We start from the raw sequence: 71,796 nt of genomic DNA, 5'->3' as shown, positions 1-71,796 counted from the left end.
CTAACTAGATAGGATCTAAGTGTAAGCTCCATACCTGGGCAAACTAAGTTAGATTGGGTGGTCATTTTTAAAGCGCTCCAACCTCCCCATACATCTGTACCTAGCCTGAGTGATGAACTTGAGAACTATAGATCTAGCCTTAACATGAATTGCCAATGCCTTCATGAAGCATGAGATCCAACTACAATATAAAACAATACAATATAATAAATGAGGATCTCATGGCACCCTGGCTGAGATCCACTGGATTACATATGGATTTCTTGCAGAGGGTTGTGAAAGAATGTTTACTTCTATAGGAGTTGCACCAAATTGGCTAGACATGGCCTCAGAAGGGAAATGAAGGAGGGCTCGGCTTCCCTTTAAAGAATTAGGGATAGATAGGCTATTGTAAGAAGCAGGGTCCCTAACATGCTATTTGTTACTTTCAGGGAATTGTGGGCTGTTGCCCACCAAGAAGAACTATAAGCCTCCCTTAGGGTGGGACAGGGTCCTGAACAGGAAGGGCCACATTTTTTTGTTCTAGTGCAATCAGTCACTGTTGTGCTCCCATAAAGAGGCAATTGAAAGCACTGATATAAGCAGAGACAGGTGCTTTTTTTTGTTCTATAGATTTAGCACCCCCCACTGGCTTGTATAAACATTATAATCATTAGTGAGTATTAAGTGCAGAGAGGAGCTTAAAGCAGTGCTGGTGGCATAGCTGATAATTAGCTGAGGTGTAATAAAGCAGAGGGAAGGGGAAGTGCTGCTGTTCTGAACTGTTTATATTTTGTAACTGCTGTATTTGGGGTTTTAAATGTGGGCCCGAGTGCCCAGAACTAGGCTGGTGTGGTATTTATATTCAGGCTAGATCAGCAGTCCCCCCACACACGTAACTATAAATATAAAATACTAAACAAATTGACTAAAATAAATAGCAGAGGGATACACTTAATAAATCTTCACATACAAATACAGCACCTGTACTTAAATCATTGCAGTTACAGGTTAATAGCATGGTAATTATTCTCTTTGGTAACTGAGTGCCCCAATTCTTGGTTTAATTATTTAACATGGGTATCTTTAATCCAGGGATTTTATCTACTTCCTTTTATGTTGTAATTACACTTAGTCATATGGCTAACCAGGTTACGGGCTTAATTGTACTCCTATTCAAGTTAGTTGAAGGCTCCCATTCAATTTTAGGGGAGCAGAGTCTAACACTATATAAATTAATGCATATTACAGATATAAAAAAGTATAAAAGCCACAGAATTACACTGTAATTTTAGCAGTATTATAATGAAAGTTCATGCAAAGTAAGCAATTATACTTCTCTCATCTGTTTCCCATTTTCTCCTTTAGTGTGCAGATACACAGGAATGAGGCTAATACATTTACAGTCACTTTACTTATGTCCGCATATGAAGCCAGACTCCTTATCCTTTGCTCACATCCAGTTTATAAACAGTTCCATTTTGCCTTCAGAGATACCTGTGCTGACCATAGTTTGGCTTCCATGTATAAAACCTGCAAAATTCCCCTCAAGAAACATTACATCAACAGCTAGGCCTTAGGATTAGCACTTTGGGATGACTCCTGGGAGGCTATCCTATTTAGCAGCTCTGCAGCATATTATTTAGGGTCTTTGTAGAAGGCCTGCAAGTAGATTACTCATGCCTTAGGAGAAGCCCGTCTTCCCTCCTCAGTGGAAAGCTCAAGTGGGACTTAACTAATAGATAAACTATCTGTTGGTGTTCCACAAGGGGATGAATTTCATCCTTTTTTCTTCAAGCCAAGAGTCTGCAGACTAGAGAGATTCCAAAACAGGTGTTAGGAAGGAAGAGGAGTAATTTTGATCCCAACAGCTTTCTACGTGACTGTGTTAACTAACATACCAGTCAGTTTTCACACTGAGATGCTAACCAGGTACTGATGCAAAGCAAGAAGCTGTTTGCATCAGGGCTGTGCGAGGCTTCAGACCCGGAGAAGCTTTGGGGGCGGAAGCGCCGCCTCTTTCGGCTTCCCAGAGCGGAGCTGCCTCGGAGATCCAGCCATAGGATGTAATGGGGAAACAATAAAATATCTATAACTTTGTTGTGTGTTGTCCAATTTGGATGAACTTTTCAGGGACGGTAGAGTCTGCAGAGAGGATGAAGCCTGCCAAGTTTCAAGAATATAGGTGCAGGGGTTTGGGGGGAACTGTACCCCAAACTATTGAAAGCAAAACTACTGTCATGTCTATGTGTTACAACATAGTGAGATGAAAACTGGAGGGGTGGTGGCTCTTGCTGAGGCCACAAAGCCTGCCAAGTTTCGAGAAGGTGAGTGCAGGAGTTTGGGGGGGAACTGCCCCTCAAGATGCGGACAAGCAAAACTCGTGCCATGGGTGATTGTGAGACTGACAGTGTCTTGGGCCGGGGAGGGCAGGCCTGGCTGCTGAGCTGCTGTGTTACCAGTTACCAATCAATCAATCATGATTCACTCATGGACCAGCTCAATACACAGGACCCAGTTACTGCATAATGACTTAATAAGCATCAATTAGCACCTGCACAACCAGGCTAAGGAGAGGAAAGAATAATCAAGACAGACAATCAACTGCCCCAGGACAGACACAGTCTTGGCAAGAGTTTTGCCTGTCAGCAGCTAGGGGTGCAGGGCCCCAGAGCCCCCCACACCGATCTCCTCCACAGCTGGCAGGCATCACAGCAGGGGCCACCATCCCTGCACCCTGCTGCGCCTTAACACACACAGTGTCCCCCATGGCATGGGTTTTGCTTGTCTGCAGCTTGAGGTGCAGTTCCCCCCAAAACCCAGCACCTATCTCTTTGAAACTTGGCAGGCTTTGTGGCCTCAGTAAGAGCTACCAGCTCACCCTCTGAGGTGAAACACACAGCAGTGACATGAGTTTGGCTTTCAGGAATTTGGGGTACAGTTCCCCCCCAAACCCCTGTACCTATAGTCTTGAAACTTCTCAGGTTTCATGCTCTGAGCAGAGGCTACCATCCCTGCAAGTTTCATCCAACTCGGACAAGAAACAACAAAGTTATAACTATTTCATTGATTCCCCATTCTACCTTATGGCCGGATCGCCAAGGCAGCTCCTTCGGTTGGATCGAGGCGGAAACCTGGTTCGGAGCTCCGGCTTGGCTCAGATCGCAGCTATCCGAAGTGGCCGGAGCGGATCGCTGCCAACTCACACAGGCCTAGTTTTCATCATGCTTACCAAGTGCTTGGGATGCCAGGCTGTGTTTACATGGGCAGTCATCCAAGGGGAATAATAAGGTTTAGACAGTATTATGAAAGCCACTAGAAGGGAAAAATAACTATCCTTTGCAAATAATCAAGATATTATATTAATATGAGCTATGCACGGAAATGGAAGGGACCTACTGACATCAAAATGGTTAATGGGGCAGGGGGGAGGTAACAATAGATGATTTTGTTTTCAAAGAGCTAATTCTGTTAAATAAAGCTACTGGGGATCAAATACATAGTTTCTTTACAGTGGGCAAATCTTTTTTCAAGTGGAAGGAAGAGCTGTTGGCTGTTTCTATTCAACGCTGTGACTATGGAGAAAAAAATCCTGATTTCCTTGGAAAGTGTTCAAGCAGTGAGTTGTAATCCAAGTTACCCAATCTTTATTTTGACTTTTGGTGCAAGCTTGTGTTTATACTAATTCAATAAACTGACACCATCCAATACACAATCTCTCTTTCTCTCTAAACCTCTTGAAACCAAAGTATAATTTGCTTGTATCAGTACAAGCAACCCTAAAAAAGGACCTTTAGACTGTTGACCTTGAGAATCTACAGTTGATGTAACATGACTGGCAGAGCACTGGGACCCACCTAGTATGTGGTCATACCTTGGTTTTGCTCTGGCAAGCTATATTCTGTATTAAAATATCTATTAGAGTAAATAACATCCCACTCTCCTTTCTATACAACATGTGTCTGCTTCCTAACTAGAAGTCAGTGAGGAGAGCATGCTGTTTACTTGAATTTGTTAATTAATACTGATACTGGTGCTGTTTTCACAACTGTTTCTAGAATTGCTGATAAATTCTGCAGTTTTGCAAGCAATACCTTACTTCAGAAATGGCTACATTTTGGTGACAATTGGGCAAACTATCTCTCTACATGCTTATTTGCAAGCCTTGTAAAAGACAGTACATTTACTAGTTATCGTTATATGTATTACAGTAGTATCCAGAGACCTCCTCAGGATTAATGCTCCAGCATAGCAAAAGCTGAGAAAAATATACAGAAACGCATGGTTGAAGCGCTGTAGCCCTTACAGAAGGCTAAGAAAGTATTCAGAAGGAATAGTGCAACATAAAAGCAGTGTGTTCAGAGCCAAGACAGGATAGTATCCCTTTTTTATTTGTTTTGTTAATAATATATAATATATTGTACCTATAGACATATGTATGATCCCAGTCATTTGCCCAGTAGCATAAGTTCAATGCCAAGCTACAAAGCACAGTGGAAAGGACCTGAGCAGTGAAGTTATTTCTAGTAATGAAGCTCAATAGGCTGTTTAATTCCTATGGGTTGCACCCTCTCCTACTTTACCTGAGATAAAGGCAATAATGCAGCATTGACTCATTAATTTTAAGGCCAGAAAATAATATTAGTCTGTTCCTTGGGTTTAACACAGGACATAGTATTTTGCCCTTTTATCCATGTTAATGAGCCTATTAACTTGTTCTTGATTAAGCATCCAGTCTTGATCTGAAGAGAGCAAGGGAGTCTGGCAAACCTTCTAGAACAACGTAATAAGGGACATTGTCACGGTCACTTAGTTCAATGACTCTTCCTCTGCACACACCAGACAGCTTCCATCTACAGCCACTTCCAGAAACATTTTACAGCATTATCAGTTCTCTGTTTTTTCTTATTGTAGCCCAGGTCCACCCAAGGGTGTGCCCTGATCCCAATCACAAGGGGGTGGTGAGAGGTAAGGGTGCTGTGGGAGGGGTCACTACCACTGACTCCTGGTTCCCTCCTACCTCTATAGAGTTAGACTCAAGACAGGCTCTTAACTATTTACAGTATTTATTAACATATAATATACATGAATATAAAACTAAATAGCATATACATGTGTTTACACAGAGGACATTAACCAATAGCCAATGTCAAACCCTAAATAACACTCTGGGAGAATAGCTCCCAACCACAACCCCTCAGGGAAAACAATATATATCCACAAGGAACCCACAGCTCCCTCACCCCACAGTGGGGAACCCATACTCAATTAAAGGGTCATGCAAAATATAACAGTGGAAATGTGATTTTACCCCTACAGAGGAACAGTTTCCTCTTTCTTTAATGCGGAATGATAGGCATCAAATGGGCCCCTACCCAGTAAGGGGATCCAACATTAAAAAAAAACAAAAAAACCAACAGGGTGTTTTTCAGAAATTACTGTCCTGTGACCATCACAAATAAACAGTTTCAGCAGCATCACACAATACAACATCACCATACAACATTTCAATATAAAGCGTAATCATAAATAATCTTAATAACAACTATTCCTTAATATAGTCCATGACCCATGGCAAGGGATAGTCCTCCTTGCAATAGGGTCCTTTGGGGGGAGGGGTGTCCAGAAAGCACCAGGGGTCCCTCCCCTCAGGGCCTTGACTGGGCTACAGGCTGCTCACCCAGCCCCTTCTCTGGGCCTGCCTGCCCCAAATGTCTTTCCTCTGTGGAACCCAAGGGTCCAATGACTCACGCTCCCTTAGGTGGTGGTCAAGACTCAGCTTGCTGGGCTCTCCTCCATGTCACCACTGGAGCACTTCTCCAGGCCTTCCCCATGCTGCTGGGCTCCTCCCCACCCTGTGCCCCACTCTGGGCACCAAGGGCTCAACTCCTCTCAGGTGCTGCTGGGTCCTGGGTGCTGGGCCTCACACCACAGCACTACTGTTTCCCTGTGCCCTGGCTCTTAGCACTGAGGACTCTTTTAGCAAAGGCCAGGCCCTTCAGGCTCTGGTTGTCTGCCCTCATGCCAGGTGGCTAACCCGAGCAGCCTCTGCTGCTCTCTGGCTCTGCTCCCTCATGCGCTGCCCTGCGCACTGTGGGACCCAGCTGCTTGCTGGGTGATGGGGCCTGAGCCGCCCTACTGCAGCTCCCAAAGCCCTTGCCCCGTGCACCGCCCTGCACACTGTGTGGCCCGCTGGCCCTCCAGGGTTTGCAGGCTCAAGCCACTATTCACAGCTCCCAGAGCCCGAACTCCATTTGCTGAAATGCACACTGTGTTGAGCCCAAGGGTCTCACACCCTCCCACAGATCTTCAGGCACACTGTGTTGAGCCCAAGGGTCTCACACCCTCCCACAGATCTTCAGGAGCTCTGAGCTATTCCCCAGTGGGGCAGCTTGTCCCCAGCTTTTCTTGCTCCAATCTTCCATCTCTGCATCTTTCCTTGTGCTGGGCACGCTGCTCCTTATATACTCTTCAGGGCTCCACCTCCTGAAGTCTTCTGGACCGACAGGGTTGCAGTTTACAATTAGGTCCTTGGAGCTCTTCTCCCCCAACCCTCAGAAACAGGGCTTGGCTTCACTCCTTTGGCTGCCTCCTGATTAGTGGGTGGGCAGAATCCTGAGCCTGGGACTCAACCCACACTCCAAAAGGTAAGTCTGCTATATTATGTTAGTTCTGGGTTCCTCTGATTTCCATGGGCTTTAAAATACATCTCTAATATTTTGGGATTTTTTGTGGATGGGTAGACATGCTGGTAAACCACTCAGGTGTTTTCCTTGAGAACTTTTCAGTTCTCCCAAGTTAAACCTTGGCCTGGGTGGCAAAGGCTAAGATTAAAGACAGTGTTGGGGGAGAGCTTAGCAACAGGTCTCACAGTGATACTAAAGGTCAGTTCCATGCAATTTTTATAAGAGTGAGGTGGGTGTTTTCATAGGGGAGGAAGAAACCTAACCACACTTGAAGAAATTAGATTTATTCAACTGAAAAATAAGGTCCAGTGCTTTTTCCCTCTTTGTCAGAGGTACTGCAAGGATTTCATAGTTCAGTGGACTGAAAAGCATGGACTCTAGCTCAATTATCTCTGTATGGACACAAATTAATTAGAAATAGCTGAATAAATCAACCAGGTACCTGTGGAAGTGCTGAGATGTAGAAGAAACAGCGGTTAGAGGGCTTGGGTACTAAGGTAAACACCTGACTCCACTGACAGTGTGAGTTTTGCCATTGGTTTTTGCCCAGCCAGGACTTTAACTGAGGTATTTAATCAGAAACTATGTCAGGAATGGATTTTTCTGCATACACACCACATCCTGGTCATATGTGGTTGTTGAAATGTAGGAAGTATGTAGGATTTGTGAGAGAGAACTTCGTCTGGGTAAGTCTTGTAATAAGCACCTTAAGCTTCCACAGTAAGAACTGGAACAGAATCCTGTCGAGCCCTGGATAGCATCTCTTTTGAGTCTCTGTTCAGCCAAAAAGTCAAAATAATGGTTAGAAGCAAGATAAATGCTTTTTGTTTTCCAACTTTGTTGGCAAAAGAAATTCAGTGTGAGGTTGTATAGTAGTATCCAAAGCTTCCAGAGGAAAATCTGGGACTTGAACAATCAGTGCAATAGATAAAATAGTCACCCTTTCGACAACATCTGAAGCCATGATGCATTGAACCAGAGATAAGCATTTCTTGGGACTCTGATTGGCACAAACACCTGCATGTCTCCTTAATGGGGAAGAAGCTTGTCTGAAACAGCAGCTCAGGGTCTGCTAGGGAATAACTAGAAACATTATTTTTCAAGGTCAAAGGTCAAGTAAAAGCAGTGCCAAAGGCCACATAAGCCTGAATCCAGAAGAAATTCCAGTGAGGCAAACAGTCCAATACAACTAATTCTGCAAGAGCTTGTAAAAGAGAAATTAAAGAGGAGTAAGAGTCTCAAAGTAAAGCCTCATAGACTAAGTACAGATGGTCAAAAAGCCCGAGGTTGATTTGGTTCAGTCTTTGCAGATTAGTCTAATCTGCAGAAATTAAACTGAGAAACAACTGGCAGACATTCATTTTTAATTCAGGAAATGCAACCACAGGCCAGAAGCCCGGGGACACTAGAGCATGGCTTTCTGGCACATAGCCAACATGAGCTGTCTGTTCACTTCCTCTTCCTGCTCTGCCCAAGGTATTTGGGATTTGCAGTCTAGAATAACATCTGCAAGGCTCTGCATGGTTGCAGAAATGCAGTGATTCAGAAGAAGGGCCTCTTGCAGCCTGTTGATTTGCTGTATTTCATGTGGGATCTGAAGTATGTAGGAGTTGCAGATGCACAGCACTTTTTAGGCTCAGGCTGATGCTGCCTGTTATCTCTCCATCATATCGCTTCACAGCCTCTGGTTACCTTTTCCCTTTTCTTACAGCCTTGTACATGTAGACATTTCCTTGCTTGAGCATCTCTGAAGCTACTAATAAAACAGAACAGCTGAATACATTGGAGACAAAGAAATATACCTGAGGATGCCTTTTAATTTGGGAGTAATTAAAAGTACAGACACGGAAACCCCCAACAAACAAAGAGATTGCCATGTCATGAAAAACTGCAAAGCCATACCATTTGGTTTTGTCAGGTGGTTAGTGTTATCTTGTCATTATGAACTGTTAGAACCTGATCTTGCAAACACTTGCTAATTTGGGTAGTCCATAGACACGTAGATCCACTGGAGGTCTGAAGGGCCCAGGCTTGTATTCTAGTTAAGGTTTCATTGAATGTTCCCTTTTCCTTTAAAAGAAATCCAAAGGGGACAAACACCCCCCCGCCCAAGTTATCATTCCCACCAACCCACCCCAGGGTCCTACAATATTGCTAGAGCTTTGTACAAACCTGGCTTCCCTTTCAGCAAGTCAGAGTTGAGGAAGACAATGAAAGTCTTCTCTTTCAAGTCACGGGGGAGACAGGACAGATTAACTGTAGTCATGCATAGGCCCATGCAGCGTGAACTGTAGACAACAAAACAGCACTATAACTTGAATCAAACATACGGTATCCAAAACATAACCAAACTGCAGGGAAAGTGTGGATGTCAGGCCTGACCATTTGCATGGAACCTAAGTCAAAACTTGTTATGACAGCAAGCCAAGGACCTGTATCCTAAATACTGTACTCTAAAGGAGGAGTCTAGGGGCGGCTGTACTTTAAGGAGGCCCTTTTAAGGTGCAGGAGCAAGCTCTCTTGATATGACGGACAAATAGAAGTGGAACAGGAGAAAAACCTAGCTAGACAGCAGTCTCTTCAATGAGTTGAAAGTCAAAAAGGAATCCTATAAAAAAATGGAAACTTGGTCATAGTATCAGGGAGGAGTACAAAAGTAATGCACAGGCATGCAGGGAGAAAATTAGGATGGCTAATGCACCATTTGAGATGCAGCTGGCAAGGGACATAAAAAAGAATAAAAAGAGATTCTACCAGTATGTTAAAAGTAAGAGGAAAACCAGAGAAATCATACATAGCTTATGGAATGAGAAAGGCAATCTCATTACAGATGATGCAGATAAGGCTGAAATATTTAATGCCTGTTCTTTTCCTTTGGTGTTCACAAATAGGGACAGCTACTGAAAAACAAACACATTTGGCAGCAAAGATAGGGAAGGAGACAAACAGCCTAGAGTAATGGCAGAAGAGATGAGGGATTTCTTAGAGAAGTTAGAGATGCTTGTAAGTCAGCAGGGCTGGATGGGATACCACCTTATGGTACTGGAGCAATTGGCTGAGGTAATTTTGGAGTAAATGGCTATCCTCTCTGAGAACTCATAGAGATTGAGTGAAGTCCGGTGACTGGCAAAGGCCAAATATAGTGCCCATCTTCAAGAATCATTACAATTGCATCCTAAAACATTAATAACAAAGGTGACCAACTGTATTACTAGTTATTTTGCTATAATAAATGTATTTTTGCTAACATGTTCAAATGGTTATAGACACAATGATTATAGGTAGCCTTGAGGATGGAAAGAGTGAAGCAGAGGAGCTACTATTAAGAATCACCTCCCATTTGGTTTTGCCAAGGGCACTTGGTGCACAAATGGTACTTGCTGGAGGTTTTCCTCAGTTGACCTTAGGGATTGATGTGGGAGATAAGGAAGGGACATCGGGGTTAAAATGTCATTGAAATTAAAAATGTTAGCTTTGCATCAGGCTGATGCAAGACTGTGTTATCTGCTCACATCTGATCTCCAGGCAAAGGGACAGGCCAGCATATTTCTCAATAGACTCCAAAGAGCTAGCAAGTCACAAAACATGCAGGCTCCCAAATGTGGAGCCTCTATTGAGGCTCCAGAGAAAAGAGGTAATTTTCAAGTCAATTCTACAAGGTGGTACACCAAGCTATAAGAAGAGTATCATTTTTCTACTAAATCATAAGAAATTCAATGAATTATTTTCCTTTTATTTTAAAGATGAACAACATTGTTTCAAAATAACACAAACTGAAAAAGGAATTGCAGCAATTTCAGTTCGTGTAACTAGCCGGCTGAGCAAATGCAAAGGACACTGGACATACTTTAAAATAATAGGCTAATCTTTAGGGTAGATGCTCATTAGTACATTTTAAATTGCTGTGCTTGTTCTACAGTTCACTATTTCCTCGTAATTTCAGTGCAAGTATTTTCAAATTGTAAATCAGTTAACAAAAAAAAAAAAAAGAACATTTCTGTCGGTTTCTTCTGTTTCCTGCCAGTTGGGCTGATTAGCTGGTTTAGTTAGCTTTATGCCAAAGATAACATTAACAAAATGAGTTTCTTCTGAATAAAGAGTGATAAGATGGCCTTGTGAAGTATAACTAAACCAATACAGATATTTACAGTAATTGTTTTTATGCTGCCAAATACTATTATTATCATTAAGAAACCTGTGGCACAAAGTAAATAACTGACTTCTCATGATAGTCAGTGGCACAGCTAGAACCTGGTTCCAGACTCTCTGCACTAATAAAAAAATTAGAAATGATGCTAGCTGTATTTTTCACATGAACCCTCAGTCTGAACCTATGTTAAGCACTGTACAGATAAAATGTCAAAGCAAATATCCTACAGAAAATCCACTCTGAAGCCACTTACCTAAGGTGATATCTTGCCTACCTGCTTAAATCAAACATGCGTTTGCACAAGCCTCATCAGGATAGTTCTCTGTAGTTCAGGTAAACAGAACAGACATACTCAAAATGGGGTTTTTCAGGCTTCACTATAACACAAATGAGGGTAATAAAGAAATAAAGGGCCAGGATCCCAAGAAACAGAACTAAGATCTGATACCAGTTCAAAACTGGTGAATGGTCCATGGTAGAACTGAGTAATGAGGAGGTATGTTGAAGTCAAGACTGGGTGAAACCTTCGGGCAAGGATTTTGCAGGATGTTCCATACGCACAAAACAAGTCAGAACAGAAGAATGGAAAGACACAAAAGGAGACTCAATGACTAATAGTTTTTTCAGGCAGCTATATTTAAGGTGTGTCTTTGTATACCAATGTAACTCAACTGTTCTCTCTCTAACCTGACTTGTTTTTCAAATAGAAATAAAAAGAAAATGGATTTGTACTCCTGTATTCACGCTTTATAAAACTGTTTGTAAAGTATGCTTGAATGGTTTTCACCTCTGAATGTTTTGAGTTCAGATACCCTTTTCATACTGATTTTTAAAATAACAGTTATGGAGGACAGCCAGAGTCTAAGTAGGCTGATTTTCTGCTAGAAATCCCCATGGATTAAGCAGTTCAGGATTCTTCTTGGCCAAGAAAGGTTTGATGAACTACCCCATCCATGTCAGAATAGTTTTTTACAGTGTGCAGATTTTTGGGGGTTATGATTCATACTCAGAACTTAACCCCCTACAGTTGTGAGATAAAGACAATTTGTGCTTATGTATCTTGCCTTTGGAACATTTGACTAAATAACATTATTTTTTGGGAGTAGTAAGTAATATTTTCTGCCTTTGAAAGTGCTGGAGAGTAGTATACAATTACCTACGCCGAAATCTGGCAAAAAGTATCAGGTGCCACAGAAAGCAGCAAGCATGTTTTCAGAAAGAGAACTGAATATGCCCTTTTTAAATTAAAACCTAGACCTTAACATTTACTTCTTAGGAAGACTTTTGCTACTACACTTATTGTTTTCCTTTTATTAACTTGGCCAACATCAATCAATGCTAATAAATGGAAGAATTTCTTAAAAGTAGGACTCTGCAGGGCTCTGCACAGTCAAATTGTGACAGTGCAAAAACCAAGCTTAATGAAACCGAGGCAGCATGCAGCAGAAGGTAGACATCACTCATAACAGACTGACATGATATAAGTAGCACTCTCCCAGAGAGGGTGTCAACTGGTTCAGCATTGCCACTGCAGTTTATATCTTCTAGATTCCCCTTTCCCTATATGCACAGATACAACATTTATCTTTCTTGGGTGCACCATAAGCTATCAGCACCTGTTACCGACACTACATTGGACTTCACTACATTCCTTTCAGCTGTCATGTTTGCTAGTTGAAGTAATCTAAAAAGGGTTATAACTTATAACATATGTAAACTAAGGATCTTCTGCTGGGGCTCTCTCATTTCAGCAAAAAAATCATAAAACATTTTGGCAGCTGAACTCTCTAGTAAAATGGCAATGTTTCTTTTGCAGTTTACCGTATGAACCAGACTGAAAGCTCATGAGAGCAAGGACTGTCTCCATGTGTTTCTGCAGAGTACTGGGTGCACAGAGGCTATTCCAAAACAGGCTTTGAAGGGCCCAAGGGATTTGGGTAGTGCAACAGTGCCCCTTTTCCTGTATCAGAAAAACCTTTCTGTTAATACCCAGCTAAAAAGGAGTTGTGTAAGTAGGAGTTCCAGAGATCCAGATCATGGATCTTTTTCATAGAGGCTGGAAGGGACCTTGGAAGATTATTGGGTCCAGCCCCCTGCACCAAACAGGAAAGATAACTGGGGATCAGGTGACCCCAGCAAGGTGACTGTCTAGTCTCCTCTTGAAGATTTCCAGGGTAGGTGATTGCACCACCTCTGGAGGGAACTTATTCTACAGTCTGGACACCCTGACTGTGAAGAAGTTTTTCCTAATGTTGAGCCTGAATCATGAGCGACTGGTGCACCCCCTACGCGTCACCACTGGCCTGAATCAGTCTTCCAGGAGTTTGTGGCCAAAACTCCTGGTTTTCCCCAAGGATGCCCTGGTGAACAGTTCACCAAGCCCTCAATGTTGAACTTCGTCAGATTATGATCTGCCCAACTTGCTAGCCTGTCTAGGTCCGCTTGTATCTGTAGCCTATCTTCAAGTGTGACCACACTCCCCATAACTTGGTGTTGTCCACAAACTTGGCCAGTGAGCTCTTCACTCCCACACCCAAATCATTAATAACTGTTGGAAGGGAAGAAGTCAGACGAGGAGGATGAGTAGAGTGGAAAGAGGAAAACATAGCACTTTGGATCAGTTCTAATGATAGGATAAGTGTCCTTGCCTACAGGTGGATTTGATCCTGCACCTGCTGACATCAATGACAACCATTAGTTTAAAAAGTAGGGTTTGGCCCCATTGCCTGCCCCTGGCCTGATGCATGAAACTACAGTAGATGTGCCTATAAAGGAACAGAGTATTTGTAATCCCTGTTGCAGTAAATGGGTTCAGGGTGCCCTGTAGCTTTCTGTAGGTAAGACTGGTATGAGGCATAGGGGTTCTATATGCTGATACAGTGAGTTCCTAGAAGATGTTTGGAAATAAATAAGTCCCATGATACCATCAAAAGCCAAGTCCACATGAGCAGGGGCATGCCCACAAATACTAGCCGCACAAATTTGTAGGCTGATTTCCCCTATACATCCCTGCCCATTTGCTTTGCAGCAGGACACATTGTCCCGCTGCTTCATGTGCTGCAAGGGCAAGGGGAGTGGGGGGGGGGGCCCTGGCTGGGGCACAGAGTGTCTGAGCAGGAACTAGCCATTCCCTGTACTGAGGCACTTTATGCCCCAGCCATGGCAGCTATGCAAACCACGCATCATCCTAATTTACCGTGCAGTAAAGTCCTGCGCACATGTAGATGGTGATGTTTACATGCATTGGTCTAAGGTGCAATAAAGTATCATGGCCACAGAGGACAAAAAGGATGGCCCCAAAGATTTTACATGTTGATGTCTCCTTCCTGCCCTCTACCATGAAGAATGGAAATAATGGGAAAAAAAATTGACACTTCCCATCCCCCTTCGCCACATGTCCCCACTAAGTATATACCTGGGCAAACACGCAGGTAGAATTTTGTAAGGCTATATAAAAAGCTATTAATTACTGCAATAGCTCTTCAGATTTTCCTACTATGTTCTATTTTCACAAGTTTGTATAATGCTCAAATTTTGCAGGAATTCAGACTTGTGCCCCTGGAGTGAAACTTGTGTGTGTTTGGTCTTAACTCAGTATTGATTTCTCTCCCTTCATACACGCCATTATTTGTGTTAGAGTAGCACCCAGCCAATTAGGGACCAACTGTGCTTGGTGCTATAGAAAATTATATTAATAAATCTGCTGTTATCTCAGTCTCACAAAAATCCTTTCAAGTTGCATTTGAGATACAGCACCATAAGGAGAAGTCTTAATTTTTTTGTTGAAAATATGCACTTTTGGGCTGAGAAAAATCAAAATCAGTCTTGCACTTACATATTCCCTTTCCCCTCCTCACACCAAAACAATACAGAGGGGAACAGAAATTGGCAAAATAAAATAGGCACATGTAGTAGGTATGAGAAGAACTGGTTCTTTAGAAGGTTTTTCCCCGCTTTCCTCCAGGAGAAAGACCTAGCTGTTGAAGCTGTCAAAGACCTTTTCCCCCAGTTCCATCCTGGAGCAAAAACACAATGATGGCACTGTACTCCATGTGCAAATGATTGCTGTTGGTACAGTTAGCAAGCGTTATGACTGAATAATACTCTGCAAATACTGTCATGAGTTATTTTGGAATTACGTTGTATCTTATATGACTCAGCTTTCTGAGTCTTCAACACTAATTAGTTTTTAAATAACAACTTGGTTTCCCATGCAGCAATTCCCAAGGACAGAAATCATTTCCTTAAACACAGATGCAAAGCTGGATTTCTTCTCTGCTGCTTTGAGCTTATCCCTACAAAGAGATCTTTATCCACTGATGGTGTTGAAATACATCTGTAGCAGGTACTCCTCTGGGGAATTTGACATTTTAATTTTCAAACAGATACAGCAAATACCAGGGGAAGAGCTGATTGGGAAATGGATGGCAGCTTGAAAAGTTTTGAATTTTAATTGAAAACCTGAAAATCAGCATTTTTCTTTGGCTTTCAGAGAACAAAACAAAATGAAAATGTTTCAGTCAAATCCCCAAAATCAGCAAATAAAAAAAATCAATTAAAATTGCAAGAACTGCAAAAGAACCTTCGAATTTGGGAGGGTTCAGTTTTTCAATACACTTCCCTGTGAAAATTTTCATTTTTTCCAAAGCCCAGTTTTCTATAGAAAAAAGTTGCAGCCAATAACCTTGTATTATTTCTGTTACAATCTACTGTGTTATAGTAAGCTGAGAGGAAAATATTTTTGCCAGTTACAGATGGAAGAAGTGAGAGAAGCAGGGGTTTTGGGGTTAATACTCCAAGTCTACTATACATGGAAAAGGGCAGTTTTTGCATCTGTAGGCACTTGGGTGAGAAAGAAATAAAGATTTCAGGGAAGCATTAAGGCTGTCAAGACAAACAATGCTAATGGAGAGCGATGTTACAAGCATACCACCCCAAGCTCAAAATCCTCCTTAGTGGGTGCATTTACACTAGGGTGGCCATCATAGAGGACAGTCCGGTTGTCCTCTGTCCTCTGTTGATACAAAACTGAACACCTTTCTGTTCTCTATATAGACATAAAGGAATTGGGTTTTGTATCAATAGAGGACAGAGGAGCAGAAAACCAGAATGTCCTCTATGATGGGCATCCTAATCTACACATGTATGTGATCCGGGATTAGTTTACTCACAAGTAAACTGTAAATTAAGCACTCCTGTGCATGCATCTATACATGCAGGGACTAGGTAGCAGATTTGCTGCTCTTAGCATCAAACTTTCTGCAGCCCTGCAATGGGCCCCTACCACCACTGGAGGCAGGCTGCAGCTGCCAGTAGCTGGCAGCCATCTTCAAAAGGTAGCTCCACTCACTGCTCCCTGGCCAGCCACTTCCCTGACCAGGAGCAGCATGCCCAGCACAGGGACAGCATGCTGCAGTTTTCTCTTTACCCACTCTGCCTCCTCGTGCGATGGCTGTTCCAGCCACCCTGCCCCTGGCAGCAATGACCAGAGTCCGGGGCTCCTTGTGGTCACCAGGCTGGCTTGCTGCACAGACCGCTGCCTGGCCACAGTGTGCCATCCCAGGGCTACTGCTGCCAGTAGAGACACTAATGATAGGCTTCTGGACATCACCTGGGCTGCTGTTGCCCTTCTGGGCTTCCAGACCCACTGCCTCTGGGCCCACCAGGACTGGTGGGTGCACATTGTATAGCACACCTAGGATGATAAGCAGTGGCTGGAGGCATTCCACATGACCCAAACCACCTTCTGGGATCTCCTTGAGCAGCTCCATTCTCACCAGCAGGATGGTGACATATGACCAACCCTTCCCGTGGACATATGGCTGGACATGCCTGCCAGCCTCTGCTACATGAACTCTCTCTTTGGGGTGGGCAAGGCCACCACCGGGAAGGCTGTCCTGAAGGTGTGCAGTGCCCACCATGCTCCCTATGCATGACCCCCAGTAGTGGTGGCAGGGTTCCATCCCCTGGGATTCCCCCAGTGCATCATGGCCCTAGATGGGACCCACATTCCTGTCACTTGGCTGCCCCTCAGAGACTAACCCTACTACAACTGCAGGAGATTTCACTCTGTGGTGCTCTAGGACCTCATGGACCACCATGTGCCTCCATGCACATGAGTGTTGGCTGGGCAGGCAGTGCCCCCGAGGCCTGCATGGTTTGCAATTCCACCTTGGTGGAGAGTGCATGCTTCACACCAGCGATGCTAGACCTGCAGCTGGGTGCCATCATGGTCTCAGCCCTGTAGCTATTTTATATTATTTAGCATATATTTTATATTATTTTCCCTTTTCTGTATAACTGCCGCGCGGCACTCTCACATTTATATAACCTTGAAGTCTTGACTGTTAATCAAAATGAACGCTTTGTACTTTTCTCTGCTGGCATTAAGCTACACACGCGCATTCTGTAGATTTCATTTCTTATCTAGAAGTGTCGTTTCTGCAGAAATGAAACTTATGAAGAAAATCTGCCTAGCAATTATTATGTAAAAGAAAATTATCCTATCTCTGTATATTTAGCCTATATTATAGTTAGTGTTATAGAGGCAGTCCAACGAACATCTATAAAAGAAGCAAAAAAGCAGAAAGCAGCAGAGACGACAACTGGAAAACTCTGTGGGCCCGATCACCCCACAGACCGGTTCTCAGCCTCCCTGCCTGGGCGTACCCCAGCGAAGACAAAGGCCTCGGAAATCCAACAACTGACAACGATTCACCGTGTTACAGTATTGCATTGTATTTCCCATTCATGAGCCGTTGACCAGTTCTGGGACTTAAGGAGCCGGCAGCCGCACCTAGCTTTGGACTAGCTCCACTGTTGGAACGCAAGGGCTGGCTCTGGAACCTCGTGAACCAACGGACACCCTATAGATTAAGAGACACTAACTACTTACTCTAAGTCGTCTGCTTGTGCCAACTCGGCGAACCTCGAGGGCGGCTAAAAAGCTACCTCAATTTCGCCCCACAAGCCGCGCGCTCGCACAACTCTGCAAAGCCTGCGGCTCCCCTAAGCGGTGCCGGAACTGCTAGCCCGGCATTTCGCCACAAGCCCTTATCAGGGACCCTGACTACCGGCTCCTACCCTAGCTCATGCTGCCTGACACCAGCCACCTGGACCCCCACCAGGCCCACTTTAACTGCTGCCTGGGCCAAAACCATGCCCTGGTGAAGTGCATGTTCAGCCATCTACAGGACACTGGTGGTCCCTCACCATCTGCCCCAGCATGGCTGTGGCCTGAGTCCCAGGTCGCCGATATGTCCATCAATTACCGCATAAAGGGCACAGACTTGCAGGCACTGATGGTTGTGACTGATCACAGTGACCCACTGCCTACAAAGCCTTGACCTATATGTGGCACTGTTGTGCTGACCTGTTGTGCCCTTGCTCCCACATCTGGCCTGACAGCACCTCATAGGTGTGGGTGTTGCAGCACCTGCCCCACCAGAACTGGTGCTGTACCTCCGCCTCACCCTACAGTGTCATGAGATCACGAGTCTCCTCCTTGAACCTGCTGGGGTCCCAGGTGGCAAGCACAGGCATGGGCATAGGCCTGGGCAAGGAGGATGCCATCAGGGATACTGTGCCAGCTTTCTGGGCCTCTAAGTGGCTGTCCCTGTGTTGCTGGGCCTGGACAGCTTCCTGCAGCACCCAGCACAGGCACATGGCATGGGACCGGCAGCCACACAGTAGAAGCAATGCCTCGCACCACCTTCAGACTCTGGGCAGGTTGCTGGGGGTGGGCTGCAGGCAAGTGGAGCTGGCACTCCCAGCTACAAGCTGCCTGCAGCTGGGCCTGGGAGCTGGCATGCCTGGAAGGAGGCTGCAGCAGCCTGCAGCAGCCTGCAGGCCTGGACAGTGTGGGTCTGGCAGCTGTGCAGCAGTGCAGCGCCAAGCAGTGGCACTGGGGCGCAGGCAAGCCGGTGAAGCTAGCCTGGACCCTGGCCGGAGGGACACAGGGGCCTGGAGTGGCCTCAGACTCCCTGCTGGTGTGCCCCAGGGGCTGCCATAGAAGTAGCCCAGCCCTGGGACAGGAAAGGCTCCCAGCCCAGAGCTGTGGGACTAGTCTTAGGCCAGCCACACAATTGTCAGCGCTGACCTGGGAGTAAGCTTGGCTCCTGAGTAACATTTACATGTGTGTAACTGCATAGTAACTAATCATGCATAAATTTGCTATTTGCATTTTCAGGTAACAAATTAACACACAATTAGGGGGTTTTACTGTGCAGTAAGCACATGCACATATAGGCGTGTGCATTTACTGTGTACTAACTAGCCTATTGAGCAGTTAAACATCTCGTGTAGACACACCCAGGATTTAAGTTAATAGACTGCCATGCCACCCAGGAGGTATGCACTAGGGGTGTGTGAAGCTTTGGTCGCCAATTCAATTCAGATAATATTTAGTTCCATTTGGTGCCCGAATCATCAAATCCGATCAAATCAGAAGACCCATAAAAAGTTCTGAATTGATTCAAAGCATCCAAATTGATTCGGAAAAGAATTCAACGATTCAGAAAAGGTGGTCTTGTGGGGAAACAGAAACTAAGAAGAGGGACAGGGGTAGGAGGAGGGGAAAGAAACCCAGTTAACACACACACGACACGAGTTGTGTTTTCAACAGTTTGAGGGGCCTTTCACAGTAGGCTCTGCATCTATCTCCTTGAAACCTGGCAGGCTTCATGCCCTCAGAAGGGACTGCCATCCCTGCTGCTTTCACCCCGCTCTGCCTTAACATATACACCTGACATGAGTTTTGCTTTCAACCGTTTGAGGGGCATTTTCACAGAAACCCCTGTACCTATCTCCTTGAAACTCAGCAGGCTTTATGGCCTCAGAAGGGGCTACCATCCTTGCTGTTTTCATCCAATTCTGCAAAAAACTGACAAAGTTATAGGTATATTAGTGATTCCTCATTATACTCTATGGCTGAATCACCGAATCAGTGCCAAAACTTCCAAAACCATTTCAGCTGAATTGATTCAGGACAGTGATCCAAATCACCAAATTGAATCACTGTCCCCCGAATTGTCCAAATCAGAATCGGAATCCAAATCAAATACTGGACACTTCGTACAAGCCTAGTATGCACTGACTATGTGGGTTACTTGTATCTTATTCCCTTTTGGAGCAAACCTATATAAATTCCTCAGCCCATTGCATTTTATACCCCCATGAGAATAGGACTGCAGAATCTCTCTCGAAGTGAGAGATGAAATCCTGAGTAGAAAGATGCCAGCCCTTGAGCCCAGCTGATAAGTGATGCAGATTTTTCTTAATGTTGCAAGTAAGAGTTCATTAAGGCCACACATCAGAAATGCAAGGAACTGGGTAGTGAATTCCATCTTTTGTGAACTGTGCTAGTCTTCCATGGGTGTTTCATCTTACCCTAAGTAAGCAACCTGCAGCTGCTTTGGAAGTCATATTTTATGGCCTATGTTCCCACACTATCTGAACACCTTGCAAGCTGTAAAGTGATTACCTTCACAACACAGAGAAGTGCTATTATCCCCATTTAACAGATGAGAAACAGGCACCAGGATATTAAGGGATTCTCTAACTAGACTAAGGACTCCCAGGAAAGTAAGATGAATTATCTAAAGGTATGAACCTACATGTAAATTAAAAATCATTAAACATCTGTGTGGAACCCCTCATTCAGAAATACACTGTCTGTTATTTATCTTAATGTAACCTTCCAACAGGCTGACTAAACTGTAGTGAGCTTAGGTCACTTTACTTTTGAAGGGGTCTGTAAGCTTTAAATTCATACAATTTGTTAATTCACCTTTACTGTCCGAGTGTTCCTATGTACACAATTCCCAGATAACTTGCTCAAAATCACTGAGGAATTGAACTAAGGCCTCCAAGTTGCAGACTCAGACTCTTCCCACAGGATCCTGCTTTGGTTCAACTCACAAATGACACTACACCTGCCTGTCCCCATCATGGTAATCCAAAACAGCATGAAAACAGCAAACAGACATATTAAAAAGGCTAAGTCTACTTCCCCTGAGTAAAATATAATGATCTAGCATGAGGCAGTCATACAGCAAAGCTTACTGTAAAAAATTCCACATCTCCAGATTATTTGTTATGTGATGGGCTAGCTGGCAGCAACCTAGCCCAGGGGTTCTGAAAGGGCAAACGATGATTGGAGGAGTTGGGATTCCCTTTCCACCAATCACACCCCAAAGACTCCCCCCCCCCCCCAGGGTCCCGATTGGCCCCTTGGAACACCTGGAGGGGGATAAAAGGAGAGACCAGTGAGGGACAACAAGGAAGGAGCTTCACAGAGCTGAGCCAGCAGGCCAGGAGCAGTACCCCTGGAAAAGCAGGACCTGCAGGCAGCAGTGGGACCCTCAGCAGCATGGTGTATGGCCGGCAGGAGAGGCTCCCCACTGGGTTCCAGGATCCCTGAGGAGAGGCTGCAGCCAGCAGGAGAGGCTCCCTGGTTCCAGCTAGGATCTAAGCAGCAACCTGAGAGGTTCCCAGCTCTACTTCCAGCTCCTCCAATCAGAGGCCAGGCAGCTCAACATGAGACAGGGGCTCTGGGAAAGTCAGGACCCCTAGCAGGCAGGACTAGTACTACCAGTGGTAGCTGTGTGGCAGTGTCTTTGCCTACCATGTGGGTGATCTAGGTTCAAGTCTCAGCTGAAGTGACTTGGGGTGAGTGAAATAACAAGAAGCAAATCTTCTTGCAGTGGAAAGGGGCCATTGTGTTTTTCCCCTCCAGGCACCAAGGTCCTATGTTTCCTTGTCATTTGACATTTTGCATTTTGCGCCTTTTCATATTTTACCAACCCATATCGTTTGTTCTGCTGTTTGTGTTTTATATTTTGTTAACCCTGGTTCTTGTCAATGATTGTAAGTGTCTAAGCTTTGTTGAATCCTGCCCCCTTGGTGCATTGTAGTGTCCACTATACCCTCTGATTTATGCCTGTTATGTTCTCAGTATCAAAAGGTATATGGTTAAGTCCCCATTGGTGGTCTGGCTCTGCTCTATAGGGGAGGAGAGTCCCTACACCTCCCATAGCACTTGTGCACCTGCTTTGATCCGTTCAGTTGGAGAGGGGGTACCTCTTGGAGTACTGCCCAGGTTACAGTTACAAGGACTCAGTATTACTATCAGCCACATGACTGACTGACTGTCAGCACAAGCTCCAGGCTGTTTTACATTATCCAGTAGTATAATGAGTGAGTGAGAGAGAAACAATTACCCAATACCATGTTCTAAAATTTCAGCAATTAGAGAATTGAGTCTAATCTCACAGTATGTATGCTGGAAAAATTCCCATGTAACTCAATAGAAAATGTTATCAGCCTATAGGCTGTGGGAGTAGGCTCTCAGAACCTGATAAAAAAAACTCACTGAAGTCAACAGAAAGGCTCCCTTTAACTTTCCTAGGCTTTGAAACAGGCTCATACAGCTGACAAAAGATCATTACAGATGAACATGGAGAAAGATTTTCATATTTCTGTGCTTTGCTACATCTTATCTCTGTACATTCCCTCAGGCTAAATGCACTAATCCTTGACAAAGAGAAGCAAGAATTTTGGTATATGTGTTGTTTAAACCTGAACAATTTTATAATCTGCCTTTCTGATGAGCAATAATATAAAACTCAGATACTGGCCCTTCAGATCTGTTCATGAAGCTTAGAGGCACTAATGTCGTCTTGGTTAAATTGCAGCACTGGGTATTATGTTCTGTGCACACTAATCTCTGTGGTTTATATTGAAATACCAGTCACTTGTTAACCTGAGGAATTATGAAGTATGGCTTTGTGCTGTGGGCGAGCACTTTATTTCACATATAAGCAGATTGGTTGATGGAAAAATCTCTTTACCTGTTTCTTCTATGGGCCTGACCCAGTGTCCACTGAAATCAGCAGAAACAATCCCTGGACTTTTGATTCAGGCCATATGTAAGTTAGTAAAAGACACCATGACTGTTTGGGCTTAAAGGTGCTCTGTGAGTATATAGAGCCACTGTTCTGTTGTGATCATCAGTTGCCAAACAGCTTTGCACTGAAGGTATAGAGCATACCCTGTTACATGCTGCCTGTCTTAGCTTCTCCTAAGCTGCTCTCAGGATCTAGTCCTTCACTTCCTTGGCAAGAGATATGAATAAGCACAAAAAATTTCTGCACACAATAGAATTACATTGGAAAATACCGTAACTAATCTAAAAACATAGGAGCAGGAAAGGACACCCGTAACATTCATCTCTGTCTCGTTCTTTTGCTTTAAAACCACCAAATGCTACATGTTCTGTGTAGCTTGAAAGACTTGGGTCCTCTGCTTTGGTGCTGGAGTGTGAGTGTGAGTACACATGTACTCGTGTAATTGCTTTATTTCTCCATTATTTATGTTAGTAAAAAGAAATAGATTTATAACCCTGAACTTCTACTGCTCTGTCTCTTCTGAAATGCTTCTGTGATAAGGGAATACGCCATTTCTGATGCTGCAGAAAGTAATGGCATTAATACTAATACTACTAATTGAGAAAGGAGAGGAAGAGGCTGAGTAAACCCCTGATTTATCTTAAGAGGAGCCCAGCTTTCAGTCCAGGAACACAGAGAACCAAACTTAAAGATGGGACTACAGAGTCAAGTGATTTTTCTTTGCTGTTGCTGACAAACTTTCAAGAAACCTATTGCTATTTCATAAAACCAATTTAAAAAATCCACACTTAAAAATAAGATGACTGTCTTTGCTTCCCAAAGATTCTCTTCAAGAAATGTATTCTCACAAGGGCCCATAAAAGGATGGATGCAGCCTAGCCCTAAACATAGCAGGGCTCTTGTGGAACAATACAGCAGTGAATTCTAAAGAGAAGGGAACTAGTGAAATACCTTGCTACACATCCTCTCTCTTTTATATTGGGAGAAGTTTTTATGTTAGGGAAGGTGCATGTAAGTACCTCCTTTTATCTCAACTGGTAGAAAAGCATGCAGAGAGACATGATACCATGAACACTCTCTCAAGGAGACAGTTACCAGATCATGAAAGATTTTTAGTCAAAACCACATCATTTCCACACACTTACCCAGAACCACCAGGGGCAAGGCCAGCACCAATCCTTGCAGAGGACATACCAAACTCCTGAATTAGTAGAGCATGTTGCAATGATAATCCTGAGGCAAGAAAGCATGAAGCAAAGTAAGATATTCCACATGACAAAGAAAAAGCTGACATCTCCCACCCAGATAAGGTGAAAAAATATGCCTAGTAATCTCATCTAAAAACAGGGGGATTGAATTAGACACCTAAAGAGAGCAAAAAACAGTTGAATACCCTCATCCAACCATAAAGTTGGTCCAATCAAAAATATCACCCCTCCTAAATATCCAGTCAAAGGGAGAGACACATTCCTCACATCTTTCAGTTGTTTTCCCCGAAAGCACACCAGCACCTCTGTTGTATCTGAACAGAGCCTCAGGTGGCTTGCTCTCATCCATGTCTCTCAGGCACTAAGAAAGGAAAGGCGCTGTGTTCCAATGCCCGGTTCAAAACAGACAGAAAGTTAGATGTTAGGTACATGTAAAAGACATTGATAGCTGTGCTTCCTTACTAATTCTTCTATACCAGCTGAACAAGGAGAGAGCATGTGGGGAAATAATATGAACAGAAAAAATGGATTTGGTAGAGATGAAAAATATAACAACTATTAAGAAATTATTGCAAATTATGCTTGATTAAAACTGTATATGATACATCTTGGAAAAAGAAATGCAAGTCATGGTTATGTTCTTCCCCAGGGTGTATGAATGAGAAAAAAAATGTAATTTTCTTTGCAGTCATTGGATGAGAGGCTAACCAATAGCAATCCAGGTCAGCTCCTACGCCCACAGTGAGTCTGTCTTCTATTTCAGAACAAGAGGCATGTGCTTGCCAGTTTGGAAGGAAATCAAGCAGGCACTGATCTTTCATTCCATTGCCAAGTGTATTACAAGAAAAAATATACTTAATCATACTTATTTTTGGTCCTTTATCTTCCAGCTCTGGATCTGATTTGTAGAAAGGAATTAAGGCATGATCTGTAGAAGGATGGAACTATTTTATAGATGTGTGAGCGTGTAGCTGGTATTCCAGAGGTCTTTCAAAACACTGCTTAGGATCAATCTGTGCTCTCTAGTCCTACTAATGAAGAACAGCTGTCAGGATCTTTTTTTTTAAGAGTCCAGTTTAAAGCATTCCCCACACAGGATAATTTACTGTCACTGATTTTAAAACTGCCTAAAAGTTTCTGTGGTAAAAATAAAATACAGCTTTTAAAAACTAATTTGCCATGGAAGTTTAAGGATACTTGTGATTTCTGTCAGCACATGTAAGACCAGATTCTGTGATGAGTTGCATCTTTGTAAATCTGGGCTAATCCCCTTGAAATCAGTTACGTTGCCGCAGATTTACAGAGGCATTACTGAGGTCAGAATCCATTATGTAGTATGCCAAGAACAACTTATTAATCACTCTGGAATTTTGATGCTTTAGTGGTACCACTAACTCATGATGTTTTACAACTTGATTTTTTTTGCAATAATGACCAAGGTTCAAGGACAAGTTCACTGTGGACAACAGAAATGCTCTTTACAGAGAATGATGAAGGCAAATGTCTAGAACCATTCTGCCCTGGGCTTTTAAAGTATATTAGAAGGATGGATTTTTCCCTATATTGGGCATGAATGTCATCATAGCGAAAAATCTACAGGATGTGTTTGAATTTTTAGTTCTAGAAAGACATAAACATCCCCTGATTTTTTGAAGTTTGAGAATCTGTGCATGAAACTGTCCAGGAGCATGTGCACCCCCTGAGCATGGCGGTGCAACCCCTACAAAAAGGTGTTGGCAGCACCTTCAGGCAGTCGCCGCTCACCAACCTCCTCCCTCACTGCCATCAGCACTGGCAGCGTCTGCAGGAGCTCACCACTTACTGCCACCATGCTTCCGTCACCGCGCTCCCACTGCCACTGTGCCCCCCTAGCTGCCAGGGGCACTCATCATTCTAAGCTTATGATTTACCCTTGATGTGGAATGTGGCTGCTAAAGGTGCAAGACACCCAAGTAGTTGGGTTAACTTTGTTTAGTGCTCTTAACACTGTTGAAAAAGACACAGCTGTTGCTACTTGTGTGATGGTGAGATCTAGAGTGTGACCATCTTGGTGCACACAGGCATGCACAGATCTCAGAATTAAAACATGGGGATGTGGGAGATTACACCCATGGGCATTCCCTCCCCACCTTTCCCTTTCTCTCCTGCAGGAAGACCATACCAGGGCAGCAGCTGCCAGGGACTTTTTGGAGTCCCCAGAGCAGGTAAGACTCCCCACCACTTCTCTTGTCACCCCCTTCTACCCCGGCAGAAGGGGGGACCTGCCCACTGCTGCCACTATCCCTGACTGACTTGGGGGCAAGGGAGCTCTAGGGCTCCTCCTGCCCTGCCCTAGCCAGGGACTATGGTAAGCAGCAGTACCAAGCTTTGCCAGGGACAGCAGTGGTGATGGCAGACAGGTCTGCTCTTTCAGCATTTGCTCCCAGACCATGGGGGATGGTCAGGGAGCAGGAGTGCCTGGAAGCCTGCCGCTGCTGCTGTCCCCAGCTGACCCGGAGACCAGGGAAGCTCCAGAACTGCTCCAGCTTGGGGCTGCAGGGACCAGCTGCATGGGGTGCCAGGACTGCAGCAGTGGTAGGGGATGGGTCCCTGCTCCCTTCTGCCTCTGCTGTGTTTCCCTCACTAGCCTGTGGTCTCCAGCTGCAGGAAGCAGCTGCATGGAGTGCTGGGAAAGGATAGGGATTGTGGCATCAGTGGGTAGTCCCCCCTTCCAGGTGCTCTTGCTCCCTGCCATGGCCAGAGAGTAGGTGTAGGAAGGGGAAGGTTTGGGAGGAACTCATTGATGCTGCCACCCCTGGCTCTGCCTAGCCCTCCAGGCAGCTGGAGCCCCTGGACTAGTAGGGGAAATGCAGTGCAGGAGGAAGGAGCATGGACCTGCCCCCTGCCACTGCCACAGACCTGGCACCCTGTGCAGGTGCTCCCTCAAACCCCATGCTGGAGCAGGGCAGAAGCAATCCTGGGGCTTCCCCACTGCTGGGTCAGCTGGGGACAGAAGGGGCAGCAGGTTTATAGGCATGCCTCCTCCCTGCCCACCAAGCAGGTTTCCTAGTCAGTCCAGGGCTCAACATTGCAAGGGATCCAGACATCTAGAACCACTGTGAAATGGAGCCACTGGGACTTAACTTTTGCTGCGGAAGCAGGGTGGTGCAACCACACCACTGTACACCCCTCCCCCAGATCTGCCTCTGCACACAGGCCATTGGATCACTCTTACTCATAGTTGACCAATGCTGGGTTTGAAGCACTGATAAGGAGATGTTGGTCCCCATCCACTATTAGGAATCCTAAAGAGAGCAACGAAGGTACCATTGCAAGCAGCCCACCATTGACCAAGGAATAGAGGAGACAGCCTAACCATAGTCTTCTTTTTTACCTCTAATTTCTGTGGCTGCAGAGCATACCTTTTATGGTTAAAAGAAAACTGTTCAGAACACTTTTTTCTGAGCTTTTGGCCTGATGGAGGACCTAAGGCATACTTGGAAATTAATATAGAGATTCTCCCCCTCTTTAAGAATCAGTGCAGGCCCAATTCTTAAGTTATAGTTTGGTGCAGATAGTCTTGACCTGACATACCAGTGTGGAAATGCACCCTAGACAATCTGCTTTACTCTCCAGTTAAAGAAGATGACACTATTATGCTTCTGGACTTCAAAGATATGGGAAAGGGAAATGTGAACAAGGAAGAGGATAAACAGAGAAGTTTGGAGAAGAATATTAATAGTGTATGTCCAGGAAGAAAGGGAAGAAATGTAAGGAAAGAGGACAGGGAAAACTCTGGTGAAAGAAACAGAAGAGGAAGCAGAACATAGGTAATACAGTAAGGAAAAAAGAGAACAATATTATTAAAAGCAGCAGCATCTAGACAAGTTACTTCATGTGTTATAAACAAGAAGGTCTGAATGTGGTGAGCACTCCTAAAAATAAGCACAAGTAGCGCAGGGGTTGACAACCTATAGCCTATGGGCCAGACTCAACCCACGAAGCCATAGAATCCAGTCTGTGATTGTGGGGCTTCAGGAGCATTTGGTGGCACGGAGCTTCAGCTGTGGACACTATTCCTGTGCAACTGTGGGGAGAAGTGCCAGTCCCACTGCCTGGCCGTCTGACCTGAGTTGTTTTTTTCAGTCAGAAAAGATTGTCTGCTGGTGGTCTAGTGGATCAGGCAGTAGCAGCAGGAGAGTGGAGTTCTAGTCTCAGCTCTGCGAACAGCCTATCTGGGCATATCTGTGCTAGTTTAGGGAAGCACAGCATACCTGCTCCATGCACGCTAACTTTAGAAAGTAACAGAACAAACACAGAGTGGTCACTGACAAGCCCTCTATCTTGGGTGTGCTTCTCAGCTTGTGCCCAGTGCTGCCTCTTAACTTTAGGCATGGGAGTAAGTGTGTTGAAGGCATTAGGACTACTGACATGCATCAAGTTAAGCATGTTCTTAAAGTGCTCTGTTGGGTCAGGGGTTTAATCAGAATGCCATTCAGGCCAGGAACTGTCTCTCCATACTTGTCTATATTATGCTTATTATGCAATGATGTGCTAATGTCTGTAGGGATAGCTGGTGCTACTGCAGTACAAATAACAACCCCCTTTAGAAACATTAGTCTCTTGTCACTGCTGGAGGACTGAGCCACTCAGATACATTTCTGAAATGACTCCATCCCTCCAGGAAAATATCCACCACCTCTGTTCAGAACTCCACAAAAATCTCATTTCCACAATAGTTTATTTTCTTTGTCGTGCTGAAGCAAGGATCAGATGAAAAGCTGGAGCCACAGGGAACAGAGAGTGGTATTATTCCAAAAGACTCACCAGGGGGCAATTGAATTCTGAATGCCAAGTAGGACATCGTATTTCAAGGAAACCACATAACATTCTGACAGGTCTTGGATGCTATAATGGATATCTAACTCATTTCACAGCAGACCCCTACTGCAGGGATCTTTTAGAAGGTTCTTTGGCTGCTTTTCTGTAGCCTGGAGACAAGAAGCTAATGCATAAAAGTAATCAAGACACATAATTGACGTGTCAGTTCTGTAACTGACCCTGGGGCTATTTAGCTACACTCTGGTACATATAGAACAGAGACAAATGGCCGTCAAGCTTAATTCAGATCAAAGTGAAGTTGGCTTTGCAGAAGATGATGCATGCCAGAGGCAGCTTTGAAAGACTGCCAATTTACCAAGGATTTTTCCAGTGAATAGTGTTTTGGGGTGTTTCAGTTTTTGGGTGCCCAATTGCAGAGGTGCTAAGTGGATCTGTTTTGCGGGGAAATTGTTTAGCCACCTGAATAAGGTATTCATCATTGGTGGTGGCAGCAATCTCTTGATATAAAAATGACAGTCTTCCAGCAGGCAAGAAGGTGATTCCAGATAAGGTATTAAAAGTTGGACACACAAAATCAGCAGTCACTTTTGAAATAGGCAGATGTGATACCACATATGAGCGTGCTAGAGGGATGAGACTTGGTACTACCAGCACGGAGTACAGGGGAGAAATGGTGAGGATGCTACATTACAAAGTATTAATATTTTAAGAATCTCAGAAAAAAAATTCCTGTGTTTTGAACACCATGAATATTAAAAAATATGCTGGATCAGTTCCTTTATCCCAGTTTCATTTGGGATGGTTTCTTATGGCCATCAGGTCAATTGGAGTCCAGGTTCACTACTTGTACTTGTACAATTACATTTGCTTTGGTGAGTTACTCCCGTTATTAATTTTGCTTTGGCAAATTACTCCTGATATTACCGATTCATTTAAATGGGCATATTAACTATTTTAATAAGCAAAGTGCATCCAGTTCTCAGCTGGTATAAATGAATAACTCTTTTGAAGGCAATAGAATAGCACCTATTCACACTAATACAAAATAGGATGTATTAACTTAATATTTCGATTCATTTCAGAATTTTATCTCATTAAGATTTTCCTCATGGGACAACCAATCCAGACAGGCACAGCTTCAGGCACAGTGTAATGCACCTGGTATCGCATTCTAGGGAACATTGGAGATGATCCCCACTTTTATGATGACAATGAATCAGTGAACCTGCGCATGAAGTCTTCTGCCAGCCCATCCTATAAATTTGTTATCATTTTCCAGGGACAGAATCTAATTATTGGAGGTTTGCCTTGATTTAGTCCCCTTCTTACTGCTGTAGCACAGAAAATGTATCTGGGAGGGGGGCAGAGCCCTCTGCTCTCCCCCAACTTCTTCCCCCTTCCCCCTCTGCTTACTGTTAGACTGTGCTCTCCTTGAACGGGGAAGTCAACTCTGCTGGGGCCCAATGAGCTATATGGTAAATCGTGAGTCTTTTCAGGTTTGGACTAGTATCGTGCATGGCTTATATTTAGGGATAAAGGTTGTAGTTGCATTGGCCTAAAAGTACAAGCTTGGTTTTTATTTGTAAATATACTTTTTTGATGCAATTCTCACTCTTTGGCATGTCTGGTTCATGACTAATCCCTTAATTGTATGCAGATTAGCTTTGAAAAAGGAAACCAGGAAGGTGTGGGAGATGCGGCAGCTCCCTAGGGAAGGAAGGAGCAATGCCAGCTCCTTTCCTTGATGTCTCTGGCTAGGAGGTACCAAGCCAGCTCCCTGAGCCAGGGCACAGAACAGCTGGAGGAATGGGTATAGGGAGCAGCCCAGGTGCTATGGGCCTGGGCGGGCAGCCAGGAAGTGGGAGAGGAGCTGGCACAGGCCCTGGCCCAACCCCACCATGCCCATTGGCAGTTGCAGGAGAGCAGGGCAGGGCAGTGGCCAGGACTGGGGGGCCCAAGGGAGGCTCACTTGCTTGGCTGACCCCCATTGGTCCATGGCGGGGGGGAGGAGGGCAGCACTTGCCCGGCACCCATTGGGCGAGGCAGCCATCAGGCTGTTGCGGAGTCAGGTTGCCCTTTTTCTTAAGCAGCGGTATGCCCCAACAGCAGCAGAAGTGTTGTGTTGGGTGGCTACTGGGGACCCCCAGCTCCTCCTCCTCCAGCCCCAGCCTCCATTGGTGTAGTGGGGCGGGACAGTTAAGCAGCGCCAGCTCCTGTGCATGCTCTGGGGGCTGGGTGGGGTCGCACCAGTGCCGCTCCCCTGAGAACCAAGGGGTTCAAGAACACGGTGGCTGCCCCTGCCCCCAATCATTGGGCTTCAGTGGGGGGCATAGGGCTTGGAGGTACCTCCTGGCTTCTCTTCCCAGTGGCAGTGGTGGGGTGGACCCTCCTGGTGCTGGGGGCAGGCAGGCAGCCTGCCCCTGTAGGGACCTGAATGGGCACTAGGGGGAGTGCCTTCCACCTCTCTGTGTCCAGGGGTGGTCAGGGCCAGATCCCTGCCCTACAGATGGGAATCCACTGCCCAGTCCTAAGTTGCACATGGACCCTTCCCTCCTGCTTGTTGCAGGGCGTGCTGTTTGACTCCATCCTTAGCTCATCAGTAAGAATGCCTGCAGCATTGGACCTGGTCCTGCTATTTATGAGCCCTGCACCCCACCCCCACCCCCCTTAGTGCCAGATACATGGTGTCTGGCTGCTTCCAGAGAGTAAAGGGATGGGGTGTGGTGAAGATGGGCTACTCAGTTGGTTCAGGCACAGAGTAAATTCTGCAGGCACAGACCATTGGGTGCAACTGCTTTTTTGTTGAGTTGCAAAATTAGGTACCTGGCAGACAGAAATTCCTGTGATGGAAAGAGACGAAAATCAGGGAGGAGTGAAAACGGCTCTGCCTGTTTCTTCTGCATAGACTTTTCTTCCCCTTTCCACCAGAAATAGCCTCTTAGAGGGCGCTGATAAAAAAAATGAAGGAATTGATATCTCCCTAGTTTTCCTTTTTTTCAAGACTTGGATTTAAGAGGCGGTTAAAAGGGAAGGGAAATCTGCATTCCTCTCCTTGGCCTCCTTCCTGGTAGTTAAATGGGCTGCATTATTTAACAACAGCCTGTTTTATTGCTGAAATTCTCAGAACCTTAACTGTAATTTTTTTTCCTGCCCTCTTACATAAGCACCATTCTTGTGAGGGGTGTGGCATTGCCTCACTGCTGACTCATTTAGCATTGAAACTCCACATGCAGAGCAGCTCAGTTTTAGTTCAGAAATTCATTTCTAAGTAGTGTAGAAGGCTGTGCATTTCCATTGCAGTATTTTAATATACAAGTATAAAAAAGATGCTTTATGTAGCATATAGGCTACAGGGTGCAACATCAGATTCAGGAACATGAACAGCTGAGAAGACTGGGGTTTGGGGTTTAGTTACAGTGACATAAAAGCAGGCTTGAAATTCTGGAGAATTGCCTGCCTGGTGCTGCAGCAAGCAACTTCTAAAAATACCAGCTTGTCCTGTTTACCTATTTATATGCCAAGCAACAAAAGCAGCTATTGGACTCCCATCTCAGCAGCAGCAACCTTCTGCCAATAACCATTTATGCTCTGCATTACTAGAACTTAAGGTTTTGTTTTCCCATAGCAATACAGTTGAGTACATACTTTCACAAACCTAAGTTCTCCTTTCTCTCTACTTTTCCTTTTTATTCTTTCTTACTATTTCAGTCTCCTCGGTTTTCATCTCTATGGCCTGTCTAACCTTTATTGTGGCCAGACAAGGTGACTTGGCCTGCTTGGTCTTCATTTTCTCTTCTGGCCCTTATTACTTTCTTTCTCTTTCTCCACCACCTTGCTTCAGTGCTCCTTCCCCCTTTGGTCTCTATTTTCTCTTGCCTTCCCCTTCCTACGTGGGGAAGATGACTCTGCACTGTTTTGTGGAAGGGGACAAAGAGGGCACAAAGATCCCCATGAGGGGGAGGAAGTTGGTAGAGTTTCTGTAAGGAAGGGTCTGCTATTCCCGAAAAGGATACTGCTATAAAACAGTGTCTGTCCTGTCCTCTTTTCTTCCCCTTTGCTTGTGTGGAAGCTTTTTTAGGGAAACTTCTCACTGGATCTCCCTACAAAGGTATGATGTGGTGTCACACCAGGGTAGTGTTGGGCTTTACTAGCCATCTCTGCTGGAGCCAACAAAGTCCTTTCTATAGTGTTTACTGGGGCTGTGCGAAATGGCACTGTTCTGTCTCAACTTCAGTTTCGAGGTTTGGACAGAACAGTGTTTTGTTTCGAATTTCATTTCAAGTTGAAACAGCTGTTCTGTTTCGCTTCGTCGTAACAGTGAGGCTGTTTTACGCTGTTTTGATGTTTTGCCCAACCATCAGGCTGAGGAAACAAACTCAGCCCAGCTGGCCTAACTTTCCATCCCCATCCTGGTCATAGGGCTGGGAAGGGAAACTGAGTGATTGGGCTCAGTTCCTTTCCCCAGCCTGATCGTAGCGCTTGGGAGGGGAACTGAACCTGGGCTCAGTTCCCTTCCCCTGTGCTGTGATAGGCTTCCTGCAGCCCAGCGGTGAGAGACGGAGAGAGCCAAGGCTGCACTCCTGGCTGCTTCTGGGAACACAGCCCTAATTCTCCCCCATCTCCCACCACCTTGCTGCTGGCTGCTTCGAAACTTTTGAAACGTTTAGACTATCCTCGTTTTGTTTCGAAGCCCTTTGTTTTGATTTGATTTCACTGTTTCGAGTTGAAACAGTGTTGAATCGAAACAGCCAGTGAAATTTCGCACAGTCTTAGTGTTTACTCTATGTCGTTGAGTTCCAGGGATGGGTACTCACTCACACCTCCATGCCTTCGGGCTTCTGTCCTCCAGTCACCATTTGGCAGAGACCGGTGGGGTGCTAAACAGCTTTATCTTTATTAGGAACAGGATTCAGCAACTCACATGTTCACAGCTTGCAGGGAGAACTACAACTACCCACCACCACAAACCACACCCACAGGGCATCGGGGAGAGACTGGGTCATCCCACTGCTGGCTTCTTAAAGGTACATTCCATATACCACACCTACTGCAACAAAGGAGAAGACAAGAAATTAGAAGGGTTAGTACCACATTGTTTCGCTGTGGGTAGATGGATGTTGGGCTCCTGTGGGTGTGAACAGGTGAGGGCCCAGAGGAGGTCAGCGTTACCTTGCCAGGGAACCTATTTTTCTACACCAGCTCTGGACTGATGCTTACCTCTTCTGACTGGCACAGAGGTAAGTAGCACTTTTCATTCAGATTCCAACGTGCTTTACATGACCTCATTTAAAAAACGGGGACATCAGCGAAGAAAGGGCTTGTCTACATCAGTGGTTCTCAACCTTTTTTGTACAAGGAGCCATCTGTAAAAACTGATGGCCAGTCCAGCCCCGCTGCCCCCCCTTCCCACCCCCAGCCCCTCCAGTGTGTGGGGCAGGGAGTGGTTGTGTAGGGCATGGGGGGCCCCAAGCAGCCCCTCGCAGACTGGAACTCTTCCACCCTGAGGAAAAATCCATGGTTTCCCACGTTATTCTGCTTTAAAGGAGAATCCATTTCTAAAGTTTGTTCATGACCCTTTCATAGATTTTTGTGACCCACTTTTGACTCACAAACCACAGGATGAGAAATGCTGGTCTATATGACCTAATGCGGCATGGTGTAAAATACTCTGAGCTGTCTGTCTATACATGAAGTAGCTAGTGTTCTGCAAACAGCACAGAGCTCTGCCATGTTTTTTGGAACACCTTGGTTATCTCTGCACTGTGCACTGTGCTGTGCAGTGTAGACATTCCCTGAGTGACTTGCCTGTGATCACCTAGCATATTAGGGCGGAGCTGGGACTAGTGCCTAGGTTTCTCTGTCCTGGTCCAACACTGCATGGTGGCGGCGGGGGGCACTGCCACCGGAACCCTGCCCCTTCCCTTTCTCCTTCCCACTCCCCTCCCTGTTGCCTCCCCCTACCTGATGGGGGCATCGCAGTGGCTCCTTCGCTACCTCACCCCCTCTGTCCATAATGCTCCAGGCCCTCGCAGCTAATCAGCATGCATCCTCTGGGTGGCATATGCACAATTGCCCGGGAGAGTTACGGATAGATGGACAGACTAAGGCTTTTATTATCTTAGAATTTCTTTAGTAACCATCACAGTGTTATGAGCCTCAGTTTACCTATAACACTGGTACATGGGAAAGAATGGGTTAAAGTGAAGCTGGAGTTGCTGGCCTGTCCTACTAGAGGCACATCCATTCCTCTATAGCAGGGGTAGGCAATGTGTTTTGGCCAGAACGCCAAAAAAACCACAATGTCTGCTATGGAAGGTGCTGGAGTGCTGGCATGCCAGAAAAACAAAAAGGGGGGTGGGGGATTACATGGCAGGACGCAGTGCATATTACTATATTTAATAATCATAATATTGCCTTTGTTGTTGTGTATTCCTTTTTTTGTTGAGCATGTTATGAGAGAGAAAAAAGAGACAAGAGAAAGAGGAGAGAAAGAAAGAAAAAGGAGAGCAGGGAGAGAACTAGACGCACACAGAGAACCACTGTACACAAACACAAACACAGAGAACAAGAACACACCCAGAACAGATGCATGCAAACACACATCTGGAACCAGATGTGCGCTCACAAAGACATGCAGAACCAGACAGAGCCAGACGAACACAGAACCAGATGCACATGTTGCAGAAATTGCTATGGTTCGTTTCTCGGGAGGCGAAGAACTCTCAGTCACAGACACACTCCATTAGTAACACAAAAGGTATATATTTGCAAATAGGGTCAGAGTGAAGACAAAAGACCATCCTCTGCCCCCGGGGAACACTTCTCAGCAGGCTTTATCCCCTCTCTCCTGAGCACGTGTGCAGAAGCAGGAACTCTTACATCTCATTTCCGGTTCATACAAACATATATGAAATGACGTCACGTCATCCGTTGCATGTGCATTATAATTAACTACTTAAGTATGCGGGGCGGATAGGCTTATATGCATTAGCTAATTGCGCCTGCTCAGAAAGTACTTTAGGTTACAAAAAGTTCAAACCTTCTCTGCCCTCAAGGACAGGACCATTAAAAATTGCAATTTACTCTTATCTGCATGAGAACGCTAAGGAGTATATGCTTTACTGTAACAAAGAGAGAGTGATACCTTAATACAAAGAGCCCTTAGTAGCTTCTCCTCCAACCTCCCCCTCCCACCAGGGAGAGCTGACAGCTGTGCTGTTCTAACAACACTATTGATAATGCATTTTCAATAATATTTCTAACACACAGGTGCATGGAGCTGGGCTCCTGGGCCACTGCACAAAGTCTGACCCGACAATGCCTTGGTCCCCCCAGAGTCCATGTGCTTCCCCAGGGAGCCAGCCCCTGGGCCGAAGTGCAGCTGGCTGAGGCCCTGGCCCAGAACCTGCCCATCAGACCAACCACCCACCTCGCACAAGTAACCCTGCAAAAGGTGCAGTGCTCCTGGCAAGGGGCAGTGCCAGCCTCATCCCAGTGTGGGGCTGGGCTTGGAACAGGTGGGAGTCAGGTGGGCTCAGCTGCAAGCCCTGCTGCAAGCAGCCTGGGCTCCGTGGTTGGCAGCAGCTTCTAGAGCCTGGGCCGGCTGCAGCCAGGAGGCTGCAAACAGCTGCTCTGGCATCAGTTCCATACCAGCAGATGCATGCGTGCCTCAGAGTGGACAGTAGGGACAGGGCCTGAGGCAGCACAGTCCTCCTGCTGTCTGCTCTGAGGTGCATGTGCAGTCACTGCCAGCATGGAGCTGATGGCAGGGCTGTGGAACCCAGCGCAGCTATTTGAAACCTGCCTGCTGCAGCTGCCCAGAGCTGAGGCTGGCTACAAACAACAGCTGTACTGGGCTCCAGGCTTAATCATCAGCTCTGTGCTGGCAGCAGACAAGAGGGTTGTGCTGCCTCAGGCCCCTCCCCCACCATCCACTCTGAGGTGCGCATGTACCCGCCAATATGGAGCTAATGCCGGAGCCCGGAGCAGATGTTTGCAGCCTCCTGGCTGCACCTGGCCTAAGCTCTAGACCCCAGGCTGTTAATGGTGTGTTGAGCAAAATGGCCTTGTGTGCTGTGCTTGGCACATTTGCTGGGGGTTGCTGACCTCTGATCTACAGAGACTGAATAGCTTTGTTGACCCATCTGTTGAATTAAAAATCGTGGTTTGTTTCTCGGGAGGTGGAAAAAAACTTTCAGCTACAGACACACTTTATTAGCAACACAAAAGGTATATATTTGCAAATAGGGTCAGAGAGAGAGAGACAAAAGATCAATCACTCTGCCCCCCCCCCCCCCCCCCCCCCCCCGCACAATCATTAGCAGGCTTTTATCCCCTCTCTCCTGACCATGTGTGCAGAAGGAGGAATTTTTACAACTCATTTCCGGTTCATACAAACATATATGTAAACATGTCGCTTCATACGTCCCATGTGCATTATAATTAACTACTTAAGTATGCGGGGCGGGTAGGCTTAATATGCATTAGGTTATCACGCGTGCGTAGATGGGACCCAAGGTTACTCAAGGTTCAACCTGAAGGCAAAAATGGCATTTGCTCTTATCTTAGCCTAGGAATGTGGGGGTCATGAAAGAAAGTGTGATTTAGTGTAACAAAGAGATAGTAAATTTGCAGGACAGAGAGGGAGTGATACCTTAGTACAAAGGGCCTTTGGTGGTTTTTCCCTTCAATTTCCAACCCCCCACTTCCCTCTCCCATTAAGGAGACAAGGAGGGATAGCAGCTGTGTTTTTTTTTTCTAAATCTGCTATTGATAATGCATTTTTAATAATATTTCTAACACATCAACAAAGGTGGGGATTGTAGGTAAAGAGGTGTACAGGGAAGGGAGAAAAATCAGCATGATGGTAGGTGAGCACCTGGAAAAGGGTTGGGAGATGGAAAAAGGAAGAAATTAGTTCCTGGCTAATTTGGAGAAGACCAGCTGGGCAACATCAGGGGGCATAGGGCTTGGAGGCACCTCCTGGCTTCTCTTCCTAGCGGCTTAGGACTGGAAAGAAAACAGCAGAGCAATTTCTGAGGTGGGCTGGACTGGGAACAGAGGAATTCCTTACCCCTTTGAAGGAAGCAGAGAACTTCTGACTGGGGAGCATTACTCCAGTAAATGCATTTATTAAAGTGGAGCTCTTGGCTTTGCTACTTGGAACTCTGGGTTGCACTGGGTCTCCCCAGGAGGTAAGGTGCAGCTGAACTGGATACTCATTCCTTGAATCGGGCATGGAAAAAAACAGGGAGGCTGAGAGACTGAGAGGTCAGGGTCTCAAAGTGGCAAGGAGCCAGAGCTCTCCCTACTCCAACTCCCCTTTTTGGTCTAGATAGCAGCCAACACCTGGGCTGGATTCAGTGAGGAACTCCCAAAAACCAGACAAGGCTGCGATGGGCCCAAGGAAACACTCCCCGGAGGAGTCGGGAGACTTCATGAGAGGCCCCTGGCTCTGTTAATTTTACCTGTGGACTTCCACAGGGAGGGGCTCTGTGTGTCTGCCCTATCCTAGACTGTTGCCCACCCACATGTTCTCTCTACCAGTTCAGGGAGCCTTCCACAGGATGAGGAAGGGAAAGGAGAATGAGGGCTGCAGTGGCAGCTACATGGTGGCCTTTCTGCATGGGGAGGAGGAGGAGCTGATTCACAACTAGTAGTCCAACAGGGAAGGAACATTTTATAGGTGAGGTTCTGATCTTGGAAATCCTTAACTCTGGATTTGTGAAGTGTTCCAGAGACAAGAAATTCCCCTAGTTTTAAGTTAAGCATGTACATATGTGTTTGCAAAAGCAGAACCTTATTATTGTTATGTTTGGTTTAGTTCTAAAAACCCAGATTGCAGTCTAAAATAGCTGCAGATTCTTTGTAGGTGTGAAAGAAACAGGGCACCTATATTGAAATTAGCCAGTGATCTATTGATTTGTAAACATCAAAAGTCGTCTGTTAAAGCCTTTTAAAATTGTGCCTGCTTAATACGGGCAGAAGTGGGGTGGGGGTGTGTATACATATCCATGTATATACACACACACACACAATTTTAGATCAACTTTGTTCCCCACTTCTAAAAAACAAACATTTTTTCAAAAAAGTGATCAAGACTAAAGTGCATATGACAAGGAAATAAAACTTTTGGCAAACAGGAAGAGCAAAGTCACTTAGCTTGCTTGTCCAGTTTTATATACTTTCAGAATTGCAAGTGTGAAGTTAAATACACAGGCCTTTGGGGGCCATAGACATGTGCACACACTGTCCTTTTCTGTTCTTCAGCTAGTGGTTTGGAAAGTCTCACTCCCCCAAAAGTGAAGTTGTCATGTGAAAGGACCTTGGTACAAACTGAGCTCTAATTGAATTTTCAGTTGTACTGTTGTTTATGTGGCTGCATATGGTAAGTGCTTTCCTCCAATTCAGTGTGTGCACTTCTTAAAAGGAAGGGATACCATGTCTAGCAATCTGGGTTTGGGCTTTAAATTGGTGGTTTTCAATTTTTTCAGATTCAAGGCATCCTTCAGAAAATACCAACTCTTAATTTTCACTCATTCTGAGTGCTCTGCCACAGAAAAAATTCTGCACTCAAGAGAAAGAGCACAGCAGGGCACGTTTCTGACACTGGATTCCTATTTGAAATCTTAGGTTGTGACTCGTGTTTGCACTCCTGACAGTAACGTTGCATCACCCTTGACAGGATCTTGAGGTCCCTGGTTGAGAATCACAATTCATCTAAATAGACAAAGAATTCTTTCCCTATCATTTTCATTATGTACTTTTCCAAAGTGCATGATGTATTCCCAAACAACCCCTCTTCATGTTTTATTACACATTTTGTGGGATGTCCTTTCTGAACATACGTCTCTGATAAATAGTGATGATTCAACTATGTGTTATGGCAGAATATTTTTCCTGTGTTCTATTCTGGACTTAGGCAAAAACTGAAAAGTAGGTGGATTTTCAGTGTTTGTACAAGTGGGGGAGTTTGGCTTCTGAGAAATGAATTTGGTGGAAAATGAAAGTTAAACATGACTTGTCCTGGGGTTTTTAAGTAACTCTCTGAATTAGGTGTAGGAAACCTGAATATAGTTAATGTTTAGTGTTCCTTTCCTACTGAATCCCTATCTTAGAACTGAAGCCAAAATTGGTTTTGAAAACTGGCACAAGATCAGTTTTATTGTGCTGTATAACGTGAAGTGAAACTTACACACTAAAGTGGTAACTCAAAAGATGCCCAACTGAAAGCAAGTCAAGCTACGTGACCTAGAGCAGGGGTAGGCAGTGTTTTTGGCTGGGGTGCCAAAAAAACCTGCAATACCTACCTTGTAAGGTGCTTGGAGTGCCAACGTGCCAGAAAAACAAAACTGGGGGTGGGGGTATATGGCAGGACACGCAGCATATGAATATAGTTAATCATCATAGATGTTGCTTTTTTCCAGTAAATACCAGGTTTTATAAAAATTCTAAACCTGTCGTCAATAAACACAACTTTATGTACTGCCTCGGTTCTTGTGTAGTCTTTTCAGAAGCATGTTGTGAGGAAAGTGAGACAAAAAAGAGAAAGAGAGGGAAAGAGAAAAGAAAGAAAACAGGAGAGGAAAAAAGGGGAGAGAAAAAAGAGCAAAATGAATTGATTAACGTGCAGACAGCCAAAGCTGAATATGAACCAGTTTAACAGAGCAAAAACAAAGTGGACAGCTAAAACGAAGTCTGAAATAATGGAACAAGGCACAATAAACGGATTAACATGCGATCTTGAACTGTGCAGAAACCAGGAGCCAGGTGCTTCCCTCGTACGAGCACGGGGGGAGGGGGCGCCTACACCCCTTCCTCCCCCGCGTCCTGCCGCGGCGGCACCCTCGCTCCTCTGCATCGTCCTGCCCACGCAGCTCCGGGCGGCCAGTGCCGGAGCCCCGGTCCCGGCCCCCGCACACGCTCTTCCGGGCGGGCCGGGCTCTGCCGCTGGGGGCGGGCGCTCCTGCCCCCGCCCCGGAAGAGGCTGCGCCGCGCGCCGTTGCGGGCTCGGCTGAGCGGGCGGCGGTGGCGGCGGGGCCGGGCTGGTGGAGCCGGGCAGAGGTCGGCGCCGCGCGCCCCGGCGGCAGCAGGTCAGTGCCGGCGTCCGCGCCTCTGAGGTCGGGGCTGCGCTGCCTCCGGCCTCTCCTAGCCTGCGCGGCCCGAGCGGAAGGGGTGGGTTGCCCTGAGCTAAAATAATACTGAAGGGATGGGGCGAGAGAGAGAAGAATGCACCCCAGCAGTACGGTGCAGCCTGACTCGGAAGTATCCGTGTCGTTTAAAATCCGAAGCTGTCAGTGATAATGACCATCTTCATCAGCTTTACCGTATGTCCCTATTAATCTGTGCTGCAGCTTCATTCATTTGCTACAAATTACCCGTCAGCACGTTTGAATGTCATGGTTCTTGCTGTTATTTATACAAATAAGAAGAATAAGCTGATGTTTTGCCCCACTAAGACTTGTGCTGAAGGGTAGCTAGGAAGGTTGCTTCCCTTGCCATTTGCAGCTGAAAGCAAGTCAACCTCGGGAGAGTGCTTTGCACAATGGTTTGTACCAAATGACTGACTGCTTATAACATTTCTATGGATCATAGGTTTTTGCAAGCACCAAGCTTTTGCCTAGTAGCCTTTAAAATAAGTTTGCACTTCTCCCTGAACCGAATTTTTCAAACCACAGATAAAAAATCCCAGACCAAGGGAATGTACAAAGCTGTAACAGGAGACATTACAGGAACATTGTAGCAATCAGCCAGAATGATACTCTCTCCTATGTAAATCCATTGCTTTTGTTCCTGACTTATACCAGCACATTTTGCATTATTATTTAGTTGAATCTACCTTGTGTCGTTTTTATGTATTATTATATCTTTTGTATTTAACATGGACCACAAATTAAGTTTTTATTTGTAAATAATGTGTGTTAGCAATCCCGTTTTCACTCATTTTATTTCACTTGAGACTTCATTAGAGAGACTGTTGATTCTGAGATAACAGGAGTGTCCTAAAAATGGGAAGTGTCAAGGACACTGACCAATCTAGGAACGCACATGGATTAGCTCTGCTCATATTATTCAGAGTCCAATTTCAGTATCAATATGTAGAATCAAATTAGGAAAAGTGACATAGGTGAAGTTTAAACAAGAGAGAGAGTTTGTGGAAATGCTTGTAGCGGGGATTTTTAAAGAATTAATGGATTTCCAAACTATGATACTCCTAAAAAGAATGACGACTTAGTTCTTTAGGGCCTGATAAAAATATATGAAATTTTGTCAGAACGGGGCATCACACCCCTTATGTATTAGAAAGTAGATAAAATGGAGAATTCCTGGAACTCCTTCTCCTTAAGATGGTGTCATTCTAGTCTAATATATTTTACTTCCTTGGAGAGAGTGATAGTTTTTTCTAAACTGCCTGAAGAAGTGCATTTATAATATGGCTACCTTACTTTGTTTATTACAGTAGTTTTACTGAACAATAATGTTGTTGGTACTAAAATTCATTTTATTACAGCCACTAGACAGTCTGGTTACTACCAAGGAGAAATGCATCATGCTGTTCTTTTTTTAGTCTATCCGCTGTATTAGATATTTGAATCCCAAGTCGAAGCTGGTCTAATGTAAGATTGTTTCTTAGTGAATCATGCAGATGGTTCTTTATGGTTGCCTCTATGCACGATGGCTGACCTCAGAGCGGGGAAATGTTTCCTGGATGATGTCACTTAAATCCCCTTTTCTATATTTCTTGTTCCATGCCCAGTTTTCTTATTGTTTTTGAAGATATTCCAGCTGCCCGGTGTCAGTCTTTCATTCACAACAAAGCTCTACGGAACTGAGTTATGTCAACAGCTGCTTTGATTACTTTGGTGAGAAATGGAGGTTGTCAAATGAGGAGAGTGCTGCTAACGCCCTGCCTTTTGCAAGACAGCAAGTGTGTGACTGCTGTGCGCCACAGCTCTACGACGCAACGCAGGGCTTCCCGCTTCGACCCTGATGGCAGTGGGCGGCCCGCCACATGGGACTCCTTCGGTATCTGGGACAACCGGATTGATGAGCCCATCCTTCTCCCACCAAGTATAAAATATGGGAAGCCCATTCCCAAGGTCAGCCTGGCCAATGTGGGCTGTGCCACCCAGATTGGCAAGCGGAAGGTGAACGAGGACCGCTTCAATTATGCTGAGCTGACTGACAGCGTCCTGTATTTTGCAGTGTATGATGGGCATGGCGGGGCAGCTGCAGCTGATTTCTGTGATAAGTACATGAAGAAGTATATTGAGTACGTGTGTAGGGTTCTGAGGTTTGGCTTTACTATTGGTTGTATTATTTGCATCTAGTCTATAGAGCTGGAAAGGACCTCCTTAATTACAAAGTCTAGATAGGGTTATCATGGGTAACCCTATCCTGTAGGATTATAGGGATGTAGGCTAGGAAGGCTCCCATTGTGTTAGGGACTGTACAAATACATAGTAAAGCACAATTCCTGCCATAGAAAGCTTCCAGGCAAAAACAGATAAAAGAAAGGAACATTTGCAAGAGGTAAGGAAGATAAATGATGATCATCCCTGCTTTTACAGACTAGGACCTAAGCCCATGCTTGGCAATGAGAATGCAAGTTGTCACACAAGGGTAGTTTTGATTATTGACATGAGAATCCTGCTAGATCTTCTCTTGTAAAGAGCCTTGCTAGTTGCACATCTTGCTTTTGAGAGCTGGGATGGATGCTGTGGTACCAGAGTAGTTTCAGAGGTTAGACATGGCCAGGAAAAGCAGTTCCTTTACCCTTGAAAAAGGAAGGTCCTTTAGGCACTCTTAGTACAGGAAACCCTCACTTCGCAGGTTTGGCATTCATAGTTTCAGATATTCACAAATGCTAAACACGCATTTTCAATACGCTTTATACACTTACAGGAGCTCCTCAGGAGCTCCGTGCTTGCTGCTGCTGGACTCCCACTGCTGCCACCGGAACCGTGCCCCACCCCACTGCTGTGGGTGCTGTGTTCATGAATGCAGTACCTGATTCATGGATTCTACCATTTGCGGGGGATATGGGAATGTATCACCTGCAAATGGCGAGGGTTGCCTGTACTATTGGGGTAGATGGCATCCTTTTCTCCCCCCTCCTCTTGTTTGCCTGGGGGAACCTCTCTCTCCCTGTGCAGAGATCCAGCATGAGACTAAAGGAGGTTTCACGCCAATTCCATGTAGAAGAGGGAATTTCACAGAGCAGACCCTATCTAAAACCACTGAATTCATGGGGGCATTTGAGGTGCTCGCCGCCATCCAGGATTGGGGCTCCAAAGAGCACATTAAGTTGCATACAGGATCTGTAAAGACCAGGCGGGTGGTTAAGCCACTGGAGCCCAAACCACAGGATGAGTCAGGGTTCAGGAGTCGAAGACTGAATTACCAAAGTCGTGTAGAGTTCTCAAAGGCCAGAGTCCAGGGACAGAGCCAAGCAGGGTGAGAAGCTAAGAAACTAGAGAGCACAGGTTCCAGGGGGCTTGCCACCCTCATGTACAACTCTTGTCTGGCCTGCAGTCGGCTTCTACAGGCAGATTTAAATTGGATAGGCTGATCCCCACTAACAGCTACTCAGGAGGTCCTAACAGTGGCCAGCTGGATCATGAACTCTGTGGTAGTGCTGCCAGTTGGAGCCCTGGGCAGATGTAGCCAACTAGGCAATAAGTCCAAGTGGGGTTATTTGTTTTGGCCCCTGACAGTGCTCAGAATCAAGGGCACTTGATACTGTATGTGGTCCAGAAGAGGCTCCTCATGTACTCCAGGTGGCTTAAATTAAGGTTGTCCACTTTCTGAGTAGTGCAGAGTGTTCTGACAGGTAAGAATTGCTATGGCTGGGTGTTAACCTCCATTCAGGTTGAAGGGCAATAGTTTATTAATAGTTTTATACCAATCTGTCACAATAATATAATGCGAGTCAGTGTCTTTGGTGAGAAGACAAGTCTGTGGAAGATAGTGATTTAGACAATGCTGTGCTTGAGGAAAGAGTTGAAATTCCCTTTATTTTGTTTCCAGAGAATTTCTTCCTCAGGAGGAGAACTTGGAGATTGTGTTGACCAAAGCTTTTCTAGAAATAGACAAAGCATTTGCAAGACACGCTCACTTATCTGTCGATGGTAGGTAAAGCAACTGTTTTTCTTTGCCAGTGTGTGGAAATGGCATTCTGTGTAACTGCTAAATTGTTTTTGTTTTAAGACTTTTTGAAATGTGCTTGATGCTAGGAAGCAGTTTTATGTAATGGAAGTTTTTGCTTGGAGTATTTCATGCAAACAAGACAAGCAACTTCAATCATGCTTGAACACATTACTAGGAAATGGTATGGAAAAAAAACCCTAAAGCTTGGGAATGGATACAGAGCTGAGTTTTTGCAAAATTTTCACTGATGTTACCTTAGAGGGCTACCTAATACAACCAATAGAACATTTACCAAATTTAATATACCTCCAGAGAGTTGAAATTCAACAAGGATAAAAACTGTCTTAATACTAGGTGAGAAAAAATGCTAGTGCTTACTGTGGCTTTTAGAAAATAATAACATCTAAACTTCCCTTCTTGGCACTGCTGTGGCAGTTGAATTAAAAAAAAAAATGATGCTTAGATTAGTAAGATAAGGAATTAAATGTAGCTTTTTCTGCCAGTGAGAGAGAGACAGTCAAAGTGAAAACACAAGGTCTGTCCCAGACTTTTAGTTGTGGTAAAATTGGCCGTAAGCCTGTTTTGCACTTCCCCCATCCTGGGCTGGCTGTGTCAAGTTATTCCAGTATATGCTTATGCTGATTGCTGATGGCCTGCAAGGTTGTTTTTAAGTAACTGGGGCTTGCAATAACACAGGGAAACTGGTCATAAACTGCGGATGTGGTAGGAGCCATAGGGCTGGCCCTCTCCCACCATAGTGCTCTGTAAGAGTGTGTTGCTAATCAGACTGCCAGACCAGGTTGCACTCCTGGTGTGCAATACCTCCAGCACAACTGTGGACTGGGCCAGGGGTTTGAAAAGCTTTGCGAGTGAAGTTAAACAGAGCATTTAGTGGGAAACATTATGTTTCTAAACACGCAGTAAAAATACCCAATCTGATTTGAATGGAAAGGGTTTCCTATGTTAAGTAAAAATGCCAAAGCATGCATTTTGCTTTAGACTCCAAATATTTCCCTCTAGAGTGTTAATAACCCACAGTGTCACTGAGGTTTTTTTTTTAACCTGACTAAAAACAAACTAAGCTATATAGAATTGGATCTGACATTTTAGCGACTTCTCTTTCGTTTTAACAAATTCATGTTGAGGACTGAGATGAAGACCCCAGTCTCCCATTTGAATCTTCCATTCATTGTTTTACCATTTATTGTGCTGTACTGAAACACAGCAGCACTTGGAAGTCTATCTTACATTCATCTAATTAGTCCTATATGGCTTGAATGGGTCACCCTGAAAGCTCCAGTTCAGGAAAGTATTTCAGTCCTATTACACACCTTCTTAAGTGCTTTTCTGAATTGTTGCTGAAAAGTAGGTTTAATTTATAACCACATACAGCTTTATGGTATTTGCAAGACTCTTCTTAAAAAGGACCGGACTGTCCTATTTAAATGGAATTTCTTTGTGTTTCAGAGCATCTCTGTGAAAAGAGGCACATCATAACAAGGAAAATATTGTTGCTTAAAACACTGGGTTGGTGCATTGAAAGTGGCTGTTGATTTACAGCCACAAAGGATTCTAACATGTAACTTAAATCTATTTTATTGGGAGATGCATGGTTAAGTCACTCTTCTCCTTTTTGAATAGTTCCCTAAAACTGGTTAGAAACCTGAGAGGTGCCAGTAAAATTTTCAGAACAGCTAAACAAGTTACCGGGTGTTGGATAAAGTGTTCTCACTAGTCCAGCTTAAGAAGATATGAAAATTAAACTGACAATTCAGTTTTCATGAGTAACACCATACTTAGTGCCCTGTAAAAAATATTATGAGGAAAGAGCATCAAGAGAGACCTCATTCTGTAAGGTACAGAGTGCTTTTCTAGAGAGGTAGAGTGTCCTCTTTTGTAGGAATTAGTAGGTGCTGAAGTATCTGGCACACTTCTGTATATTGACTAGTCTCTGAAATCATGCCATAAAGGCATGAAATGGGATGTACAGACAGAAATTAAAAAATAGTGGTTTGACAACATAATTAATTTAGCGTGTACAGTGTTGAAATTTGAATTTTTGAGACTTGTTTCTTTTAAGGAGTTGAATAAAAGTGAACTGCTTTTTTGCATGTATCCTTATCAGAAGCCTAATTCTGTACTGTTACAATTTGTTAGCAGAGCTGTTTGTAATTTTTGGCTATTCTAGATGTGATGGAGTCAAAAGTGAAAGTTTTATTGAAACCAGTGGTCCTGGAACACTGAATGTTTCTGATAACCTGAGGAGACCCAGGAGGTGTCTTCCTAATTAAATTCTGCCTCATCCTGGGAATTGGAAAGCAATACTCCAGTTAATTGGTCAGTGACCATCTCTGCTGATTCTTTGAGGTCTTGGTTTATACATAACTACGGTGGATATTAAAGATTACTTGGGTCTTAATGCTAATACCTGCAAACAAGGCAGTGGGATTCCCCATGTTCTTAAGTTTCTGCATAAATGTAAGCAGAAACAAGACCTCACTGAGTGAATCTTTAGCTAAATCTGTAGATAATTTGGGGAAGACAGTTTGGGAATGTTGCTATGTAAGTGGCCATTAACAGAGCTTAAAATGTGGGTTTTCTTGTAGGAACTGTGGCCCTTATTTGAAAGCTAAACACTTTTTTGTTTGTTTTTACAAACCCTCCCTCAGAATAAAATTACCCTTTACATAGCTCAAATATTTTAAAAACACATAAACTAGTGGTTACTTCAAGCTCTAAATATAAAATTTCATAGATGTAGGGTTGGAAAGGACCTTGTAGATCTTCTAGTCCTACCCCCTGCTGTGGGCAGGAGAGAAAACTGGGCTCAAATGACCCCAGCCAGGTAAATATTGAGCCTCCTCTTAAAGACCCCCAGGGTAGGAGCCATCACCACTTCCCTTGGGAGTTGATTCCAGATCCTAGCCACCCTGACTGTGAAGTAGTGCCTTCTAATGTCTTGTCTAAACCTGCTGTCTAGCAACTTATGGCCATTATTCCTTGTTACTCTAGGAGGTGCTCAGTGGAACAAGGTCTCTGCCAAACCTTGCTAGTCCTCCTCTAGTAAGTTTATAGATGGCCACCAGGTCCCCCCTCAGCCTTCTCTTGTGAAGGCTGAACAGGTTAAGGTCCTGTAGCCTCTCCTCGTAGGGTCTGCCCTGTTGTCCCTGGATCATGCGAGTGGCTCTCCTTTGGACCCTCTCAATGCTGTCCACATCCCTCCTGAAGCGTGTTGCCCAGAACTGGACACACTACTCCAGCTGTGGCCTGACCAGTGTTGCATAGAGGGGGAGGATCACCTCCTTGGCCCTGCTTGTGATGCATCTGTGGATGCAGGACAAAGTATGGTTAGCCCTACTCGCTGTATTCTTGCATTGTTGGCCCATGTTCATCTTGGAGTCAATAATTGCCCTATTAGACTTAAGGGCAACAGTGTCTCTTGCATTAGACTTGGCATAACTGGCATTATAGGTTCTTTGGAAACCTAGGAATTGCCAGAATGGATCAAATGTAAAGGCCCTTTAGTCCCATATCCTGTTATCAGATGGCATACAGCACCCCAGAGTTCACAAGGAAGTGTAAGAGCTCCATGGAAAACAGATATAGGATATTCTATCCTCTACATGTTTCATAACTTTGTTTAGAGATTAGTTTAATACCTGAATGTGAAGTTTACCATCTCTTTGAAAAAATATGAATGTACAAAATGTTATAGCCTTGGACATTCATTGCTGTCCATTTAGACCAGGGACAGACCTTCAAAAAGCCTGAGCCTAAATTGATTCAATCTTTGCAGGTTAATCTAATCTGCCTAGGTTGAATGAATTTATTACACAGACATGTAGGCACATTGCTTGCAGTTGCTTAGGCCAGGAGTTGGGAGGCATTAGAGCATGCCCCGAATGCAGGGAAACTGTTGTGGGAGGGTGTGGCCAGCCCAGGCAATAGCCTTGGCTAAATTTCCACCTCCTTGCCTCAGCAACAGAGACCTGAGCTGGGTCTGCCAGGCGCTCCCCACTTGCTGCTGCAGTGGTGGAGCCAAGCATGGTTAGACACCGGCCAGCATGGCCCCTGAGGCAGAGGGGGATTATTCCCCCCTCTACCTTCCCTGCCCCGGGGGACCACAGCCGGGTCTGCCCACCACTGCCCACTCCCTGTTTGAGGCAAGTGGTGGACTAAGCCCTCTCCTGCCCCTCTGCTGAACACCAGAGGGAGGGAGAATAATCCCCCTCCGTGTCCCCTGCCGGCCGACGTCAGGCTGCACCCCTACCAGGCTGTTGCAGCAGCGAGGGGGCAGGGCTCTTGATGGGGGCAGCAGCCCCTGTTACAGTGTCGGGGAGTGCAAACCGCTTCCCAGCGGGGGCCATACTGTGGAGTGGGCAGAGCTGTGGCAGACAGTGCATGGCAGCACTGGAGCTTGGAGGAGGCCAGAGCCCCATCAGCGCTACTTCTGTCTGCGGCAGTTTTCCCCACCCACCAGTGTGCCTCTCCCCTCTCCTCCACTGGGAAGGGGCTCACGCTTCCTGACATCATGGCAGCCCCTGTCAAGAGCCCTGCCGCATTGTTACTGCAGCGGCCTGGCAGGGACACAGCCAGACGCTGGGTGGCAAGGCCCCTTAAGCAGTGGACGTCGAGGGAGGTTATTCCCCCTCCCCATCTCCTGGCATCCTGTGGTGGGGCAGGAGATGGCTCATTCTGCTGCTTGGCCCAAGCAGGGAGCAAGCGGTGGCGGTAATTGTGGCGGGCAGACCTGGTTGCAGTCCCCCGGGGTAGAGGGGGGAATAATGCCCCCCCCCGCCTCTGCCTCTGCCTCAGGGGCCATGTCAGCCAGCATCTAGCTGGGCCCATCCCTACTGCTGCAGCAGCAATGGGGGAACACCTGGCATACCTAAGAAGGAGGAAATTAAACTCCTCTCTGACCAATTCAGCCAAGGCTACTGCCTGGGCTGGCCATACTTCCACTGCTGGAGCAGCCAGCATGGAGAAGTGCAAGTCCTTACTAGTAGGACAGGGGAGGGAAGGGGGGAATAAACTTTTTCCCTGCTCCCTTCTAGGGCCAGTATCTGGGTAGACTTTCGCATCCCTGCCTGTCCCTGCTCTGGCTGGGGATCAGAGGGGTGGGGCCAGCCCTACTAGGCTGAAGCAGAGAACATGATGGGATGCTGGGGACTCTGGTTTAACTTAAACCAGCAAGGGGTCTGGGACAGACATTGCATAAACTGATTTGAGCTCAATCAGTTAAGTCTGATACTACATTCAACCAGTTTTCTCTTAAATTAGTTTTGGCCATTTTGAAACTGGTTTATGTGCACTAAATGTCTGTTCTGTTACTTACAGGTTTAAACCAGTTTCTGATCACTTAAACTGGTTTATATATAATGTCTGTCCCTAGCCTTCATGTCCAGTCCTTTCCTGAGTCTTGTTAAGTTTTTGGCCCTTTTTAAGGTTTCAGTTCTGAGCAAGGGGTTTATTAGAAATTTTCATAACAGATTCCTTATCCTAGTAATTTGGATCATGGGCCATATTCCCTACAACTATGCTCATCTTCAAAGCTCTGCTAAATTCTGGTCTGTTTCATAATTGTGTGTGTGTGTATAAATAAAAGTTCAAGCTATATTTTTCCATATTGATGATTCATGGCTGAATAAATATGTAAATATTTTGAACAACTGAAGCAGCACCAGTTACCTTCCTAATGATGGCTTTTTTTATTTTGGCCTTCATGATAAACTTGAAACAAAAGAAGAGTAACAGAAAAACACTTAATTGCCCAAGGGCATTTGTTAAAGTCAGACAACATCACCCTCAGTCTTGCACATGGAAGCCACGTGTGTTGAATAGCAATGGCTTCAGGCCTGTGCCTCAAGTTAAACACACGCTTAACATGCTGAGGTAAATCAAAGCATAACTCTGGAGAAGTGTCTGCACAATGGGCAGCCACCACTGAATTAGGACAACAGTTGTATTAAATGGCCCACTACTACTGCAAAACATACTCTTGGTGAACACCTATGGTGCATTAAATATTTTGCTGCTTTGGGGCCAGAAGGCTTATGTCACTTGGAGAAGATGACCATTGGACTGCGGGTTGACACATCATTAGCAGCTGATGTATGCTTCCTGGGCTTAACATAGTGCAACAGGCACAGAAAAGAGAAACTTGAACTTGCAAGCTGTATCTGTGAGCCATCCTCCTAGTTTGCCTTGCAGAAAACTGTGCTATTTAAAAAAGAAAGAAAAGAGCTCCACACTGCTTTGCTGTCAGCCATAGAAGCATGTGATGTTTTAGAGATGAATGCAGGATCTTGTAGCTCTGCCTGTCCTACTGCTCTGCCCTAGTCTGTCTAGTCTGGTGGCAGGGAAGGTCTCCCTGCCTGAGGAACCTAGAACAAGCATGCAAGGGAAAACCCTTCATTATAGGTCATGACGTACTCTGTTAATAGTGCGTGTCTAACATAAAACACTGAGACCTACTTAAGCTGAGATTGGCCATCTTTGGTGCTGCTACTGCTTCAGTTCCTTAAAAGCCGGATCCAAAATCCACTGAAGCCAGCAGGGAACTTTTTGCAAACTTCAGTGTTCATTGTATCAGACTTTAATCTCATCAGCCATTTGCTTCTGGAATAGCCATCTTATTAAATGTTGGTTGGCTGTTAGTTGATGTACCTGTGTGTGTGTTGTATAGGCACTCCTGGAATCTTAATGCTGAACAAATAGTTAAGCTAATTTTTAAAGAATGACTAAAATACTGAATCAATCTTTTTTTTTAAGTTGTCATTCTAAAACATGACTATTTTTCCTTTTAAATATGTTAACCTGCAACACTGAGGAAAAGAGAGAGCTGTAGAAATGTGTGCTTTTTCATAAAGCTAATTTAAAACATTTGCTTCTTTGTAAAATCCCATTGAGAAAATACCCAATACAAATATTCTTCTCCATGTGTTTATGCATGTCTGTTTATCTGTGGGTCACAATGAGCCATGGAATCTCTATCCAGTGGCTTTAAAATTGCCCTTGTTTAGTTGGCAGTTACTTTGAGCCTTTTTGTTTTAGAAACAAGCTCTCTAAATTGATCCATATAGTGTAGTTAAAAGTTATGTCAGGTTCTCTGGCTTACCAATATAAGATGGCTCGGCATTTGCCAATGATTTCTCCTTGGTCAGTAAAACTTGCTACAAGGTAGAAGCTATAACAGAGATGTAGTGAAGTTGTAGGGTTGGGGAGGGGAAATACCTGAGCAAAACAAACTGGAAACACATGAGACCACAGATGTGTATAGATTTAATGTGACTGAGCCAGGTTAAATTGGACATGATTCATTATCACAGGTCTTTCCTATTCTAGCATGCCCCAGGTGAAAAAGCAGAACAGGCAAAACCAAAGTGAAAAATTCCCTGTGTTTTGCAGCTCTTACTCTGTCACCCCCAGTGTTGCAGGTTGGTTTTGTTTGAACAAAATCCCTGGGTGAATTTCCTATTTGCCTCTGTGTACGTGTTATTTATGGCAGACACTGTACCGGGTCAGCAGCTCTAGAACTGGAGGCCCTGGACACTATATGCTGGGCTTCAGTGGAAAGAGAGATCTGCTTAATTTTGTCCCAGGTGAAGGAGTCCGGCGGTTCCTAGCCTGGACTACTGGAAGGTTCCCACATCCTCTTTGTCACATTAGTTGAGATGACTTGCAGTAAAAATTGTCCAGTGAGTGTTAAGAACCTATTGAAAGATCTTAGTTTTATAGTGATATTGTTAGGAAAAAAATGAAAAAAGTTTTTATTTTTAAATGTTAAAGCCAAATATTTGAAGATGCAATAGCATCTTATCTTGCTAAATAAATCTGAAGCAAGAATAGTAAAGCAGTAGAAATTTGATGTATTCATTTCTAAATTTTGGAACTGTGCCAGTCACTCAAATAACATGAAGCATCTTTTATATAGTAAGGGCCACAGTACTCCTCCTTCCAAACTGATTACTGCCTTGCTTCATGAGTGGTTTATTAGATCCAAATCAACCCCAGGGAGGGGAGCATAAACCACACATTTTTCTAAATGCTGATGTTCAGCTTTTTTTGTGGCTGCCAACATTTGTAAAGGGAGCCTATTGCTATAGTAGCTTCTTCAATCCATACATCTTGTATAGCTGGCTCTTCAGGGCCATCCATTGAATTGGTGATGGCAGCTGCTTTGACTTAAAATATATGGGTCATGTGTTATTGCACTTTAAAAATTCAAGTCTGCCTTCACCTTTAAAAAGTTATAGGGGAATTTGGAAATTATTCATCCCGCTTTAATCTGTGGCTTCTGCTCTGTAACTTGTTCATGGACTGATATTTGGCAATTCAGTTCCAAAAGCAAGAAATGAACTGAGAGGCTTGTGACAGCTCCTCATTCATTTTAATTCCTTAGTTAAACATGCATATCTTGAATTACGGGTAGCCTTATTTAGGCTTTTTCATTTCACTTGGTTTAACTGTCTAGTTAAAACAGGTATTTTACTGGCTGTGCTAAGATTTCTGATTATGGTGCTACATTTTAGTAGCTTTATAGCATGTTTTAATGCAAGGCTGAACCACACTAATCCATGCTTAGTTTGGAACAAAATAGAAGCTGCAAATGCTTTGCTAAAAAGCCATGCTACAGGTGAATTGCTGGTTTGGGGGTGAGGAAGGAAAAATTGGGGTTTTGCATCATTTGTGCCTCAAGCACAACATTAACCAGAGGCTCAGTGTAAATGAGGCTGGAATTGATTGAGAATTAAGTGACTAACACTGCTGAAGCCTATAAGTAGGGAACTACTGAATTTGCAATTGCGTAATTTAAGTGGAAAACATGAATTCAGGCAGGCTCTGTGGTTTTCACAGGCTTGTTGTGAAAAAAACCAAAACAACACCCCCCGCCCCCCAAAATAAATCTGGCAAGTAGAGAAAAGGGTTGGAAGCCCTGCAGCCAGGGTGGGGTGCAGGCAGGGCTGTTCACAGCAGGAGGTGTGGAGGCTGCAGGCAGCTATGGCCTGCAGCCTCCATGCCTTCTGCTGAGAGCAGCCCTGTCCTCATCCCAGCTCCACTTTCCCCCTACCATGCTCCAAGACTACATGGCTTCTTGCCCTTTTCTTTGCTTGCTGATAAGTTTTGGGGGGTGGTTCTTTTTGGGGTTTTTTTTAGCGAGCCTGCCAAAATCACAGAGCCTGCCACTTGGGGATGGCCTGAAAACACAGCTTAATTACCCTGATTAAGCCTGGGGAAGCCATTAATCCATGTTTAAAATACATGGATTAATAGCTTCCTTGGGCTTAATCAGAGTAATTAAGCTGTGGTTTCAGGCCATGTGGCAATCAGAGGCATAGGGTGACCCTGCCGCACTCAGCCTGCAGAAATGGTGGTCGGCCCCAGTATCCATCTGAAATCGGCTGGCTGTCTCACTGGAGTTTGGTAGACCCCTACCTATAAGTCACTAAAGGCTTATTGAGCCGAAAGATGTCATCACAGTAACAATGCCTGTTTTAAATAGAAAAGATTTAGTTTAGAAAGGAGGGAGGGTTTCTTTTGTGGTTTTCTTTGTTTTAAATCATAAACTCCCACTATTTTCATTTCACAGCAAGGCTCAATGCATTTTTAAAGCTTTGTCTGGCTCCTCCCAAGCTCTTCACAAGTCTGGTTTTCAGGAGTGCTAAACAGCCACCAGCTTAGTGGGTGTTGTTGTTAAGACCTCCAAGTGCTCAGCACCTCTGAGAAGCAGACTGTAAACATTATAGCAACTGATTCTGGAGCCTGCTGTACATCTGCAGCTCCCAGTTGGCAACCGGAACTGTAATAGTCAGATCCAGAGTGATTTGGTGGATCAACTATTAACAAAACAGCAGGGCCAGATACTAGCCACTAACATGATCACTTTATTCAGGTTTTATGCCCCAACTGGGTAAATGGGGCTGTCCCATCATGATGGAACCCCATAGTCGCAAAAACCTGGCATTGTTAGCTCCTTGCAGGTCCCCTCCCCTTCCCCTGACTCACTGGAGAAGTCCTCACGTTGTGCTGGCAGTGGAAACAGGCAGAGTCAAGATTTGGGTCCATATTTTTATAAGAGGAGGTGGTAGTTGCAGAAAACCCATTTATTTACTTCTAATTTGGAAAGAGGAATGTACTTGGGGATTCTGGCTTTCAGCTTGAACCAAAACCAGCTGCGGAAATGTTTCCTGTTTTTAAAGACTAACTACTGGAAAAAAACCCTAGAATATAGCAAGGTCACTAGGGAGGCTCGCAACCAAATTAACATCTGTTCTACATTCCAGGCTCCCTCTCTTCCTGCACAGGCTTTCCTCTGCCATTGCTTGTAGCATGCTAAATGGCTCTCACTGTGGTAGTTGCAGCACTGTGGGAACAGAGTGTTTGTTAGCAGTAAAAATCTGTTCCTTTTACTTCAGGTAGTTACACCATTGGTACTTAGCCTCTGCTTGAACCGGTGTCAGAGTAATTAATTCAGACCTTCAAAAAAGGACTTTCCGTGGTACATAAAAGCACAAAGGTGGACTGAAACTAGAATCCAGACTCCCTAAATACAGTTGCATTAGTTAATCCTTTTTGGTTCCAAAAACAAAAAAGGGACTGTGTTGCCCAATGGTGAAGGGGAGGGGGAGGAGGACAGTGGAAGGCCTGCCTAGTACTCTACTGCACACGATAGCATTAACTTATATCTGTATTCAGTGCTACCAGCGATGCAGGTGGCAGACTGATTAGTAGCATTTCCTGCTGCATTGTACTAGTATGGATTACCACACAGGGCACGAGGCAAAGCTGAATCAGGACTAAAATATCTGACACTTGCCACATCTGGCATCGGGAAGTGCTGGAGCAGGGGAATAGAGAGATGTAAAGCATTTCTGTTTTTGGAGCAGGCACCAAAACTATTTAATAGCATTGTTGAAACACCCCCTTGACCTACAGGAGGAGGGGCCCTTTATACTTGCAGTGGGGTTTATCCTGACTGATGCCCCTGTGTGCTGCAGTTAGGGGGCAATATCTCTATTTTAAACCAAGCGCAGATAATCTCTTTGCTTCATAGCTAAGGAGGAGCCATTCTTTCCTGACACTTACTTGCATGGAGCCATGTTGTTACCAAAATGCCTTTTCCCCTACCCCACTACATGCATGTTTCTGTTTGCTGTATAATATTTCCATAGCTTTAATTTAGTTTAAACTTAAATCAGGTGACTTGCCAATATATTAGATCACATGTATTTTTGACAGTTAAAACTTTTGTTCTGTTATAAACACACTGGTAACACTTCCAGACCTCCTTAATTCCCTTTTTCTTTATGTGATGTTTATAGCAACCTTGCTGAATGCTGGGACCACTGCAACAGTGGCCCTGCTGCGAGATGGTATCGAACTGGTTGTAGCCAGTGTTGGAGATAGTCGAGCACTCTTGTGTCGAAAGGGAAAGGCTGTGAAGCTCACCATTGACCATACTCCGGAAAGGAAGGATGAGAAGGAAAGGTATATCTTAGTCGTGCTACTAACTTTGTGGGGCAGCCCAGGTCAAACTCTGTTTACACTGTCCTGCAGCTCTGGTAGAGTCAGTGGAACAAGCATGAATGGCGTGTGCCGTCAGCGGCTGTTGGGGCACAACTGTGCTGGTGGTGGTGAGCAGGGAACTCCTGCAGATGCTGCTGGCACTGTCGGGGGGCGCTGGATAGGGGGGTGGCAGTGACCACCCACAGGCACTGGGGGCAGCCAGGGGTGATCATGGACTGCCCACAGACGTCATGCTGGCGGTGGGGTGGTGAGCGGCAACTGCCCAAAGGTGCTGCCGACAGTGTCAGCAGCGCCTTTTTGCAGGGGGTACACATACACCTTCGTGCACCCCCTACTTGTCACCTCTGGGAATGAGGTCAGTTCACAGGGGTTGAGGGTCTGGGTTATATCACTACACAGCTTGAAAGCCTGCCTGAACACAATCCCTATTACGGTCTTGAGGTAGGAATGTACTCCCCTATATAGAGACTCAAGCAGTTGGGGAGAAAATGCACACCTGAAGGCCTTGATGGTTTGAACCTGGTTCACACTGACTTTTCCCTCTCTTGTGTTTTGGACAGAATAAAGAAATGTGGTGGCTTCATAGCCTGGAATAGTTTGGGACAACCTCACGTGAATGGGAGGCTTGCAATGACACGTAGTATAGGGGACCTGGATCTGAAGAGCAGTGGAGTGATAGCACAGCCAGAAACTAAGAGGATTCAGGTAAAAGCTGTGGTTAACAGGGAAATTAACAATATGGTTAATAGGAAACTTGAGTGTTAGACCCCGACTCCATGCAGCGCCTAACAACTAGGGAGACAGCAATCCAATTGCCCATGGATTCTGTTACTCATTAGCCAGAGCAAGCAGGGAGCAAACACCAGCACACATTGCTCGCAACAGCTTTATTCAGAATGGAGACAGCTCCGGACTAACTCCCCAAAAACCAGCAAACCAGGGAACCACACTGAACAATATTTTTTTCCCCACATTTATACACTTTGGTTTATGCTCATTAACATTTATTCTACCCTGTCCCTCCTTCTGTTCCACCCATTTCTCCTTCCATTGCAAGCTCTGCCCTCTGTTTACTGTTTGCTTCATTAGCATGGAATTACCTATGTGTTTTACTCATTTACCTGCCTCTGCTATGAGTGCATGTCTAAGACCTTGACTTCTCTTCTTCAGTCAATGGGTGGACTTTGACCAAAACCTGGAGGCTTCTTCACCAATCACCATTCACCTTTTCACATATGTTCATCTTGGTTACATGTTATCTTCTACATTCCAATCTGTTTTTCTGTCTCAGGTTGTACCATCTTCCACATTCTTAAAAAGTTACCTCATTCACAGCACACAGATTCATGTGTTGCGTTTTCCTTAGAAAATGGTTGACACAGTTAAGATGGTTACTTGGCATAAGCAAATGGTTGGCTGAGCTATCATTCTGCCTTGTGGTCAGCAGCTCTGCTAGGCTACAGGTCATGCCTTTATTCAGCTGCAAATCCAGTGCTCCCCAAGATCAAAATATTGTCACCCTAACACTGAGCAGTAGGATCATGTGATGAACACCCTTGGAATCTAGAAGTCAAGTTTATATCTCGTTGATGAGAGTGTAAATTGGGAGTAATTCCCTGGAAGTCATTCCAGACTGACTAGTGTGACAGAATGTAGTCTGGCACCAATAATAAATGCTGACATGGAGGAGTGCTTATCTTAAATAGCATGGCTTAATGTGAGGAGCAAAATAAAACTTGACAAGCACTGTTTAAATGTAATGAGGTTTTATTTTGGGGAAAGGGGAATGGGATGGGGTGTAGAGTTCAATAGATTCTCTGCAGTTCAAGTTGAAACTAGTTACGTATTGAAGAAAAAGCCGCTGAACAGGGGGAATTAATATGCTAATTTGCACCACTCAGTCCTTAGTTTAAATTGCATAAAAAAGCAGCAAATGTATGCATGTACATGTAAGCATGAGTGTAAGAGAGTGCATTTTATTAGGGCTTCATGATGGTTCAACATATGAAAAAAACTTGTTAAATTCTCAAAAATAAACAGTTTTCCTGCCCTGCCACTTTTCCATTGCCACCTAATTAATCTTCCCACAAGATGGTGAGAGAGCCAGGAGATGAGGAAGGACACATTTGAGGTAGATCTACTTAGGAGTCGGGAGAGCAGGAGCTAGAAGACACTTCTCTATTCGGTAGGAGATCCAAGAAAGGGAACGGAGGTTTTCATAAAGATCCTATCAGGTCTTAAAGCCTACAGTAACTTGAGAATTTTTTTGTTTACTGGGTAATATTAATATGCTCAGCTTTTTGGTCTGTTTATGTAGCTTGGGTTAAGAGTTACTACTGTGAACTGGAGCACCTTCAAGTTTATATACCTTATGTTTTGATTATCACCATATCGAATCATTAGTGTGTTGGTGCATTAACCATAGTGCTATAGTTTGGGTTCTTCTAGGTGATGGCCATGCAGAAGTGGAAGAGGATACAACACAAGATCTATTGTAATAAGATAAAATGTAGCACTGTTCTGCCTTGCAAAGATTGATTTTTATGATGTATGTTGTGTCCCCAATTCTAGTTGCATCATGCAGGTGATAGCTTTCTGGTCCTTACTACAGATGGCATTAACTTCACGGTGAATAGTCAAGAGATATGTGACTTGATTAACCAGTGCCATGATCCTGCTGAAGCAGCCCTTGTTGTTACTGAGCAGGTAACTTAACACAGTGCTTTGTTGATGAGGTGGGGTCATAATGCCATTTAGCAATGTGGAATTACTGAACATGCTTAGAAAGATTAGGTAATTGGTGCAAATTGAGGTGGGATTAAGTGTTCAAGAGCGTTGCCTTGTTCTGTGGTTTTGTTTTTACTCTTAAATACAGAATGAAAAGGGCCATGGTTCAGTTGAGTATTGGGTTTTTACACATCTGGGTGGAGTTCTTGGGAGAACTCCCTCAGTGAATTTGCTCTGCTTGAGATGAGAGCAAGAGGTGCAGGACGCAAGGCAACTTTTGCTTTCCTTTTCAAAAGTGCTTTTTGATGTGGCAGAGGAATAGAGCTTTGGAAGCGTCAAGTGCTGAAAATGGTTCATTTCTGACTTCAGGCAATACAGTATGGGACTGAAGATAACAGCACCTCTGTCATCGTGCCATTTGGAGCCTGGGGAAAGTACAAAAACGCTGACGTCAACTTCTCCTTCAGCCGTAGCTTTGCCTCGAGTGGGAGGTGGGCATGAGAACCCACTGAAGTTATTCTTTTCCATGCAACAATGGCTTGTATGCAGCAAGATACAGGAGAACACATCCATGGCTAGGTTGATTGTGTCTTGTCCACCTCTCTTTCCCAGAATTGTACACAACATGAGACTTACTGCTTCCAGGTTAGGAAACAAGCCCTTGTCACTTACATTTTCCCACATTTTATTTATTTTGGCCAGAGTTCAGGCAGCTGTTTGTGTTTCTGCTCCTAGGAGACGTGTAGCTTGCGTCTCCCTGTTCACAAATGACTAGATGCTAGGCTTTCACATGTTAAATGCTTCCTGCCCAATGTGTGTTTTGTACTGACTGCTGTATTTAGTGTCCCTGGTTATTTAGGAGCTGTAAAGGACTGGTATGATGTATTCTGAGCCATGTGCTCTTCACTTTGCATGACAGATGAGCAGTGCACAACAATTATGAGAAGACAAGTCTTCCACTGGTATAGAGGCACCAAAAGTTCCTCTGCGCTTCAGGAGAAGCATGTGAAAAATAGTGGCATAGCTGTGAGAAAAGTGTCAGGAAGCAGCTCTTCTGTGCCAATATGACACAAACAGTAGAATAAGCTTTTTCCCAAAGTCCACATAAATTAATTCTGGTCTGTAGAAAACTACCCCTTGACTTCCATGCACTGTGACCTTTTGAGTCTAAATGCATGCGCAGGAAAGGAGCCAGTGATGACATGGCAACTTAGGTGTAACATGGGACAGACCTAATGTCTGTGCCACCTGTACCATCCTCTCTTTGGCCAGTGTGTGATTTGAAGACCATATTACACCCCTGTACACAATGGCATTGAAAGGAATAGGTGGCAAATCTGCAGGGGAGCAAAAACAATGTTTTTTCAAACTGAGACACAACATAAGCATGGATTCCTTTTCCCTAAAGGAAGTAATTTCAGTCTATCTCATTTTCTAATAGAGAGCAGGGTGGGGAGATTTTTCACTTTTCTGAAAGACAATAAAGGTATGGGGGCTTTTCAGCTGTCTGGGATGGGATCTAGTAAGTTAATCCTTTCTTCTTTGCCAGCTGACTGGTTACTAGATGCTTTTAGATGCATAAAGTAGACTTTCCCCTTTTCAGTTTTTTTGAATTTGCTCAGGGCCTTGTCACACGTTCACTTGCAAAAGTTGGAAATCATTAGTGACCTATTAAAGTTAGTACCTGTTAAGAACAAACCTTCACTGAAAGGGAACAACTTGGCAATGCCGTGAGAGCACTTAACACATGCTAAAAACTGCTTGTGTTTTAACTGTACTTAGTAAGTATTAAGTTGAACATGTGACATCACCCTCAGATTCCCAAACTGAAGTGTAACTGTGGGGAGGGGGGCATGTAGGGGTATGTCTTTAAGCAAAGAGTGCCCCTTTTTCTTATCCTTGTTTTTAAGGTGGAAGAAGAAACTATGGGAGTCTGTGGTAGATTAGGCACAAAGGGCCAAATCTGCAGCTGGCTCAAACTTTCAGATCTCCCATTGACTTCAGTGAAACTGCACTCATTTATACCAGCTGAAGATCTGGCCTAAAGTGCCCTGTTCTGGTCTCAGGTTCACTGATATGCACCCCTCCCCCTTCCCACCACTGTAAAAACAGTGTAATTAAAGGCAGGCAGGGAAAAACTGACATCTTCTCAATAGTTTTGCTGTGATATTTTTCATGCTATTAAATTGTTTCTGAATTGAACAGTCACCTTATACTAAGGGAGAGCATTGCTGAGTTGCTCAGTGAAACACTTACTACAATGTGAACTGTGGGCCTCTGTCACTTTTAATCTTTCCCATGCCACACCGGATCTCACCATTCCAGATGTCTGAAGGCCTATGACCATTCTCTGGGCAGGCATACTTAGTATTGCTCTGAAAGCATCTACAGTTTCGCATAGGGAGAGTGCCCTGGTCTTGTCTCATTACTCAATGTATTATATGGTGTACATAATATGTATATTGGTTTTATAAGTGTGTGAAACAATATTTGTAAATATATATTGTATCCAATGCTATTGCCTAAGTCACTGTCACAGGTGTAGTACAATTATAAGCCCTCTGTTTCATATATTCAAAAGATTTGCAGTTAATCTTAATCCAAAGGAAAATGTTTGGTTTTCCAAAGTTGTGAGCCCAGTTTTGCTTCCCTGAAGCAGAAGAGACATTTTCAGTGGCTATCAGTAGAGTAGAAGCAGGAGCTCATTTGGAACAAGTGTCTCTCTGGGTTAACTGTATTTGTAGTACTGTTGGGAGAACTCGCCTTATTTTGAGCCCTCGGGGTGACATCCTGATGCTATTGAAGTCAATGGAAATGTTGCCATTGATTTCAGCAAGGTCAGAATTTCATCCCTGGTCTTTATTAGCACTTCTAGAAAATGGATACACTAAAATGCATAGGCTGAGAGTGAGGCTTTAGAAATGGCATGTGTGTATGAGAGAGACTACTAACTGTAGAGCCCTACCAAAGATGTTTAATGTATGTTATGGATAGATAATATGCATATAGAGAGCATCTTCATGTGTATGCCACTATCCTAAACAGACAGCATATATTGATTACTGCCTTGTGAATGTGCTGATGTAGTGAGGAAGGGACTAAATGCTACAGTGGGCAGTTCTGTTAGACTTGTTCCCCAAAGCAAATATGGCCTTGGTGAGAACCTACTTAATCTCTAGTGAATATTTGACCACATGCCAAAACCCTCTTTGTACTGCGCAGTGGTTTTGGTATCAAGTGATAGACTCACACTAGCAGAAGTCTAGTGCAAAATTTGTGGACAAAGCACATTGACACTTTGTCCTTCATTTTTATCCTCTGGCCTGTTAGCCATAGATCTGGTCTGAAGATATCACAAAGGCTTAGGAATTTAGTGGTGCACACCCATTTATTTTTATATATTTAATTTTTTTTCTAAGTGTTAAAGTTTGAATAGTATTAGACATTTTCCAGACTGAGCCCATTCTATTAATTTGCCGGTGGGTAGTGAGAAATTCTGCACTTCAAGTGCTGGAATAAAAAAGCATGGTAACTCAGAGTATCTTGGGGATGGGTTTAAGTTTGCCCTCTGGAATGCAAGTTTGTGGTCTAATTGTGTTCCCTGCATTTTACTACATCTCCTTCCTGTGTCTTACCACTGAATATTGTAGAGAATTAGATATTTTTGCAGTTCTGTTGGTTGGTGCTCCTCTGAGAGCAATGATTTGTGGGGGGGTTTTATGTTAGAAAGGAGATAGAAAAGAAGGGACATGATGAAACTGCAGAACAGTATGTGTTGAAGATAAAGGGCTCCCATTAACCATTTCTTATGAGCAACAAAGGGACATTTAATGCCATAGAAGGGCAGCAAATTTAAGACTAATAGAAGGAAATATTTGTTAAAACAAGTACACAGTTTGTCTGTGGAACTCCTTAGATGTATTTGAAGACAAAGGTTTAGTAGGATTTCAAAAGGGTTAGGCACATTATAGATAGAAATTTTACAGTTGTATTACCTGGGGGTGTATTTATACAATATATACAGATCTACATATGTATAATAAGGAATATCAGCACTCAAGACTTTGAAGCACAAGTCATTTGCTGACTGACAGGTGTTAGGAAGAAACTTTTCCTGTGGACAGGTAATTGCGTAACTTGCCCATCATGGAGTTTTTGCCACAGTCTTCTGAAGCATAGAGTTACTGTTGGTACAAAATACTGGACTGAAATGTCCTATGGGTCTGAATTGGGCAATTACTACGTCCTCATTTAAGAACAGAGTTCTGGAGATACCATGCTGCATCGTAGCCTTCCTTCATGCACCTAATGTAAGCAGTTTACTCGAGTCAGACCACAGCTTACAAAGCACTTGATTATAAGTGCATGGGATTTTTTTTGTGGTCACTCATCTTCTTATTATGCTTCTTCCTCAAGTATTCATAGCTATTGCCCCTCTTTTGTCCCACACTCATGCTTTTCCCCTATCACATTCCTGATGGAATTAAAAGTATTTATGCCAAGGCTTCCTTTTCTCAAATGGGTCAAGTCAGACTGGTGCTATTAGGGTGTTGGCTTTGAATTTTGTCATTTGAAACCAGCTGCCAAATCAGCAGAATAATTTTATTCTTGTGCCTTTCCAGCTTTGGGGCTGTTCAGAATCCAGACACTCCAACCGAGTAAACGCACTGTAATTATGACAAATGTTTGTTTATTAAGTATCTTGATGGGGGCATGGAAAATGAAGCTGTTACATTAGTCATGTTGGACGGGTGGACACAGTGTCTTCTGACTACATGTAGGGATCAGTTTAGCAGCTCCCTTCCAGCTTTCAGCTACCTACGCTGCTTACATGTAACATCAAGGTTTTCAAGTCAGATCCACATCTTTGGCTTTAAAGCAGCTTTGTTTAAGGGAGGGGAAAAAAAGAAGCAAATTCTAGCAAATTTATCAGCTTCTAAACAGAAAAGCCTGTTTTAAGCCCTTAGGGACCAGCAAGACTCAATTGCCTATTTGAGGGGATGTTTTAAAACTTGGGATTGAATTTGATCTGAAAACTATGAAAATTAAAGAGGTCTCTTATGGTGGCAGTTGTTTACTGGAAAGGACTTATAGCACAGTATTTACTATATGTACTGGAATTTATTCTGAACTTCTTATAAGTAAAATCTGTTTTTTTTTCCCCTTAGTATGCATCTGTTTATACCAATGGGTAGGACACTATCCTTGTATTACAAACCAAACTGTATTTTCAAAGTGACCTGCCTGCCCAAAAACTCTTTAGTTCTTTACTGGTTTTTCAGGGCTAGATTCTGTTACCCTTTTCCATGGTAAATAGTTCTTCCTCCACGGGAAGTCCCACTGAAAGCCATAGGTCTGTACACGGAGTGAGGTGTTCCTCAGTGTGAATAAGAATATCCTAAGATGGATGGCCCTTAAGATTCATAAAGGCTGCTTCAGGGTTTTTAAAATTACTTGCCAGTTGATTTATTGATACTAGAAAATTAAGGGGGGAACAGTTTGCCTCACTTTCCTCCTATTGCTAGAAGACCTGAGAAGTGAAGATATGCAAAACTGTAACATAAGCTATGGCTCCCTTTCTCCCGCAGCTGAGGTACGAGAGGCTGAGTTCTGGATAGGGACCTGCATGGGTTCCTTATCAATTGCAGTCTCTGAATATGGAGAGGATGTAACTTTCTAAACCATATGCTATAACTCCAACTAATTGTGGGCTTAACATGAACATTATCAGGTAAGGTTCTGGGGCCTGCACTATGGAAGAGGCCAAGACGGATTATCACAACAGCCTCTTCTGGCCTGAAAAATATGCATGCCTGTTCACACATCCATAGATTATCTGACTGAAAACGGCAAAGCAAAACAAGTAACTATAAAAAAAGAAACTACTGCTTATTACATTTTTGGAGTAAATGAACAATGGGAAGAAAGCCTGGTCCTGCTGAAGAACTCCCACATATTTTATTGGGAGTCAGGATAATCTTTGTGTTCCTAGATGGAAGTGCTATATTTGACCATTTCCAGTTAATAGAGAACCAGCAAACAATTGATAGCAACAAAATGGAATCACCAAAATAATTTCCTTTTTATAAACTCACTTTGGTACTCTTAGAGTGATAGGTCATTTTTCCAACTAGGTGAATGTACTGTAATATAGACAACTTCTGGTGTTCCTTGGGTCTGAAGCTGCTGTACCTTAAAACTGAGGTAGCTCTCAAGCTGTCCTCTTTTATCCAGTGTATTCAGTGCTTACAGTTTTGCATGTCATAAGCTTATACATAACAGAAGTGCAATTGTGTATATTTGTTACATGGTTTGCCTTAGGGGACCTATGGTTTAATGTTTCATATTTGGTGCAATCAGTGTCCACAGTTCATTTACTACTTGATTTGAAATGAGTGTACTGGGGTTTTTTTTGAATGTTTGTCTTTATTGAAGTACCTATACAATGTGAGCAGGGTAAAGACTGTACTGGAATGCTTAAAAGATCTTTAATAAAGTTTTAGCTTCAACAGCTGTCTGGGTTTGTTTGTTTCCCTCCCTTCTAATAGCTCACGTGAACCAGTGGAATTATTCGCCGCTTAACCAGTTTTATGACCCTAATGTCAGTCACCCAGCAGTTTTCAGTGCATGGGTTTTTCCATGTGTAGACTAATTCTGCAGTGGATAGTGCAGAGGTGGGTGTTTGTACCCACCCACCACTGCACACAAGTCACTGAGTGCAGCAGCCTGCTAAATTGCTCTCCATTGCTTAATTGGGGCCATATTTTGGTGCTTGGATGGTTTATATGAATTTCTCAGTCTGTTACTCATTTTAGTATCGTCTTATTTTACATTTTGATGTCTTGCAAAAGCAATAAATGTGGAAGGGAGAGGTAAAAGAAAACTAAAAATTCCTTCTTTTTCCTGCAAGAATTTCTGCATTGAAAAGAAACTGATGTCATCTGGAGATCAGAAGCAGCCTGGAGTACTTATAAGTGTTTGGTTTCAAACACTTGTTTAGATTCAGAGCTTTCTAGCAACAAAATATATTACAGTTCAGCACTGTAATTCCTATGCAGAGTTCAATATATCTGCTGCCTTTATAATTTTTGTTTAATTATGGCTTGAAGAGACTCATCTGTGTGGACTGAAGCCTCTTTTCTCCAACCCCCAAGGAAGAAAAGCCTTAACTTCTGTGGAGCTCTGACAGTTTATTCCAGTTGTGCAAATGCCCCTCCATGTCAAGCACAACCTCAGTTTAATCTTACCACTACTATTAAGCTATTACTAGCTTAACTTTAAACAGCTGAACTGCTCAGGAACTGGTGGTCCTTAACTATTATGTGCTGAGGGTGCTAAATAGTATCGTCTCCAATCAGTTTGGTGCATTCTTCAGACCAGGCTAGATTCTTCTTCACTGGCCTCCACTTTTCTGCACTTTCACAGTAGTTAGGAAATGGCTGCTAAATTATTCTATAATCAGAGCACATGTCCTTTAATGAATATCACCCTGACCCACTGGTCTCTCTATGCTCCCGGGAAGAAAAGAGAGTGGCTTCATTCCAACACCAATGAGTTATTTGCCTAGTTAGTTCAATTGCTTTCATGAGTCTTGGAAAAAGTTCATTACAATGATTTTGGGATAGAAGCCAAGGTAAAAAATTCCTGGCTCTAAGGTTGCATACAAGAAGTTGTGTCCCTTATAAGGGATTGTATCCTTTTCCAAACAGCCTGTGTAACAGGGCTACCCTGCACCACAGTAGAAAGAGACCCTCATCTTGTGTGTTGGGCAGTATGCGAAAGGTTCTGCTGGGCAGGTGGTGCATGGGACTGGCTAAAAATAAAGTTCCTCACTGCAACTGAACAGAAGCACACAGATACAGAGGTGCAAATATGGACATTTATTGCCATGCCATAACAAATTTACAAATTTAGAATCAACATATTCATGAGAACACCTGCCATTCTCCTGATCTTATTTCATGGTGATGAGCTGAGGAAAGAGTTCACAGTCTTTCAGCTTTCTGAACCTTTCTGTAGTTTCCCCTAAAAAAAAAAAAAGCAGTTATTCCTTGGGAGTGTTAGCATGGTGCTTCCTTTGGGGAAAGACGCTTAAGAGGAATTATCTCTACCCCCTTGCATTAAAATGTCGTTCCTGAGATGGTAGATCATGTGCAATTCACGTTACAGAATTTTCTGCACCAAAAGTTCAGACTCATTAAAGCACTCCTTGGTGTACGTCTACGCATGCACCCTGGTCAGGAGCAAACTGAGTCCGACAGCAGCCCAGTCCAGGGCTGCTCCTGCCAGGCTCTGCCCCTCTGCAGCAGTCCAGGGGAGCTCCAGGCTCCCCAGGTCCTGACCCCAGGCTGGTAGGGGGCATAGGGGATAAGCCCTGAGCTCTAGAGCAGGGGTGGGCAAAATGCAGCCTGAGGGCCAGATGTGGCCCACTAGGCTATTCTATCTGGCCTGTGGAGCCCCTAAAAAATTTAGAAAATTAATATTCATCTGCCCCTGGCTGCCTATCATGTGGCCCTTGATGACTTGCCAAAACTCAGTAAGCGGGCCTCCACTCAAAATAATTGCCTACCCCTGCCCTAGAGGGTCAGGGGAGCTGTCCCAGACAGGTCCTGATCTTCATATGGCTGGCAGGCAGCTGCCTGGCAGCTTGGACAGCTCTGTCAGCCATGTGGAAACTGGGACAAGTCCTGATTCGGCTTGATTCGACCCTGCCCTCTGTGGCCCCCTGCTCCCTAGGCTGACTGGGATCAATTTGTTCCTGGTTGGTATCTACACGTGCAGTATGGCACATTAGTTAATAAGCCATTTTTCTACTAATTGTATCTACAATTAGTAGATACATGTAAATACAATTTTCTAGTAATTGTATCTACAGGTACAGTACAATCGCAACTTATGCAGGGGTTATGTTCTGAAGTCAGCACGTATAGTTGAAATTGCGTATAGCTGAAATTGCCAGACTTGGCGCGAAGCAGCTGCCGCCACCGCCAGGCCAGACAAGGCGGCCAGCTGAGCATGAGCTCCCAGCCATGCCGGTGTGTGCAGGCGTGTGCAGGCAATACCACGCGGGGCTGCATGGCGCCACACTACGTACCGTGCCCCAGCCAGCACCTGGTGGCCAGCCCCAGCATCTGAGCGCGTAAAGCTGAATTCGCATAAGTTAAATGTGCATAAGTTCCACCTGTACTGTACTAAGAGACAGCACATTAGACAAATATATTGTGCAGTAACTGCTGTGCATGTGTGGATAGGGACACTTTACTGTCCATTAGATTAGTTTACTGTGCAGTAAAGCATCTCATGTAGATGCACATAGAAAAAAGTGACAGGCTGGAAAATGTTTTCTAAAGTCCCCCTGTTGCACACTGAGGTCCTAGGGCCTCTGACTAGCCCTGTTTTCACCCCTTCTTTTTCCTTAGATGTGGCAGTAGCCAATAGCTTTCCTAGATGTGGCAAAAACAACAGCTTGGTTTTTTTCTCTGACCAACAGCCTCATAAATCCCAATACTACAGGCCTCACCAGTAGCAGTGTTTTGGCAGGCTGTGTTCACCCCTTTCCTCCCACCCAAACCAGTGGCTGTTTTAACATTCAGAGATACCTGAACTGATCCTGGTTCTTCCTTGTGCAATATGTTTGTGGGCTAGAATTCTCCCAGACTTAAACTCCATGCAACCTCACTAACTTCATGGAGTACATATGGGCCAAGTGAGCAGTAATCCTGTTCCTACACTCCAAATGATTTGCAAGGCCATTAGTTCTTGGAGAACAGCCACTCTCTGTCCTCATTATCTGAGCTCTCTCACATCCTCCATTTTACTTAGATTGGGCATATCTACACATGCATTTACTCTGGGCTAAGATTACTTTGGTGTAAACTACTCAGAAGTAAGCACTTTCAGGCAGGTGTCTACACATATGAGGATTAGGAAGAAGATTTGCTGCTCTTTGCACCAAGTTTCCTGCAGTCCTGCAATGGACCTATGCTGCCACTGGGGGAGAGCTTGGAGGGAGCACAGGGCCAGGAGACAGTTTTTGCAGCAGGGATGAGGACAATGTTCCCTGCCCAGCTATGTGATTACAGAGCTGGGGGTGGGGAACAGGCTGGGGAACTTGTTTCCCACCCAGCTCTGTGATTGTGGAGCTGAGTGGGGAACAAGTTTCCCAGTGTTCCTCCCCACCAGCTCCGTGCTTATAAAGTTGGACAGGGAACAGGCTCCCCTGCACCTGGCAGCAGGGAGCTCCCAGTGCCAGCTCTGAAACCATGGGGCCAATGGTGGGAGATCCTTATCTTGCAGCCAGAGCTCCGTGGTCGTGGGGCTTGCTCTGGGAGACCCTTATCTCCCAGCCTGAGCTCCACAGTTGTGGAGCCAGCACAGGAAGATAAGGGTCTTCTGACCTGAGCCCTGTGCCCACCCTCCAGCTGGGAGATAAGGATTTCAATCTCAGAGCAGGGGCCTTGGAGCTCCTCCCTGTTCCTGGGGCAGGGGGACATAACTCCCTGCCCCCAGAAGCTGCCTGCTGCTGGGTGGGCTCCACTACAGGAGCCCAGGCAGGGACTCTCTCACACCCCCGGGTAGATGGCTGACCAAGAACAGATTTTGCTCTCGTTCAGGCATCTATACAAGCGCTACTGCACTGTTACTAATCTTGAGTAAATTAGTGACTTGCATTTGCAGGTAGCAAATTTAATCAGTGTTAGGGAGATTTACTGTGTAATAAGCATATGCCTGTGGAGATGCACATGTTTACTTTGAAGTAAACTATGCTGATGCGAAGTTAAGTATCTCATGTAGATGTTACTGTGGTTTAGCACACATTTACTGTGGTTGGGGAGTGAAGACAAACAATTACAACAGATCAGCTGATGCACAGTAAAACTCTGTCCCCTTTCAATATGTTATAATTTTGTCTGTCTGTCTGTCCATACCCTCATTATTTTCATCTGTTAAAGATTACTTTGTACCACCCTTTGTTGTATTGCCAGTTTAGATTCTAAACTCCTCAGGGCAGGTGCCATCTCTCACTATGGATTTTATGTAGTGCCTGGCACAATGATTTTGGTGAGGGTCTATAGACACTACTGTAATAATAAATGTAAGTAAATTGCTATCACCAGAATGCTGAGTTGAGATGTGACATTAAAAATCCCAAGGGTTCAATAATTTGTCTGTTCCTGCATAACAGGATTGGTTTTGATACCGCACATTGTTAGCACCAAAAATGAATTGGCAGTTTACAGCAACATCAGCTAAAACACATTCACCCTTCAAAATTTCTGTTCTCTACATATCAATTATTATTAAGACTATTTTTAACAGAAACACATTATGCAGAGCATTTTGATCCTATAAGATGTCTACAAACTCCACCCCTCTGAGTTCTCAAATCCAGACTTCAACCACGTATGTCAAAGATGTAGACTCTGATGCAACCACTAAGGTATAGCTGCATCATCCCAGTATAGCATCTCACTGTGGCACCCCTTACCACTGTACTGGGATGGTGTAAACCTGCTCAGGAAACTATGGACATTATAGTCAGATTCAATATGAAGCTAAATGGGATTCAGCTTTATATAGTTCACAAAAGATCTAAAGTGATTTTGGTTCCTGTGCCTGAATTATGTTAAGAACATATGTTTTGTTATAAATACATGGCCAGAGCCCTGGGTATATACATGGAACGTGAAACCTGTGTGGTACAACCACATTTTCAGAAGCGCTCAGTGCCCAATGCAGGTCATCATGCTGTGCTCTGGCTATTTACTGGTGTGTGTAAGTGGAAGCTAAGCCCCTTCTCAAAACTGGCTATCAAAACTGGGGAAGGCTGAAGGAAAGTACTGCTGACAGAAATCAGGCTATAGGACAGCCACAAGTTAAAAGCTCATCTAGTTGCAGTGAGGCTGAAAAGTCATTTAATAAAGTCATCGTTACGTCCCAGGTCTCAGGATGCACGTGCAACAGAGTAACAGAGGCCAATGCCTGATTTGTGGCAGGGACTCTAAATATAATTATCTTAATGTCAACATCATAACCTTAGATTTATGTGGGTGAGGCTGCTCCTTTCCAATCAAAAGCCTTGCTGGAAGCCCTGCCTTCATCTGTCCCTGCTTTGCCTCACATAAGCTATTTGTGACAAACAGCTCACTCGTCTCTGGAGTTTGCATATGATTTAGCATGGCCCCAAGGAAGGCAGTGTTTTTAGTTTGTGGTTTAGCGGACTATGGATCTATTTGCTAGTCTACAGATAAGCTATTTGGCTTTTGACTCCCAAGTGAGTTCTGAAAAAACAAAGTGACTTCATACCTGAGTGCAGTGAGGTTTTTGTCAATAGATACTGAGCTGAACATTCAGAATGGCCATAGGCATCCTCAGGTAAGTGCAGGAGAGATGCATGCACAGGAATAGATTTGGGCCTGCACTGTGGTCCTGTTGGGATAGATGGATCAAGAAGCCAGTATCTTCCTACTGAGGAGCCTTGCTGGCCCCTTGTAGACTAGTCTTTCACTATCAGAGCAGACTTAACAGTTCTGGGTGAGCAAAGAAGTGCAGTTGGAGTCACTGACCCACCTCTTCTGTAAAGCCAAACAACTCTGTTATTTATATAGTTTAAGTTAGAACCGGTCCTGGCTTCTAGTTCCCAG

The 71,796-nt window shown here is 44.4% G+C and overlaps 1 protein-coding gene and 1 long non-coding RNA gene across 4 annotated transcripts; one reads left to right on the top strand and one right to left on the bottom strand.

Annotated features, from left to right (window-relative positions):
• Positions 1-6,397: 6,397 nt before the first annotated feature.
• On the bottom strand, positions 6,398-24,003 carry LOC149870890 (uncharacterized). Its single transcript, XR_016440501.1, has 3 exons — positions 23,867-24,003; positions 8,838-8,953; positions 6,398-8,421 (listed from the first exon to the last, which is right to left on the bottom strand). It is a non-coding gene; the product is annotated as an uncharacterized LOC149870890 (long non-coding RNA).
• Positions 24,004-40,692: 16,689 nt separating this feature from the next.
• PPM1K (protein phosphatase, Mg2+/Mn2+ dependent 1K) lies at positions 40,693-65,659 on the top strand. 3 transcript variants are annotated; one of them, XM_090037051.1, is made up of 7 exons: positions 40,693-40,842; positions 42,527-43,022; positions 44,780-44,880; positions 56,221-56,386; positions 56,986-57,130; positions 58,997-59,131; positions 59,522-65,659. In XM_090037051.1, exons 2-7 carry the CDS (start codon positions 42,586-42,588, stop codon positions 59,651-59,653), a joined length of 1,116 nt encoding a protein of 371 aa, XP_089893177.1. In that variant the 5' UTR covers positions 40,693-40,842; positions 42,527-42,585; the 3' UTR covers positions 59,654-65,659. The 3 variants fall into 3 exon arrangements, with proteins under 3 accessions (XP_089893177.1, XP_089893176.1, XP_089893178.1); XM_090037050.1 differs by having other exon boundaries at positions 42,507-43,022; XM_090037052.1 differs by having other exon boundaries at positions 42,507-43,022; positions 59,449-65,659.
• Positions 65,660-71,796: the final 6,137 nt, after the last annotated feature.

This window comes from Crocodylus siamensis, chromosome 2 (assembly GCF_052110815.1).
Source record: "Crocodylus siamensis isolate JL-2025a chromosome 2, ASM5211081v1, whole genome shotgun sequence".
NCBI classification, from domain to species: Eukaryota; Metazoa; Chordata; order Crocodylia; family Crocodylidae; genus Crocodylus; species Crocodylus siamensis.
Note: the sequence above shows the minus strand (reverse complement) of the source record. Positions and strands in the feature narration are given on the sequence as shown.

Bases quoted from the DNA above. Each gene is read 5' to 3' on its own strand.
- PPM1K (XM_090037051.1), top strand. From the start codon at position 42,586: ATGTCAACAGCTGCTTTGATTACTTTGGTGAGAAATGGAGGTTGTCAA. The intron at 56,387-56,985 runs GTATATCTTAGT...TGTTTTGGACAG, and splicing joins AGGAAGGATGAGAAGGAAAG to AATAAAGAAATGTGGTGGCT. The intron at 59,132-59,521 runs GTAACTTAACAC...TTCTGACTTCAG, and splicing joins CCCTTGTTGTTACTGAGCAG to GCAATACAGTATGGGACTGA.